We start from the raw sequence: 61,964 nt of genomic DNA, 5'->3' as shown, positions 1-61,964 counted from the left end.
ATGTCATTTGACATTCAGGTGACACGGTAAGCTCAGATGATCCTTTAAAAGGCAGCTTCGGATGGAAAGAGGAGTCATTAAGGACTTGAGGCCAATTTGGGGGGGAGAAGTGTCTCTGGGGTTCTCAGGGTTCTGTCCTTGGCCATGTAGACCCTTTGTTTTGGGAAACATCTTAAATAATGTCTTTGATCATGCAGCTATACAAACTGCAAGTGACCCCAGTCAGGAGGGACGGGCAGCCAAACTGAGTGCTCTTCACTATGTGAAGCCCAGCCTGTGGTTACGTGACTCCTAAGTGTGGTCCCAACCAGATTCAAATGTCATTGGGAAATATTTAACAAAAGAAGTAAAAACATAATATGACACAGATAATATTACATTTTAAAACAAAGTCAATGTGTTTCCATGGAGACTTTTACATATAGATTAGTGGCGCCTATTTTTAGTTAAATTGAACACCAATGGACTAACCCACTGGGTTCAGTCTAACAAGAGGGGATTTAACAGGGTGAGATGTAAAGTCTTACACCTGGGTGTAAAGCCATTTCACAAGCCCCAAATAGGAAAGGCCTGGTCATGGGCCAGTTCTGAACAAAGATCGTGGGGGTTTACAGGGCACCCCCACCCCCATCTCAGACCCAGCTGCCAGTTCTGAGTCCTTTGTTCTCATCACACCTCACATGGGACATCACACTCAATTCAGGGCCCCATGGTTTTAAAAGGACACTGATAAAAGTTGGAGATCATCCAAAGGAGAGTGACCAGGATGGAGCTGGAGCTATGTAGTCTGAAGAGGATTTTCCGAGAGGGCATGATGGGTGCCTTTGAGGATTTGAAGGAGTGGCCCAAGGACACGGAATGGTACTCCCTTTGATTGAGCAAAAGAAGAAGCCAGGGTGAAAGTTGGACAGAGGTAGGTGCAGGCTGGGTGGAAGAAAAGTTACTCCACAATTAACCTGGTCAAAAGTAAAAGGGCTGCCCTTCCCAGGTGATAGGCTGCCTCCCCCTCCTAGTACAAAGATCGGTTGAGCAGTCTTGCAGGATGTGCTCAGATAAAGGCCAAACCAGATGGCCTTGGAGGTCAATTTCAACTCCAAGATTGTGTGGAGGAGGATGAGGGAGAAGAGGTGCAAAGGGTGTGTGGGGAGAGGGGTAGAAAGTCAGTGGGCAAAGAGGGGGAGGGGGCAAACCAAGATGAAGGCCAATAAAGTTGAGGGGACAGCAGTTTCATTTATATGAAAACGCTGAAAATATAGACAGGGTGGAATCATAATGTTCCATGTAAGGAGGGGAATGTTCCATGTAAGGAGGGGAAGAAAGAGAGGAGGAAACCCAAGGCTTCAAGTTGAAATACCAATAAAAGGGTGAGGCTTCAAAGTGCCACAGCCAAAGTTTGCAGATTTTACTAATGGCCCTCACTCTGTGGGGAACGTGATCCAACAGACTGGAGCCACGGAAGCTTCTGACTGAGCTGACGCCCTGTTCCCATCCCAGCACACTTCCAAGATGACCGTTCCTGTGAGGGAGGGTTAGCACACTGTGAGTGGCACATGGCAAGGTCTGTCTTCATTCCTTTGCTCCCAAACCCAAATGTTGGGTGTTTGACCCACTTTCTTGATGCCAAAAGCCAGTCATTGTCTACTCTGTCTGTCCTCAGGTATTAGTTGGTTTAAGCACAGATATCCATACTTGGAAAATGAACAGGCCCAGTAAAGTGAATGGTCAGATAATTAAAGCAGAAAGTTACCTTTGCTTTCATTAGCCTTAATTACTCTCCTCCACCTAGCCCCCTGATTATTTCCAAAGGCACTGGAGGCATCGATGCCTTTTCTCTACATTTTGGTCCAAAGTGCTAACGACCTCCAGTCTTTACTTCACTTTGTCTGTGGTGATGAAGTCTTATTTAAGAAACCCCTCTTCTCCAGATCTCACATGTGATGTTTCAAGGACATTTTGGAAGCCACCATGGTTTCAGGGAAGTGATTCCCAGGAAATGTGCAGGGGCCTGCATCCACAGAGAATCCCAGGGATGGTTAGAATACATGGAGGTGAAGGTCAGGCAAAGGAGGATGAGGCTCCAACAGAGGTCTCTCAGGCTTCACTCCTCCCCCACACACCCCATCTTATCCAGCCATGAGCCAGTCCATTTGGAACTCTGGGAAATGAAGAGGAAGCAAGTTTTTTATTTCTTTTCCAACAACTAGTTTCACCAAAGGAAATCATTCTTGGGGGATGGTGGCCTGGTCTTACTGAGTGACCAACTCTTTCCATTTTTGTAGGCTTTGGGGCCTACAAAGTGTCATAGAACTTGTGCTGACTGCAATCACTTAGGAAAGGGGAGGACAAGGAGAGCCCCAAATTGGTTTTCTACTATGCTTAGAAGGATGGAATCATTTTGGTTACCAATGCTCGTAGGACATAGGCCCTGGCACTTTGTTACTCACCAAAATTACCACCATCAGGACGCAAATATGACTTAGGAAGGGGCAACAGAAAAAAGAAAAGAAAAGAAAACTAATTCATTTGAAAAAAGTATAAGTTCCCACTACAGAGGAAGCTAGGGGGTAGAGAAGAAAGAGCACTGGACCTGGAAATGGGAAGATGAGTTCAGATCCCTTCTAGTCTCAGATACTTGCTAGCCGTGTGACCCTGACCACATCAGTGAACCTCTATCTGCCTCGGCTTCCTCAGTGAGAAAAGGAGGATAATTTGAATGCCCTGTTTCCTTGCTTACTCATTTTCTGTCTTCCTTCCTTCCTTCCTTCCTTCCTCCCTGTCTTCCTTCCAGCTGAATATAAAAACAATAAAATAACCCCTGCCCTCACGGAGCTGCCGTTCTGCTGTAGGCAGCGACATACACCTAGATGAGTCTTCTACAGTACTCCATTTTGTATTGGGGTTGCAGTGTTTCAGGAACATGCACATTTTGGGAAAGTGTGTCAATAAATTGAGTTTGCATTGGACCAGTGTTGCTTCTATTCAACCTATTTCGATGCTTTACTGGTTCACCTTGATTTGAGGGAGGTTTTGTTTGGCTGGGGAAACCTTCCTTGACCCAGACTCTGGTTTGTGAATTCCATTTGCCAACAGTTCCTTAAAAAGTGATACTTTGAGTTTGAATTGTGGTTACTGTGGTTTTTAGGGGGAAAGAGTTTAGTCATTGGACTAAACCCAAGAAGATGGCAGTCAATTCATTCTAATGGGGAAGGGATACAATATGCAAATGATGCATAACAACACAAGATGTGATGTGAGGGGGAGCAGATTTCCTCACCCAGGGCATGACACAGGCAGAAATCTCCCTCATACCAAAGAGAACTCAGCTCATCTCTGCCCAAAGGGCAGGTTCCGTCCTCCCGAATCATCAGGGAAGGCTTCATGGAGGAGGTTTCTTTTGGGCCTTGACATTCCCATTAGATTTGACAGACAGCCAAGGAAGAGTCAAGAAAGGGGGATCCATCAGCACAGATGAAGGGTAAGAAAGCTCAGCATGAGGTATGTAAGTAAAGAATGGTGAAGTAGCTTAGACTGAGGAAAAAAGTGTGAGACAGAAAGATAATGAGACAGACAGAAACAGAGAGACAGAGACAGAGTCGCTCAATTCTTCCTATTAAGCAGTGAGGAGACCCATCCAAGCCAACTCCCTCCCTTGAAGAAGCTTATATTCTAAGGTAGAAGAAAACATGCAAGGGAGCTCCCAGCTGGAGACATGGGCTGGGAGAGGCGAGCTGTGTGCTGAGCCAGGGCTGCTGGGATGGAGCCGGACCAAGAAAACCACAAAGTTGGAAGAGGGAGGGTGGAGCCCAGAGGGGGCAGGCCAGGCCTGGGCAGATTCTGGGAGGCCCGGAACAGCACCTGGCACTTGAGACTGAGGAAGACAGGCGCATTCCTGGATCACTAGGGAATCACAGATATCCTCTGCAGTACAATGGTGTGATCCAAACTGAACATTAGGAACATTAATTAGGTAAAGAGAACAGCTCACATTTCTTCCTGTTAAAGTTTACAAAGCACTTTAGAAACACTTTAAAGTTTACAAAGCTTTTCATATACACTTCAGAACTATTCATTCATCCCTAAACTTTCTCCTAACTTCCAGTATTGCATCTCCACTGGCCTACTGGCCATCTCAATCTGGATGTCCTCTAGATATCTCATATTCAACATGCCCAAAACCAAACTCATCATCTTTCTTACTAAAACCTCCCCCATCTCCCTATTACTGTTGAGGGCACAACCATCCTCCTGTTTCCTCAGGTTCACAACGTAGGAGTCATCCTGGATTCCTCACCCCCATATCCAATACGGTGCCAAGGCCTGTTGATTTCACCTCTGAAGCCTCTTTCAAATATACCTCCTTTTCTCCTCTGGCACTGCCACCACTCTAGTGCAGGCCTTGGTCACCTCATACCTGCACTATTATGTTAGCTGCTTGGGGTTCCACTGCCTCAGGTCTCCCCCGACTCCAATCCATCCTCCATCAGTGGTTTTCCTAAAACCCACATCTGACCTTGTCACCCTCCACTCAATTCATTCCAGTGGCACCCCATTGCTCCCAGGATCCAATACAAAATGTTCTATTTGGTGCGAAAAGCTCTTCACAGCCTAGTGCCAGCCTTTCTCACCTTCCCAGTCTTCTTATACCTTCACATTCCCACCACCACCTACTTTGAGATCCAGGGACATTGGCCTCCTGGCTGTTCTCAAACTTGAAGCCCCATCTCCTGCCTGAGCTGTGGTCTGGCTGTTCCCCCAGCCAGGAATGTTCTCGGCTTCCTTTGAGTCTCAGCTAAAATCCCACCTTCTCCAGAAAGCGTTCCCAGCTCCCCCTCAATGCCAGGACCTTCTCTCTGGTAGTCACTGCCAATGGATCCTGTCCCGAATCCTAAATGTGAGTGCTGGAACATAGTTGTTTTCCTATCAGCTCCCCCATCCACCTGTGAGCTCTTTGAGGGCAGAGACTGGCACATAGCAGGTGCATAATAAAAGTCTGCTGCCTGATAACTCGTTGGAGATGCTCACAGAACAGCAGAAAGCCTCTGGATGTGGCCTGGAAGGACCTCTGCTTACGATTTTGTTGGCCTTGGACAAATAAACTCCCTTAGCCTAATAATGGGGATTGAACTAGAACATTTCTGAGTTCTGTACCAGTCCTAAAATCAGTGGTTCTATGAAGTATCAGCCTACTTCCTACTATAATCCAGATAATGCAGATATTGTACCCATTTTACAGATCAGGCCATGAAGGCTCCAAAAGTTAAATGCCTTGCTTGCAGTTACACTGTATTATCCCTCTCCATGGTCACCTCTTTGACCGCTGGACTGGGCTGAGCTGGGCTGCCTTTCTTGGCATGGTCTACATCAGCAAGGGCTGGAAGATGTCTGTTTGGGAGATCAGTGAGAAGATCAATGTAGTTACTGAGGCAAGAGGAAAGAAGAGGCAGAATCAGGGCCAAGGCAGTAAGGAGGGCATAGGCTGGCCATGAAATAACTGCAATTCCATGTGTATATGTATGTGGGTAGGTAGGTGGGCATATTCATTAGAAGTAACTGGAATGAGATGGGGCTTGGAAAGAGAAGTGGGTGAACCTGGAGAAGCCTGGTCCCCAGAAGGTAGCTGGAGCATTGCCCATATGCCTCCAGGTGGGTCCCAGCACAGGGCAAGTTTCAAACTATTTCAGGAGACTCTGACTGCTATCAGCAACCCCCCCAACTGTCCCTGGAGAGGAAGGTTCAGCACTGCCAGACATGGGGCCACTCAAAGAATGGGGATCACAAAGTTCACAAGAAAGCCCTGCCTCTTCAACAAGAAGTCCAGCCCTTGAAGAATACAAGATCAAAGTCAGAGGCCACTGGAGGGTTATTAGCAAATAGGCAAGGAGATAATATCAGAGCCAACTAGCCTGGCTGGATTTACGGTTCTAAAGGAATCCATAGACTCGGGGGCAGGCAGGATGGGGTCCTTTGGAGTTCCCAGTCCCAGGCAGCTGAGATCAGAGTCCACCCACTCTGCCCGCATCGTCTGCTCCCTCCCTGGCACCTCGGAGCTTGTACAAACATCCAGTCCCATAGTCTTCCTCTAAATGCCAGCTCTGCCTAACTATGGTGAAAAACAGTCTGACCAGAGGGATAGGGGTGGCTAAGTGACACAGTGCACAGAGTGCCAGACCTGGAGTCAGGAAGAGCCTGAGTTCAAATCTAGCTTCAGACATTTCCTAGCTGGGTGACCCTGAGCAAGTCAATTTACCCTGTTGGCCTCAGTTTCCTCATCTGTAAAATGAGTTGGAGAAGGAAATGGCCAACAATGCCAGTGTCTTTGCCAAGCAAATCCCAAATGAAGTCACAGAGACTCAGACATGACTGAAAAATGCCTGACCAACAATAGCCAAACCTTGGAGAACCGGAGCCTGGCCACCACAAGTCCTCTGTAGCTGAATTTTCTGGATAGCTGAAGCTTTACCCCCAGGTAACCAACAAGCTTTTATGCTGCTCACAGCTTTTAAACAGAGCCCCTGGTTCATGGCCCTTCTGTGGGGGCCTGTCTGTATGCAGCAGCTTATGCCAGGCCAGGCCCAGTGCTGACAGGCCCTCCAGACTGACTCTGGCAGGACACTCAGTGGCGCCAGACTATTGCACTTCTGCTATCCTGCTCGTCTCATCAAGTCAAGACAACAAGCATCTATTAAGCTCTTACTGTGTGCCCAGCTAGGGACACAGTACAAACAGTCTCCACCCCAGGAGATTTCAGCCAGCACCTAAAAGGAAAGGGGAAACAGCATAGAGGATCAAGTCCAGAGAGCCTCAGTGGAGCTCAGGAAGGGGATGCCAGGGACAGCCTGGACACTTTCCTTAAAATGGAGACACTGGCATGATCTGGCCAAGCAGAAGGAAGAGGAAATGGGAGTCCTAGGGGCTGGAGTGCAGGCCAGAGTGACCCTTGGGTGAGGCAATTTCTGGGTCCTGAGGGGTGGGGAGAGGCTAGATGGGAGTCCATTGTCTTCTGTGTCCACTTTTGGGAAGGGCTAGGGTTCCTGACTCATTAGGGCAGCCCTGTTCCCACCTCCTGCTACTGCCTTCCCTCAGAGATGTGCTCCCATGATGCCATCTGTATCTTGTTTGTGCACAGGGCTTTGTGCGGTGTCTCCCCCATTAGACAGTGCCCTCCTTGAACGTAGGGACCAGCTTTGCCCTCTGCTGTATCCTGGGACCGTCCAGAGGTGCCTGGCTCTCAGTGGGTGATGAAGAGCTGCTCCTGGGCCTGAGCTGGCTCAGGGGTCATGAGGGAAGACTTCCTGCCGAGGCTGGCTGCAGAGGGGGAAGGATCACCGTGGGCTCCCTTCTGGAGGGCAAACAGACTGGGTTTTAGGATTTCTTTGCCATTTGAGTCACCTAAGTGAGAAATGCCAAACTAAACCAGCCTCTTGGCCCAACAAGGACAGAGGTCATAGCTCCACCTGGGACTCATTGAGGAAGCTGGTTCCAAAGCCCCAGGCAGTTTGGCTCCTGAACAGGAAAATGGAGCAGGTCAGAGGGGCACAGAGAGAAGGCTCATTGGCCTGCCCCACACCTCATTTTGCAACAGAGAAAACTGAGACTCAAAGAAGGGAAATGAATTCCTCAGTGTCCCAGTCATTAGGAGGAGAGACCAAATTCATGGGATAATCAGCTTAGAGCTGGAAGGGACCTTAGAGAGGTCTATACAACCTCTTTATTTTACAGATGAGGAAACTGAGAATCAGAGAAGATAAGGGATTTGCCTAAGTTCACATGGGAAGTAAGTGATAGATACAGGATCTGAACCCAGTTCTCCTAATTCCAAATCCAACTTTTTTTCCAAGAGAATAACTGGGAAATCCAAGCCAGAGGGGCTGCATGAGGGGGTGGGGAGGGCTCTTCAATGAAGAAATAAGGATTTTGTCCATTCAGGAGGTCATCACATCTGAAGGCAAAGAAATTAAATGTTTACCAGCGGACAGAAAAGATCCTAATGAATCATTAACCATATCTGATATTTCTTGTAGCCTGTTACAGTGTGCAAAGAATATTATAACAATGGCTAGCATTGAAATAGCATTTTAAGGCCTGTTAAGCAATAAATATGTATTTATGTATGTATGTATATATCCTATGTATATGTGTGTGTGTGTGTGTGCGTGTGTGTAATATATATATATGTACATAGTATAATATCCATGCAGGGAGAAAGAGAGAGAGCAGCCTACCTCACAAAATGGTTTTAAGGGACAGATGGCATTGTAAATGTGGATTTAGACTTGTAATCTCATTTGATCTTTAGAACCACTGTGTGAGGTAGGTGCTGTTATGATCCCAGCTTTCTAGATGAGGAAACTTAAGCTCCAGGTAGTGAGATACTTTGCCCAGGGCCTCACACATGGCCTACTGAGTGTTTGAACCCAGATCTCTCCTGATTCCAAGTGAAGCACTCCCTTTTGTGCTCCATAAATTCTGCATTGCCCTATCTGAGCACCACTGTCCATAAGTGGCTTAGACTGTGCTTATTTGTGAAGAAGGAAGGAAGGGAAGAAGCAAAGGAGGAAGGAAGGAAGGAAGGAAGGAAGGAAGGAAGGAAGGAAGGAAGGAAGGAAGGAAGGAAGGAAGGAAGGAAGGAAGGGAACATTTATTAAGTGCTTACTCTATGCTAGGCATTGGACTCAAAGCTGGTAATGTAAACTCCAAAGTGGACCAATCCTTGTCCTCAGGAAGATGATATTCTAATAGGGAAAATGGAACATCCAGGGGCTCCAGGGCCTCAGTGGCCAGGGAACCCTCTCTAGCTCAATGAGTTCATGTGGGGAGAGTGGCGAATAATGTCATAGGCAGTTGTTTGGACACGTCCTTCCCAGAAAAAAAGTGTTGATTTGGTGCCTGTTCTCAAAGCTGAAGGTCTGAAGGGAGTGGAGAGCAGATCCCAGGCCACACAGCAGAAGGATGCCCCACAATCTGGAGTATGGCTCTGGCTTGATCTGAAGAACCCATGCCAATCTGGAGCCTGTGGCACTGGAGCACCCATTGTCAGACCAGTGCTGGAGCCAGAAGGCAGGAGGTGGTCATGTGTGTGTTTCAGGGCCCTGAGATGCTAGGACTTTGGGGATGAGAGGTAAATGCAGGAGTGAAATCAGGCTAAAGGGGCCCTAGCTCACTAACCCACCTGCACAGGCTGGATCCAGTGTCTTCAGCACGGTCGTCTTGTCCTAGTTAGAGAACTAGAAAGGAATCCAAGGACTAGTCAGGAGGTGGGCCAATGACTGCTGGACACAGGGCGTTCTCCCTCCCTGTGTTTGTTTCTCTCTGTCCTCTGGCCTCACTCTCACTGTCTCCAAAACCATCTGTTCTTCTGAGTCAGCATGCCCACCATAGTGTGCATCCCTCCGAGTCCTGGCTACATTTTTCAGTCTTTTGTGGTAAAGACTATGACTGACGGAAGGAAGGCTCTTCCTTTCCCAGAATCCCCTCAGGTGGGCCTGTCACCCTTGGCATGAGCCAGGCACACCTGCAGTCTCCAAAGGGCATCCCCAAGCATGGCTGACACTTCTGACCCTGAGGATACCTCCCACATGAGAATGGTTTGTGTTTCTTCTCTTGGCTTTCCTCCTGTTTTATCCATGGATAGGGAGATGTCTGTCTGATCGAAAAAAAAAAAATACATCACACCAGCTGTTTTTGGAAAGCATGTTAATCCTGTCGACCTACAAGTTGGTTGACTGGCTAGCTGATGAGTTATGGATCTTATGTAATCCCTGAGGGCTCCCATTTATGTGGACAATTGACACTTTGCTATTGGAAAGGAGAAAGCCTCATTTACTCTGGTCTGGACTCATTTGGAATAGATTTGAACCCCTTGTGCCCAAGGCTGAAGAATGATGGGGTGTCACATAAAGACCTATTCTGATTCTAAAGAGGAAAGCCTCATGTGCCTTGGATAACACAGCCTACCTTATGGTATTTGCTGATAGAGGGGCATTTGAGCCTGGACACTGGCTAAGTATGTAAATGGAGGAGGAAGAGGACCCTGCTGAGAGGGGACATTCAGGTTGTCTGGTTTGCCCGGTTTCATGTACAAGGTCATTGTTATGGCAGCCACAATGAGCAAGGTCACAGGAAAGGTAATTACAAATCCAGCCCCTGTCACCAGGGAAGAGGTGGGAGAGCTCCTCTCTGCAGCAAGACAAGGGAGTGGTAGCTGAGCTTCTGCAGGCTAGCCATTCTAAGCCAGTGCCGACGGGCCACCCCAGGGACATGGTCTCTTGAGGAATTCTGGGAGGAGGCCCACATTCGTTGAGAGCTCTCCCAAGGCTCTGTAAGCATTGACTATGAGCTAAGAGCCTTGAGTCACAAATGGTAAACATATAAGGGGCTGGTCAGTGTGAGCCAAGGGCTGCTGAATACATTCTCCAGACTGGAGCTGTTCAGTCCCTCAAGGTGGCCCAGCCCTGTGCCACACACCTGAGGACGTAATGCCTTATGCCTAAAGGCCCATCCACAAAACTCCTGGTCTTGTTCTTTATCTCAGACTCAACTTTCCCTGGGCAGCTGTCATTGAGAATTTGAGCCATCCCGCTGATAAGGAGCCTGGAAGCATACTTTGTGAAGACTCCTTGGGCCCCTGCAGAGGGGCCCTGTCTCAGTCCCCTCTCTGGGCCCCAGTGAGATTCAGGATGAATGATCCAGGCTTAAGAATCATACCATGAAATGCGGCCATCCTGCCACAACACTGTTTGTTACCAAGCACCCCATTCAAGCCAAGCAGCCTTTATTAAGTAGTTCCCCTTCAAAGGCAAATAGGCAAGACCCTCGAGAACCAAGGGACCATGAATAGGGTGGAAGCGGGGGACCTGCATCTGTTGCTGCTGGAATCTCTGTGGAATTCTGGACCTTCCCTAGAAGCCTGAGTCTCATGAGAATCTCAGCACCACAAAGTAGACTTCACTTTGAACATACAGAGAATGACCCATCTCAACCAGTCTCTTCATCCTTCAGTCTTAGCTTACAATGACTCTGACTGTTCTTAGTTCTTTTTTGGTCATGTCTGACTCTCTGGGACCTCATTTGGGGTTTGCTTGGCAGAGACACTGGAATGGTTTACCATTCCCTCTCCAATTCATTTTACAGATGAAGAAACGGAGGCAAACAGGGTGAATGACTTGCCCAGAGTCACATAGCTAGTGTCTGAGGCCAGATTGGAATTCAGAGCTCCAGGGCTGGTGATTCTATCCACTGTCTCCTACCTGCCCCCATCAGTGACTCTTACTATTTCTCAAACTCCAAATCCCCTTGAGGGATAAAGAATAGACATCAAGAACCTTGATTTTGGAGTCAAGAGGACCAAGTTGTAAATGCATGACCTTGGGCAAATCCCTTCAACTCTTTGACCTCTAAAATGCCTTGAACAGGATCACATCGAGGGTCCTGTCTGGGTCTTCTATGGCCTAGGACCCCCAGACTGTTCAGAGGAATGTGCTTCAGGCCTCACACTTCCCAGGAGGTAAGTTCCTTAAAGGCCCATCAGCCTTTAACCTGGAACAAAAGCAGAGGTACCCAGAGCTGTGCGCCTGAATGGAGACCTGCTCACCCAAACTGGGGGGTGGTGAGTTTGTTAAAAAAACAAAAAAGAGTACTCACTAATTTTCAAGTCAGTGAAACAACTATTTATTAGGGTCATATTATATTCAGGGCAGCACACCAGGAACTAGACTATATCACAAATGTGTAAAAATGAGACTGACTGCCCTGGGGGAGCAATCCATCTGATGTGGGGAGGCACTTGGACATAAGAACAGGTAAACAGAAAACAATGTCGGGATCCCACAGTGAAAAAGACAAAAACAAAATGTTGTGGATAACTTAAAGAGTCCCCCAGTTTACAGAATACTTAAATTAGAAAGAAGTAACCTAGTGTGTAAGAAACCCAAAGATCCAAGTTTTGGGGGAAACAACACATTATTTAACAAAGCTTCTGGGAAAACCAAGAAGAAATCTGGCAGAAATTAGGCATGGATCAATATCTCACACCATATACCAAGCTCAAAGTAGGTACATGATTTAGACATAAAGGGGGTTATCATAAGCAAATTAGGGGAGCATGTTAAAAGTTACCTGCATAATACATGGCTAAGAAAAGAGTCATTAAGAGGTAGGATCACAGGAGGGAAAATGGATAATTTTGATTACATGAGATTAAAAGGTTTTCATATAAACAAAACAAATGCAGTCAAAATTATAAGGAAAACAGAAAACTGGGAAAAGGGCAAAATGTATAACAAGTTTATATGATAAAGGTCTAATTTCTCAAATATGTAGAGAACTGAGCCAAGTTTATAAAAATAAAAGCCATTCTCAAAATGGTAAATGATCAAAGTATATGAACGGCAGTTTTTCAGGGGGGAAAAGGTCAAAACTATCAATAATCACATGAAAAATTTCTCTAAATCACTTTGATTAGAGAAAAACAAATTAAATCAACTCTGAGGCACCATGTCACACTTATCAGATCTGTTAACATTACAGAAAAAAAGACAAATGCTGGCAGGAATGTGGAAAAACTGGGACATCCATGCACTATTTGGTGGAATAGTGAACTGATCCAACCTTTGAACCAGCAATACCACTACTAGGTCTATATCCCAAAGAGATCAAAGAAAAAGGAAAAGGAACCATATGTACAAAAAACATTTGCAGCAACTTTTCTTGTGGTGGCAAAGAACTGGAAATCAAGGAGATGTCCATCAAATTGGGAATGGCTGACTAAGTTACAGTATTTGATTGTGATGGAACATGATTGAGCTATAAGAAATGATGAGCAGAATGGTTTCAGAAAAACCTGGGAAGACTTCCATGAACTGATACAAAGTGAAGTAAGCAGAACCAAGAGAAAACTGTACACAGTTATAGCAACATTGTAGTAATGATCAGCTATGAATGACTTAGCTACTCCAACCAATATAATGATCCACGACAATTCCATAGGACTTCTAATAAAAAAGGCTTTCCAACTCCAGAGAGAGAAATTATAGGTTTTGAATATACAATGGAGAAGATTTTCTTTCACTTTATTTTTCTTGCTTTTTAAAAAATTTCATGACATTACTAATGTTTTGCATGACTTTATATGTATACTGGGCATTATATTGCTTGCCTTCTCAATGGGTGGACAAAGGATGAGCCAGAAGGAGGCTCAGAACAGAAAAAAATTTTAAATAAATGAATTAGGGGAAACAAAACTCTTGGAAGCCATGGAGTCCTGCCAAGTGCTCATCTAGCCTCTGTTTGGAAATCTACAGTGAAGATGAACCTATATCATCCCAGAGCAGTTCATCTCATTTTGGGACAGTGTTCAATACTAAGAATTGAGGAAGAAAAGAAGTATTTTAAATTGGCAGAATCATAGAAGGTTTCATGGAGAAGGTGGCACTCAAGTTGATCCTGGGAAAGATATTGAAGCAAAGGAGAGGGAAGAGATAAGGGAAGAGGGCATGTTGAGCATAGGGAAACATAGTGTGGAGTTCATTCTTATGGGACAACTGGGAAGAAAAGTGGGAATTATACTGTGGAAGGCCTTAAACTTCAGACCAAGGGAGGTATACTGTATTCTACCAGCAATAAGGAGTCCTTCATAGTTTTTCAGCAGGGCAGTGATATGGTTAGATTTCATGCCTTAGGAAAATGGTTATGGTGCTTCAGGTGAGGATAGATAAAAGAGTGATGAGTGTTGTTGAAGAAGAGAAGGTCTGGCAGTGGGAATAGGGGGCCCTGAGTGGCCCTGACCACTCAGTAGGTCTGTGGAAAGAGCAGCTAGCCTCCAAAGGCAAAGCAGGGGGCCAAGTCAGGGTCCTGGGCATGTCAGAGGAAGGTGGGAGTTTGTGAAGAAGGATCTAGGATAAAGGAAAGTTTGCAGATTAGAGTTTGTTAATGAGAGAGCATTTTTTTTAGAGTTTGTTAATGAGAGTATGAAAGAGGGTACATGAATATGAAAAAGTAGAAGGCAAAGTGAGGCAAAACCTAGGAGGGCAGGGAGGAACCCAAGGGAAGGGCTGGAAAGAGAAAAGTTGGGGCTTGTCCAAGGATGAGAATTTCTTGCCCATGGGGGCAGGGAGAGGAGGGTTTCAGCAAGATGGAGAAGCTTGGAGACTCAGTAGACCCAAAGATGAGAGGTAGTGTGGTTTACTGGATAGGTCATAGGACTCAGACTCAGGAAAATCAGAGTTCAAATCCTGCCTCACACCCTGACCAAATCCATAACCTCCCTGGACCCATTTCCCCATCCAAAAATAAGTGCGTTGAACTAGAGGGATGAATGGTCTTGAATGTCCCTTCCAGCTCATAATCTAGGATTCCTATGGGGATGTAGATGGGAAGCTGCCCTGCCCTCAGGATCTCCCAGGGACTCCCTCTAAGCTTTACAGGAATTGAACTTAGTGGCAGGCATTGTGTTAAATGCTAACAGAAACAAAAATAGAAGAGAGGAAAGGACAGGACGGGACGGGAAGGGAAGGGAAGGCATGGGAAGGGAAGGGAAGGGAAGGGAAGGGAAGGGAAGGGAAGGGAAGGGAAGGGAAGGGAAGGGAAGGGAAGGGAAGGGAAGGAAAAAGGAAGGAAGGGAGCGAGAAAGGAAAGAAAGGGAGAGAGGGAGGGAGGGAGAGAGACAAGCTGTCCTACATCTGTCTCCCATTAGAATTTTTAAAAGAAGTATTGTATTTATTGTACTTTTACTTCTTCCTTTCTCATTCTTTCTGTCAACTCAGTGCCTTCCTCAATAAAGAACTCCTCCTGTGCTTTAGAGGTTTGGGGATAGAGGCCAGACCTGACTTTTGTCATTGGTTTACAGCAGTAAAATAGAAATAGAAATGAAATCTTGTCTGTTTTGTTCGTATTTGTTTATCCGTGCACTTGTGGTTTTCTTTGGCCTTTAAATCCTTGTGCCTACTTTCTTGGTTGGGGGTCTACTGAAGACCCATTATTTTTCTGGTAATAATGCACTGCTCTGCTTCTGGCTCAGGTTTCTCTAGGCAGGCACAGGGCAGGGAGAAACAGGTTCTGGATCTAGAACCTACATGCAGCACTCAGTTACTCTTCTTGGAAAGTTTTATCTCCTTTATTCTCCACTTTATTGGAAATGGGTGTGTAACAAAGAGCCTTTTGTCTTCCCCCTTTCCAGTAAAAAGCTGGTTTTGTGATTATATTCCAAGTCCACTGCACTAGTCTCCCTGTTTCCTTTGTTGTACTGTGTTTTTCATATGTGTCTGTAGTGCTCAGAATTCTCTGTAGGGCTAAAAATCAAGCATCTCTTGTCTATCATTAATAATGCAATTAAATGAAACCAGATGTCACAACAACTCCTCCAAGATGTATTAAAATTGCACTGAATATCTTTCACTTCCCTCCCATTCCTCCAACTCCCTTTAGCCAGATCGAGAGTCAAAAGGTCTTTCCATTATGCAGGCCATGGTGGGGAAAATTTTCATTGAAATCTTCAGTCTGACCCCAGGAACATTTTCTTTAGAAAACTGGCCAACATTTTAACCCATGTAACCTTGTACATAAAACATACTGGGACCAAAAATGAATGGGCAATACCACAGTGTCCTTTTTCTGGAAATAGGAAATAGGAAAGAGAGTGTCCAGAGCAGGGCATCCAGGGTCTGGAGGAACTGGAGCTCATGCCTTTTCATGAGGAAAAGTCAAAGAAACACTGGAGGATCATCTTGGAGAAGACAAGGTTCAGAGGAGACACAAAAACTACATTAAAATATTTGAAGGGTTGATGTGTAGCAAAAGGAATAAATCTGTTGTACCTAGACCCAGATGTAAGAACTCAAGAGTCTTGAAGGGCACTAGTAAAAAGGCAAACTTAATCTTGATTTAAGAAAAAAGTGGCAGGAGCTATCTTGGGAAATGCTGGACTCTCTCTCACTGGAGGTCATCAGCGAAGGGTAGGTGGCCACTTGTCAAGTTTGCTACGGAAAGAATTCTTAGTCAGGTCTGGGTTGGGGCAAGAACCTTTCCAGAACCTTCTAGATATGCAGTTCTGTCTTCTTATGATACTTTGCAATAATGAGCGATGTGTCGTGTGACCGTGATGCATTGGCCACCACCATCTCCAAAGGACTGAAGATGATGATTCCCCCAGAGGACAGTGAAGTAGTATTTGGGGGCAGCAATAACTAACACATAAGGCGTAATAAAGGAGAATGGGAGTCAAGGCTGCTTTCCATGAAAAGCATAAATTACAAAGAAGATGGGCTTGTTACGTGATGGGAGTTCTGAATAAGTGGTGGGAGACGCACCCTTTATGCCTCCAGCATCCTCTAAATGTCAAGTGAAATTATTATTGATTAGAAAATAAAATTAAAACATCATTCATATTTTATGCCTATCAGATTGGCTAGAATGATTGAAGGAGAAAGTGACAAACGTTGGAGGGATTGTGGAAAAATTGGAACACCAATTCATTATTGGTGAAACTATGAACTAATCCAGCTATTTTAGAGAGCACTCTGGAATTATGCCCAAAGAGTCGTTAAACTGCCTATACCCTTTGATCCAGCAATACCACTAGTGCTTCTGTTTCCCAAGATGATTACAGAAAAAGGAAAAGAGCCTCTATGTTCTAAAATATTTATAAAAATTCTCTTTGTGGTAGCAAAGAACTGGAAATTGCTGGGATGCCCATCGACTGGGAAATGATTAAACAAGAAATGATGGATGCAATAATTTTAGAAAAACATGGATAGGCTTGCATGAAATAATAAAAAGCAAAATTAGCATAACCAGGAGATCATTGTATACAGGAACAGCAATATTGTTTTAATAACAGTTTTGAGCAACTAAGTCATTTTGACTATTATAAACACCAAAATTAATCACAAAGGTCATATAAAGGAAGAAGACGCTGAGAAAGCGGCCAGAAAAAGGGGATAAATAGAAGTATGTACGTAACGATTTTGCATATATATGAATGCACACATACACACACACACACACACACACACATGCACACACACACATTTGTGTCTAATGGTAGCCATCTGGGAGGGGGAGGGAAGAAAAACAGGGATAAAAAGAAAGTGACATAACTTTATTATTTATTTAGAAGGAATAGTAAGTTATACATAATAGATTTGCACTTTCATGTGCAATCATCTTTTTTTTTCTATTCTACTAGGTTATGGAAATGCTTGTTTTATTTATTAAGTTCAAAATATTTTTTTTAAAGAGAGAAATCAAGGAAGACCTCCTATACACTGAGCCCATGTAGGAGAGCTATAGGAGAACTTGACCAAGAGTCACCTAAGATAGGGAGACAGGGATGAGGAGATGCCATGTACCATTGAAGGGAGCATCAGATCTTGACTTTGACATGAGACCTTGAGCAAGTCACTGCCTTTCTCTAAGTATCAGTTTTCCCAACTGTCAAATAAGAGAATTGAACTAAATAACTCCTCTGGCCCCTTCCAACTTTAAATCTGATCCATTTCATGGATGAAGAAACACTGGAGTGAGGAAAAAGTGCAAACACAGGAATTTGAAAATCACTGAGCCTGGACTTAGGCCATCAGGTAGTATTTATTAAGTACCTACTACGTGCCAGGAATTGTGTTAAGTGTTAGAGATATAAAGAAAGGCAAAAGATATTTCCTGCTCTCAAAGAACTAAAACATGAGTCACCTAATGAACCACTTTGCCTACACTAGATTCAGTTTTTTTTTTTGGAAGATTTACTGAACCATAGATTTTCACACTTCCTTTCTCATATGTGCCAAAGTTGTTTCATGTACTTTAATGTATAATTTAATTAGTATCCTCCACTAATTAGGAAGATTCTCTAAAAGGTGGGTAGCTGGAATGCCAAAGCATTATTAAATGATGTAATAATGTAAAAGAAGTAATGGTATAGTAGCCAATGAATTGGAGTAGGAGTCTACAATCTTATGATGACTGTGCACTGCTAACAATCCTAGAAACCAAGTGAAACTGAAGAAAGTAATCTCTAAGAATAAATTTACAAAGACAGTAAAATACCTCTAAAAAAGATGGGGCATCTACTTAATGACCACATGATTTAATTCGATTATGCTCCAAAATACTGTTTATACAAATTCACGATTGGGTCACAAAGTGTTGAAGAGATTTGGCCCGAGTTAATCATGTTTCTCATTTCTCCATGTTTCTCAATTCTTCACATTTCCCAGTTCCCCATGTTTCCAATTCTCCATGTTCCCCAGTTCTTTACATTCTCCAGTTCTCTACATTCCCCAGTTCTCCATGTTCCCCATTTGTCTACATTCCCCAGTTCTCCATGTTCCCCAGTTCTTCATATTTCCCAGCTTTTTATGTTCTTCAATTCTCCTAAGTCCTAGATAAAGGCTCTTTTCACTATACTATAATATGAGCCCAGGAATAAGCAGCAAGAAGACTTCACAGTGGGATTGATTGTGCAGATTTCAGGTCTTTCAATGACTCCATAGTGCTTGATTTTCTGCAGCTCCATTATTTTAACATAGATGTTCTCCTAGCTTCAATTCATGGAAAAATATAACATTGGAAGAATCAAGATACCAATCAACAAGTCTTTATTAAGCACCTACTATGTGCCAGGAACTATCCTTGGAGTTGGGAATATAAATATAATTCATAACATAACCTCTCATCTCAAGGAGCTTACATTCTAATGAAAGAGGCAAGGAAAGCATTAGCCACAGAGCAACAGAGATGTGCATTGGGGGTAGCAGATTATTATGGATTATCTGTGCCCAGGAGCAATGGAATCAGTGAGGCTGGTTTGGAATCTTGGCTATGCTGCTTGTTACTTGTGTGGCCTCAGTCAATTTCCTTAAATTCTATGAGCCTCAGTTTCCTCATCTATAAAATAAGGAACTTGGATATAGTAATCTTCAAAATCCCTTCTGCTTTCAGTCTATGGTCCCTTACGAATGCTAAGTAGTTTAAAAGATCTTATCAAAAATAGATGTAGGCAGGGAGGTGGAGCCAAGATGGTGGAGTAGAATGATGCATATACTCTAGTGCTTCCCCCACAGGCCACAAAATACCCTTAAAATTACTTTCAACAAATTCTAGAGCAGCAGAAGCCACAGAACGACAAAGCGAAAGAGGTTTTCAGCCAAAGGTAACCTGGAAGGCCAACAGGAAAGGTCTATCTCACAGGACACTGAGCACAGTGGAGCTCAGCCCTGGTCATGTAGCACGAGGAGGAACAGGACTAGAACAGGCCTCCGGGGCAGAATCCCCAGCAGGGAGGGTTCCAGATACCTCAATCCACAAGTGACAAAGATAGCTCAAAAGGTCAGTATAGGAGAAGGGGAGAGATCGGGAGAAAAATTGGACATGTTACAAAGTGATGTAAGAGTAATTAGTATTAAAATAATTGACTGAATTAATTACTGAGATTAAATCAGAGACAACTTTAGTTTGGGGAAAATAATTTTAGTCTAAGTTTCCTAGAGGCAGGTAACTTCGAGGAAAATTTGGCATTGATGGAAAAGTTAAGGTTTTAATGGTAAATTTGATTTTATAATTGTTAATTAATCAGGAACTAGAACATGTACAGAGAGGCATGTAAGCCATGTAAGACCTGCCTCAATAGATGTTCCTTAGCTAATGTGAAGTTATAGTCATATCTGAAACATGGTTATTGGAACTTGCTATTTTAAGATGTTATGGGACTGTTAACTGACTGTTCTTCTGAGTCTAACTCCAGGTACGGGTAGCAAGAAAAGCGATCTGAGCTTCCAAACCATGATGCCAGTAAGCCTGTGAGATGCTGGTATGAACTGAAAAAGGTGATCTCATGGGAAGGGTGGGACAGTGGCTTTTCAGTCTGGGCTGAGGTAGAATTCTCCTGACTCAATTTCCCCACTGACACCTGGCAGACTTTAAGCCTGAATGAAAGCAAGTGGACAATCTACTCCTGGCCTGGAATTGATATGAAGTTGGGGAGGTATTGTTTCCCTGAAATGTCCCTACTCTTAGTGGCAATTTCCTACAGTCAAAAGATTTGTAAACTTAATACCAGATCTATTAAATTATATATTGTTGGTAGGGGAACATCCAAGGTTAACTTTAGAATTAAGTTATTAGGTTTAGGACTTTAGACCAACAACAAGTCAGAGTCCTTTAATTCTTAGTAATAATGTGGAGACAATTAGGTCAAGGGCTTATGAAGTTAGCCTACATAGTTATTACTTGTGTCTCAGTTAGTTAATGTTAAAAAAAATTGTTTGTGATCTATCTTGTAAATGTTTTGAAAGAAGTATCACCTGAACAAAAGTTGGAATTGAACTGTGTTAAAAATGAAAAATAAATGGATGTAGGCCACTCATATCACAGGAATGTAAAACAGTGGATGGACCACATGGGCATTATGATATTATGTTCAAGGTGTCAACAGAGACAAAGAAAGACCTTGGCACAGAGGACCAATGTGCCAGGGGAGCTGATATAAAGTAAAAGACAGAAATCACCAAGGATGAGGAGGTGTGGAGGGGCACCATGGACTGAACTGTTCAGTTGTATGTTTATACTTAGAAATATATGATCTATCCTCAGGTAATGCCTTAATAGCTTAAATGTTCACTGCCCAAAGCTTCAAGGTGAAGAATCATGAAGGTGACAAGAGGATAGTGCAACAATGAAGTTCAATTCAGCTCAACAAGCACCCATTAAATACCTACTATGCAGAGGGCACCAAGAGAGTTGCTGAAGATACAAAGACAAAAACAAACAAACAAAGAAAAAAAGGCCTTGCTCTTGTAGGACGATGAGAGTATACTTTTGAAACAAACTCTTAAATGCCCAAGTTGTTGAAAGGAACTTATGATGGCAAGAACCTCATGGAAATCTTACCTTGCACAGGCTCATTTGTTGCTAAGTTGGGCAATGCTCTTGGCTCATGAGGAAAGTAAAGGATGCAGAATGGGGCTCGTTAGCAATGCAGATCCCAAAATAGAGAGAAACATTGGGGAGTACAAAATGTGAAGGAAGAAGGAGGTTGTGAACAGCAAAGAACATAGACCATGCATGAGGCCTCTTGGCGTGGCCTCAAGAAGGTAAGATTCATAAGTCATCTCTATTTTCAGCCCAATGTTCCATCGATGCCAAATTTAAACTCAAAAATATGTTTTAAATTGAACATATGCCCAGTGATTCTAAAGTGAGAAAAGCTAATAGCATGACTTTCTTCCTAAATACTGCAACTGATGCCAAACTAATGCCAAGCCAAACTTAAAATGCCCAGGTGATTTTCCTACTCTTAATACTGATCTAAGAAGTTGCTTTCATTCAAGGTTCTCATAGGTTGCCCTTGTAAGATGTCCACCAGTTTATGCCCCGCGGTATCAGATACCAAAGGAAACACCCACTGGCCACAGTGTGCCAATATTCTGGGGGAAACAACTGGAAGCATTTTTCAGAATTCCTATAATTTTTATGTAAGTTGGTGGGGGAGTTAGGGAAATTAGATCTTAATTATTAAATGACTGTTATCTATAAAAGATGCAAAAGGGTGAAAGGAAATACATGGTAATTACCAGCTCAGTATCAACAAGCAAATTCTATTTTAGGAAAATCACCTAAATTGTGAAAGGAGAATTTCTAACAATGATCTTTAAAAAACGTGATGTGCAAAAACGCTTGAAAAGAATATGATTAATGAAAACCTACCAATACCTTTCCTAGGCCCTGTGGGGCCAATAGTCACTGAGGTGGCAGAAAACATATAGGAAGTGTTCCTTGTCCCATTCAGAAAAATTGAGGATCAAGGCAGAGATAGATTTCTCATCCTCTAGCACAGTGGAAAGAAAGAGAGACAGGATAGAAAGAGCTCTGCCTTCTTAGATGCAAGGGAGGGTGTGGCTTTCATAGTCAATAAGTGATTGAAGAAAGGGAGAGAAAAGGGGAAGAGGAGAAAAGGGGGAAAAGGGGAGGAAGGAAGAATGTGTGAGTAGAGAGAAGCCTCCCTTTTGGTTAAATCATGGGGTGGAGGGGAGGGAGACAATTCAAGAAAAAGCCTCAAAGACTTTGGTCTTACTACTACATTAACCATGTCTGCAGGTCCAGCTGGTCCTCCTGCTATCATCCTGGCCTGTTTGTTTTTCCCCAAAGGGGGAAACGAGATCTTCTACTATCCAGGAGCTCTCATCTCTGAAGGTTCACAAAGACAGAGACCTTTTATGAAGAAAGGAGTCTCTCTCTTTTTTTTAACTTGTGGGTCCCCATGAATAAACTAAAAGATGTCTCAGCTCTTTCTCTGTGACTCCTGGAGTGCTACAGTTTTGAATCAAGGGTATCTGCCCTCTTACACTGAAATCTGCCTCAATCTGTACCTTCTGGGAACCACTCTTTCCTGAGACCTACTGTCCTGGCTAGAGGCAAATGAGGGAAGAATGGGGTTATTGTATATCTTGCCCCATCTCTGATTCCAAACAGCTAGAAAGAAATATGGTGTCAGTTAATTAAAATATTACCCAGGGAAACTAAGCAGGAAAGAAATATAGGGCACACATCAACCAGTCCTACATGTTTTGTATGTCTCCTTGTTACTACAGACTTAATTTATTGGATGTCCCATTGAGCAGGCTGTCTTTCCATTTCTGTAGGTGTATCTATAAAGAGAAGAGGCTATGTCCCCCACTTCCATCCTCCTTGAACTACGGAATCACACAATTCTCCTAATCACCAAGTGATTGCATCTCATGTTCCACCGTGTACCTTTCCTCAAAAATAGACAGATCCAAATGTAGGTCTTTTGACCTAATTCAGTCATGGCCCATCATTCCACCCCCCTTACTCCCAATTACAACCAATGCCTCCAGAAAATTAGTTCCACAATGTTCTTAGCTTTTTGTCCAAGCAAGAAAACACACTTTATTGCTGCAAGTAAAGGATGACCTCAATTGGTTATCCCACCCACTTAAAGCTAATTACCTTTGGGTGAGAGCTTTCTTGATTCAAGTCGTTATATGGAGAGACTTGGTCTTAACCTAAGAAATCAGTATAAAAGAAAAAACTATTTCAGAAGGATTTGGAGGGTGAGGATCTGAAAGGTTGGAACAAGCATGGCCTTCCAGTATGCCTGCAAGGAGCAAACAGATTGCTGAGCTGTGACAGAGAATGGAGGTATAAGGGGAAGGTCTTTGGCTCAGCTGGTATGTATGGCAGTACAAGACCTCAGTGGAAAGAAGTCCTGAGGAAAGGTCAGCTCTTTCCCCAATTTCCCCTTTAGTGTGTGTGTGTGTGTGTGTGTGTGTGTGTGTGTGTGTGTGTGTGTGTGTGTACTATAATCCCCTACTTTGTTCCCTAAATATTTCTCCAAAATTGATATTTTCTTCAACCACAAAGAAGACAGCAGGTAACTCAAGCTATATAATAACAACAGCTAATATTTATATATCCCTTACCATGTGCTAGGCCCTATGCTAAATGCTTTCCAATTATTCTCTCATTTGATCTTTACAACAACCTTTTGAGAGAAGTCCTATTATTATCCCCATTTTACAGATAAGAAAATTGAAAGTGAAGGAGGTTAAGCGACTGGCCCAAGGTCACACAGCTAGTAAGTGAGGCAGAATTTGAACTCAGGTGTCCCCGACTCCAGACCTGGCATCCTATCCACTATGCCAATTAAATTAAATTAAGCAGAGAGCCCAACCCCTGTCTAAAGATAGGAATTTTCCTAACTCAGGGTTTAGAGTGATTGTGACTGCATGCAGAACTTTTCCTCTAAGATTCACTGTAGCGGAACAGCAGAGAACCATAGGGAGCAGAGGGGGTCACTATATGACAATCTAGGGTTCAGACAAGTCAATCATTGTAACAGAGAATTATATTAAATTTTAAAATAAAAGCCAGAAGAAAGTGTATACTGTGCATTAAGTTACAAGTCTAGACAAGGAGGAGCAACAGTGGTCACATAGAGAGGTGCATTCCTATGGGGTAAGGGGCCTTCTAAACACCAGTTATTACCCAATAGGCACTTAAATTATAGAGAAAACACAGGGTCATTTTGGTTTCCCAGCTGGCCAGTCACTAACCTGGGGGAAGTTGGCTGTGTCTTCAAAGTAGGAGATATAGAGATTTTCTAACGTCTGAGGTGGGCCTGGGGGATCTGAGGCTGCTTCTGCAATGGAGCACAATAGAAAGACTCCTAACTTTGGACTTCAAGCACTTTGGGTGACCTTGTGCAAGTCACTTAACCTCAGTTTCCTCAGCTGTAAAATGAAAGAGTTAAATTAGGTGTTTTTTTTTTAAGTTACTTCTAGGTCCAGACCTATACAAACAAGAAAAAAAACGACAAAACGTATAGTTCCATGGGGCTGTCCATTTACAGATACACAGAGACTTATTCTGAAATGATATTATTTATAACAAGAAAGGGAAAATATAACACCCTCCTCTTATTACCTCTGTATTTGATACAGTGCAGGTATGTCCTTACACACACATACATACATACATACACACACACACACACACACACACACAGCACATCACAAAGTTATCACCATAAAATAACATTTAATTAAAAGGAAGAATAGTGGATAACAATCTTTATCTTGCCAAGAGGCTAGATGGACTGATTCATGATAGAAAAATGCTCTGCAGCCATAATAGAGCAGATTGAATGGCTGGGTAGATGTAATGTCATTTTAGATCTTGATTTTTTATTAGAAATGATGGTAGTCTTGTGTTGGCAAAGCATTTAGAGATACCAGGCTCATCTGCCTGTAATTTTCTGACTATCCCAGATAAGGAATTCCAATCATCTCCATAAAGAAGGAGGCATGAGGAAAAGAGGAGTGAATGTCTTGTGTCTGCTCCCAAAGATGTTCTCAGCAGAGTGGCTTTCACACCCCCAAGCTCCATCTCTGCCATTGCAAAACTATTAAGGGCATGCCAAGTTATTGTGCCTAATCCAGGAGAGTGGCCAAATTCTAATAATGGCATCATTAAGGGAGGAATATTGCCACATTAAATACTGCATTACTCAGCTTCGTTTTGCCAATCAGTGATGTCAGCAGGATCCTGTTCTTTCGAAAACTTAATTAAATTCCTTCATTCAGATAATCAACATTTGGGCTTCGAACCACTCTTTAAACACAGCCATTCTTTGTCTGGCAGCTGTGAGAACGTTTTATCCCATCCTCTCACAGAAGCAAGTGGATAAAAAAGTTCATTTCCCCTTCAGATAATGAAATCCTGTTTGGGGCACCAGTCACTGGTATGCTGCATGTTAGTGTTATAGTTAAAGCCTGGCACTCATTCCAGCCAGATGGGGATCGCAATAAAAGATTACTCCTTGGAAAACATGTGGCCTAGAATAACTTCATTGCCTGAGCACAGCAGGCATTCATCCTTTCCTCCAGGCATCATAAAAAAATGTTTTAAAACTTGTTGTTCAGCTTAATATAAAGCATACCAAAGTGTCACCTTTGAGCTGTCTCCTGTCGATTTCCATCATCCTTTCAAGATCCTTGTTGATTTGGAAGTAAGAAGACTTGGGTTCGACTTCCAGGTTGGTCTCCTACTACTTTAGGCAAGTCACTCTCTTGGACTCAGTTTCCTCATTTGTAAAAATGAAAGATTGGATTAGTTGACTTCTAAGATCCATCTCTAAATCTATGACCATTTGGTCTTTCAGTCAATCAAGAAATATAGCTGCAGCTTTTCTATGTTCTCCTTGATGTAACTATGCAATAAGGGACCAACAGAGTTCCTGCTTTCATGGAGTCTTGAGTCTGACACGAGAGAAAAGATATGGAGACAGGTAAGTCTAACATAAAGTAAATGTAAGTGTTCAGTAAGAGTCTTCCTCCTTCCCAAAGGATGCTGGGAACACAGAGAAGAAAGTGCAGAAGTCTGCCTGAGACATCTGCTACCCATCCACTCATATGCATGGGCAAATCCCTAGACACATCTGGACACACATACATTCTTATTTGTCACATATTTGGATACTTCTGTCACCTTGAGGGTAAAAACTGACTTTTGCCTTTGTATTCCCTGTGTCTAGGAAAGAACCTGCAAAGATTAGGTGATTAGTGAGGGCTTGTTTTTTATTATTAAATCACATATGGTAATGCTTTAAAAAAAAATATGAGAGGTTTCATGGAAATATCCTGTTTGTTACTCTGAATCCTCCATTGGAAGAGAAAATGGTTTAAAGCTCCACACTTCATGCCTTATTTCTTCTTTATTCTAAAGACTCCTAAATGGTGGGGGATGGAGAGGCAGGGTGGTGAACAGTCATAGCATCTCTAAGGTGTGTGCCCAAATGTAAGATCATGTGTGTGGGTGGTCTGAATGTAGAAAGGTGCTCATAGTTCACGTGCACAGAGAGGTTATGTGGTTTATCTCACCCATCAGGGATCTGAAGGAGGTCTGGGTCTATACAAATAGCTTACTGTTGCGGGGAGGGGCAGGTAAGCTCTGGGACAGGTGAGTCTGAGCAATCTCTCCTCTAGTCTCCAAGAAAGAGTATCAGACTTGATTCTATCTCTCTGCCCCTCCTCAAACATCACTGCTCTAAAGCTAAGAGAGGCTCAGAACAAAATCACTTCTCTGATGGCTTTGAAGAGAGAGGATACCTTATGCTCACCAGCTTGGTTCTTCTCCACCAAAGGCTAATTACTCAAAGACCATCACAATAGTGAGTCAATTCATTTATTTAAGCAAAAGAGTAAACAGAAACTCAAGAAATTCTATAGATGATACTGTAATAAAGTCAAAATTAGTATAAATGAACTATTTGGCTAGAATTAAGTTCTCAGATGAGACCAGGAGACAAGGAAAGATCTTCCCCAAAGGAGGTCAATTCTCCACAGTCTCTAGAATTTCATTCATATTCATGCCCATCATTCTACCTCCCTTGAGGAGACTGTTCTCATTATATTGAACCCATTCGTTAAGCCTTTTATACAGGCATCCAGTATCATGCTCAGAATCCTGTCTGCTGATTAAGAGTCATTCTATCTCTACCCCTACCCCACCAAGTAGGAACTCGGCTTCATATTTGTGCAATGTGTTCCTCGATGCTGCCTCCTGCACAGCTAGAGTGAAAAACCATACTTTCCAAGGGTGTTGCCCAACCTTAGTGCTGATGGGAGCAAGAGAATTTGTTATTTCTGTCACAATTTTCCCTCCCTCAAGTTTTTCTAGTGGTTTGAACTTAGGGTAATTTTCATGGCCCACCTCTAGTGATTATTTGGAGGAAGCTGTGAAGGGGATAACGATAATAGTCAAAAGGTAGAAAAGAAAGAGCTGAGACTTTGGGGAGGGGAAATTCTTACCTGAAAAGGCTTGACTATATGGGGGGGGGGGAGGGTCAACTGCCTGCGTCTTGAGGCTTATGTAAGAACAAAGACATTCAGTTACCCAACTCTACTAAAAGTGAATCATGCGGACCGTGTAGTTCTGGGGCAGAGGAAGGATTCTGTAGCATCTGACTTTCTTTTCCCAATTCAAGTCTACCATTTTGGAAAGAATATATAAGTTCCTGGGGCTTACCAGAGGCAGCCACCAATTGCTTACTTCTCTGGGGGTTCAGCACTAAACCCCAGGACAGCGCTCTATGTACATAGCAAAGGAGCTGAGCCCACTAGAGGGATTTTTTTTTTTTAATCCATCAACAAAGGCATAAATTCATTAGAAAAAGAAAAACAGAAAGGCTCAGTATAGGAGACTCCAGAGATTCTTGCACTGGCAACCCAAGCAAAGCAAGACTTGAGGAGCAGGTGCCTAAGAACAAAGGCTGAAACTGCAAATTAAAATAATACCAAAAATTCACGATAAGCTAAGAATTCTGTATTCCATTTCATGCCTAATAAACTTGCTCTACATTTCATATGTTGTTACCCTGGCACTTGCAAAGGAACTGAAAATATCTAGGGAAGATCTAGAAATGAAGTAAATTTGAATGTTTCAAAGGCCTGAACCCTTGAATAGGAACAAAGATAAACAAAAGATATTTGGTCGAAGAAAATTCCCTTATTGTAGTCAGTCCATGTGAGCCTAGAGCTTTAGTTCTGAGGTGCTGCTGGTTAAATACCTTCATAGCTTGTATCCAATCATGTCTATGGAGAATTGATGCTAATCTAACCGATGTGTATAGGAAGAGAGTGAAACTGGAGCACCAGTATTTAAAGTCAATTTTCTTTTGGATGAACTATCTAGCTGGTGTGTCTGCATTACCCTAAGTCATTAGACCAGCCCTTCCCTTCTGTTGCACAGGCCCAATCCTCTGTTTTCCCTGACAACAAGACAGTGTTTGTCTTCCCTAAGGCCAAGGCCTCTTAAACCCAGCTCTGTGTGACTTCCCCTGATGACTTCCAAGAAAAATAAGTGTTTAATAATCATCCCACCACCATCATCAAATGTTCCGTCTTTATGCTAGGGCAGACAGAATCTTCTTCCCTTCGTTATAGTGAATAAAGCAGAAGCCTGTATGCCCTGAAGGTGCCTTACTCCTCTACTTGACAATCCCACAGGAAGCACAAGACTCTGAAGCTATGAAACCAGTATTTACCAACCAGCTTCCTGTAGTTCAAGGTAATCAGAGCTCCACACATGTATTGCTCTGGACTAAGTTGAGGGTGATGGGAAAGGCAAGCACAGTCTGACTGTGAAGAAATGGGGGAGTCTTTTCACAATCCACCGAGTCCATGGGGCTCTTATTTCTTAATGGAGTCGCCATGCTCCCATTAGAAAATATGGTGCCAGATTATTCTCTTAATTGTTTCATGCCAATGTCTAAGTAAGTATAGGGTAGGAGAGCGATTACGGAATAGAAAAGGTTTCTCCCTGGTTTGTGGCCTTTCTATGCAGCACAGTCTCCATCACCAGCTGCCTCCTTGCTTCTGCAGCAATAACTAAGCCCCCAGGGAAGTCTGCTTGAACACTATGCTCATGATCCACAGAGCAGACTTCTTTCTAAGGGAAAACCTTGATTCCATTCCAAGATGTATGTTTTTTACAAAAGTGATTCAGAAGTCAGGAATCTTCCTTCAAATCTATAGAAATGTGCAACCTGCAAATGCTACCAACCTAAGGGTTAGTCAACAAGCATTTAGTAAGTGCTTATTGTATACCAGGCACTGAACCAAGTGCTGGGGACACATAGAAAGGAAAAAGCATGGGGACTTCTCAACCATGTAACTAGAATACTCTCCGAGCCAGCTTCCCTCAATACAATTCTATGGAGTTATTGTAGACATTCCCATTTTACAGTCAAGAAGATTGAGGTTCAGAAAAGTGAAATGTTGGACACAATCTTATGGTCAGCAAGTAGAACAGAGGCATAAAATTAGTGCCTGAGGAACAGTCAGAGAGACAAATGAGAATGACTGGCATTTACCAAGTATGTTTAATATTTATGATCTCATTTGACTGATCTCCAAAGAGCCCTGTGAAAGGGGTGCTACAGAGCTTATTTGTACAGGTGAGGAAAGTGAGGCACGTACATGTGAAGGGATGTGACCATGGTTACTTAGCTTCTAAATATCTCATTGAGAATTTGTGTCCTGTTTAAAGTCCAACCAACTCTCTGTCCATTGGATCACACTATCTCTCATGACTTAAGATCTGGCTGTGCCCTGTCTTTCTATCCCTGGTGGCATTTGTGCTTGGTTGGCATTGCACTGTCATTGTTTGTAGACCTATATCATCTTTTCAATATATTGTCAGTGCCTTGAGGGTAGGAGCTGCATCTAACTTGTCTCTCCATTCCAATCCCTCCCCACCTCACAGTGCCTGGAGTCCTTTGTGCCCTGGAGGCAGTCAGAGCTCTAACTAGCCATTTTTGCATTTGGGTCCATTGGGATGAATGAAATGGCAATCAGAGAGGAAAGAGGTCCCTGGACTAAAATATTGTTATAGAGATCCCGGCCCTGGGCAGGTTCAGGAGACTGCTGCCTCCCTTGTGGGTGAATGCTCGGAGACACCAGACATCAAGTTTCTTCTTCCCTTTTTCATGCATTTTAGAAGAAAATGGACTGTGAAGGGTGAAAACTGAAAACACGTACAACATTCTTCCTTATCAGCTACAAATGACTCCAGAGGCTTTTCCACTATCTATATATAATAGCTGGTTCACTATTCTCAGCCTGAAATGACCTGAGAGAGAGAGAGTCAACACCTGATCAAAGTGTGGGGCCCCAGCGGACTGGCCTGGAGCAGAGGCTCCTGATATCTGTGAGATCTCCCCCAAGAGCCAGTATGCTTAATGAAGGAATTGTACAGACACTTTATCCCTTTTAAGATAAGCTAAATTAAAAGCTCTTACTATCATCCCATCCCTTTTGTCTTTCTCCTGACCCTACCTGTCTATTATGAAACATGTCAAGTGTTCTCCATGGTGTGTTTTGGTCCCTCATGCCTATCTTTATGACAAGGCTTTTCAGAAGTGATATGGTCAGAAGAGAGGAAGCTAAGGAGGAGTGGTAGCCAAGAGAGCTTCTTGGACTTCATCATGGCTGGCCTTGTCCTATGGTTTTTCCACATCAGTCTTATCTCCCTTACTAGGCAACTCAGTTCTTGTGATCAAGGACTTTTAACTTACATTTCTTTGTTTAATAAAGCCTTGATGAATGTCTCTGGCAGGGCCTATGTAGATACCCTAACCTCTGTAGATGTTCAATAGATATTCATTTAATCAATATGACTATTGGGGAATCATCCCCAAAGTAAGTCCCTGCTTAATTGAGTCAAATGTAGGAGCAACAACAAAAGGTTTAAGGGTCAAAGACTCAGGTTTGGAGGGAGGCTTAAAGGTCAAAGAGTTCAGTGACTGCCACAACACAATAGGTCATTTAGTGACTGCTTAGGATTGCTTGTTTGATTTCCCAGGGTCTTAGAGTCTCAGAACTGGAAAGCATCCCAACGGTCATCTAGTCTAACCCTTACCTCAAGAGGAATCTACCCTGCAATCCACACAACAAAAGGGCATGCAACCTTTTACTGACTTCCAAGTTAATATAACACTCCCAAGGCAAACCATTGCATTTTGGCTTCATTCTAAGAGAACATTGTTTTCTTTGAATTGAGCATAAATATTCCTCCTCATCCCCACCCATCACTCCGAGTTCTACCATCTGGGGCAAAGCAGACCAAGTCTAGGTTTTCTTCTACCTAGCAGCTCCTCAAACACCAGAAGATCATTCGGTACTGTTTATGTTGAATTGAATAGTCAAAGGGGCTCAGAGAGGAAGCAACTGGAGAGGGCCCATCTGCAACAGATCAGATGAAAGCCCTCGCCTTCTTGACCTCTGTTTCCTCACCTAGAAAATTAGGGGCTTGGACTAGAGTACCTTAGAGGTGCCTTCTGACTCTGGACCTCCAATGAGGGGGAGACCATGGACTCCTGAGTAAATTCATTCTATATTTGGACAGAACTAATTAATTATTCAGAAGATTTTGAGTTTTGTTTGTTTTCTTGATCAAGCTTAAGTTTGAGTCTTTGTAACTTCTCCCTTTCAAAAATTTAAGATTTCCACTTCTGGGATCTCTCTTCAACAATACAGAATTAAAGCTCTCAATGCCTCAGTAGCTAGTGTTCCAGAGTGCCTGGGACTGAAAGAAAATTTCTCTCAGGGGAGCCAAACTCAGGAGGATAACCCTCTCTGAACCTGGCTGGAGTCCTTAGAAGACAAGTCCATTAGCAGACACATGAGGTCCTGGGAACTCAACGGGCTTCCAAAACCCTTCTGGAGCTCAAGTTTCACAAGAGTCCTTCCATGAACTCTGCGGACCCTCCACCAAACCTGGAGGGATCAGAGGGTGATATCAGTGGAGAAGTCACTGAATGCTGGGCAAAGAAACAACCTGAAAAAATAAATACTGCTCCCTAAGGTGCCTGGTGCAAATAAATGTTCTCACAGCACAAAAGAGAACAGAAATTATGGCATGTGACCAAGTCAAATAAATGTCCGAAGTAAGAAAAGTTATAATTATTGGCAGGCTATAGGCACTAAGATTTTACCTTTGTCAGCAAAGTGTTACCAAGGATGGATTCAGTGTAAGAAGCTGTGTTTATGATAATATGTATGTGGCAGACCAGAAAAAGGCAGGATGGGGTGGGAGGGGGGGAGTGTGGGTCTTAGGATGAGAGAAAAAGATAACGGATAGGGTCAGGGATACACAGAAACAAAATATTGGGAATCTCCCAAAGTCCATCAGGAGCAAATACTGGGAGAGAACCTTCCACCCAAACTTCTTGCCAATGCCTCCCTCCCCTTTCCACTTCTGGAAAAAGTACTGACCCTCATACCAACCCCTACAGCAGAGAGTTCAAGTCCCAACTCTGCTCCAATCCTCCAGCCTGAGGCTTCTTCATGATAGTCATGGGCTGAACCTCTCACACTCTCTGTCTGATGAGAAGTAGGTACATAGGAGAGCACTCTCACTCCTTGGATGAGCAGACAGTGATCAGCTAGAATCCTTCTGGTAAATATGGAGGACCACTGAGCCTTTGCATCTCCTCTGCCCCACTGCCCTCCCCTCAGCTTGTCCTTCCCATCTTCGCTGATGTGGTGCCTTCCAGGACCCCAGGGATTGCCATCTGACCTACTATGTGTGCCACAGCTGAAGTTTCCCAGATATACTTCCTCCTCTAATAAGAAGGGCAGTGCCTTGGGGGCAAGAGTCGGCTCCCATCTCTGTGCATATCCCAGTGCCAGGCACTTCAGAACTGTTTCTTCATTAATAGATTACATACCCCAGAGAGGGTTTGTAGAAAGATGACAAGACAGACTGGCACAGCAGCAAGAACACTGGCTCTGTAGCAGGGGGAACACCTGCAGTCAAATCCTCTGTTTGTCCCTTCCTTCAGATGTGACTTTTGCCAGATCACCTCCTTTCTCTGGCCCTGTTTGCTCACCTGTAAAACAATGGTACTGGACCAGACAGCCTCTGAAGTCCTATTCCACCCTTGGTCCCTCATCTTCCTGACATGAAATGGGAGGGCATGTGGACTTGATAGCTAGGTCTCTTCCAGTTCTAGGTAGGTAAGCCTGTGATAAGGAGCACAGAGGACAACTACATGCCCAGAGGGGGAGATGGGTAACAATGGGCAGATTGATCTCACTGATGAGGCCGTAGGGTCATAGAGGCCAACGTAGACCATTGACTTAACCACTCGACCCTCCATCGGACATCAGTCCAGGACATTTGAAGTCAGTGCCTTCCCACACAACTAATACTGCAGTTATCTTGAATGTAGCCTGTTAATATTTATGTTTGTGTTGCGGAATATAATCTTCCCAAGGCCAGGGCCTGGTTCTTTCTTTTTCATTTTATTCCCAGCACCTAAAACACTGTCCGAAACATGATAAGCACTTAAGAACTTGTTGTTAGTCATCCCTTAGCTTCTGTCCTCCAGAGCTGCTGGTGAGTGTGAGACAGTCGTCATGAATTCAGTTTCTGCTCCATTGGAGTGCCGTTAGATCAGAATCTCCTTGAGGCCAGGACTGCATTCTACCTCTTTTCGTATCCCCGGCATTTAGCACAGCGTCTGACACACAGTAAGAGCTTAATAAATGTTGGTCTTTTCAGTGATTGTTCCTGACTCTTCCGGCTTCTCAACCCTAGAAGACCCTCCATCCCCACGTCCAACAGCTGAGTTCTCCCTAGAACCTCCATTTGAGGCCATGTACACTCCCCTGCTGGTTGTCAGGGACCTCCCCTCCAAACACATATGCACACACATGTGCATACACACTCATGTGCACATGCACATACATATATGGACACATGCATGCACACACATGCACATGCTGTTGTCTTCCACCATGAGACTCTAAGTTCCTCCAGGGAGGGGGGCAGTTTTTCTTTTAGCTTGTATTTGTATCTGGGGCACTTAGCACTGAGTTGGAATATAGTCAATGCTTACTAATTGTTCTCAATCCCTCTCCCTCCCTCCCCTGCTTCCCTTCCTCCCATAAAATAATAACAGTGAAAGTAGTAGTAAAGAACATTTGAACAGTAATTTGAGCTTTGAAAAGACTTTACTTATATTATCTTATTTGAACCTTACAGATCTCCCATTGTACAGATGAGGAAACTGAAACAGACAGAAGTTAAATGACTTTCACCAGGTTCGATATCTAATAAATTCCAAAGGCAGTATTTAAATGCAGATCTCTTAAGTAAATATCCAGTGTTTTCACCAAAATCAATGGATTAGAAAACTCTCTTTTCTTTTTCAGTAATCCATAAAGGAAGCAAGTCCCCCCAACCCTATTTGGAATTCTTCTCAGCCAAAAAAACCTCTGGAAACCCCATTAGAACCTCAGAGCCTTATCCATATTCTAGAGGAGTAGTGTTCAGGTGTCTCTGAATGGGACTCTGATGACCTGGACAAAGACAGCATCCCCAAGCCGTGATTCCATGGGGAGCCAGTTCCCCTAAGGTCTCTATATCTGCTCATGAGAGAGGGGGCAAAAACAGGAGATGTCTTTCGAGGAAGGTTCAAATTAATTACTTTTTCTATCTTAGCACAACACTCACCACCTGACAAGCACTTAGTAAATGCTTTTCATTCATTCATTCAGTCTCCTCTTCAGCTAAACAACATAAAATATTCTGGAGACAGAATAAGTATGAAATTGTGTCTCTGGGAAGGTGACAGAGGCTGGGAGCCTGAGAGATTTATCCATTGGGGCCACGGTCCAGAGCTGAACAGGGCTGCCTTTGTACTTGGCTGGAAATGTTGGCTATCTGTGGTGCTGTAGCCATTCTCTCCCCTTCAGTCCAAGCATCTCTGATTACCTGCTGGCCTATTGTGTTACCTTGTGTCACACGCAGCTCTTTGTTGAGGAGAACCCTCCATGAAAGAGGAATCCCTTTATCCAGTTGCTGCCAAGCCTGTTGCCTGAACAGATATTCTATGCCCCTTCCTCCCAAAGGGGGAGGCTTTCAGAAGCTGGTAAAGTTAGAAAGGTAAGCAAAGAAAGGAGATGGAGGCCCAGCTCTTCCTGGGGAGTCCCTAACATCCCCCCTTGCACAGATATGTGTACAGTGCCACTGAGTCTTCTTTCACAGTTTTGTCTTGTTGTGTCCTGAAAACTGAGGTCACGGTCCCTGTTGGGGTAGCCTCTTTGTGAGCAGCTCAAGGTCTTCAGGTCAGTCACCCTCAAACAATGGGAGGCCTGCCTCCTGCTCAGCTCCTATCTGAGAAACCAAGGGACAGGGATTCCCCAGGTCTGGGTGCAGGTCAGAGTGAGAGCACAAGGTTGGGCTACATAGGAAAGGGTCTGTTTGGATATGAACTTTAGAAGTAGGTCTATGCAGCCAGGTGGAACAAGGAAAAATCTCCACATGGGGGAAAGATTCATCATCCATGTGGCCATTTTCAGAGAGAGTAATGACTTTCTTGGGACAAAGCAAATTGTTGTTAGATGGCAACTGCAATTTTCAACCAGAATTGAAGAGAAAGAAAGAATGGGAAAGAAAAATGACCTCAGGGGCTCTGGTCCCTGTGGTTCTTGGGTATGTGAAATACCCCAGACAAGACGAAATCAGCCCTCCGAGAACCAGGATCCGTTTGACTAACACTGGTGTCAGGAATTTAATGCAAACGAAAAATGGCGATTCCTGCTGGTTGGCCAGTTTAGTGCTCCGAATAAAAACCAGTTCTCCTAAAATAAGTCAGTTATTCCTCTGAGGGTGATCAAGGCTACCGAGTAGCAAATTAATCTTCAATAGCCATCCAACCACTTTGAATGCTGGGACCAGCTTGAGGATTTATTGCACTCTTCCCTCAAAACCCTTAGAATCTGAGGAGGATTAAAAAATTTAAAAAGTAGCTACATATATACCCATAAACATATGTAGCTATTTATGGAGGTGCTTAATTTATATTATAATATTAGTATAAATAATGTTTAATGTTATGGATAATTTAATGTGTTGTTGCATGTGTATATGTTTTGTGCATGCATGTGCATGTGTACATATGTGTATATCTATATGAAGGATGTATGGTTTTGGCACCTTGGAGAGCTCCCTCCATCGACTCACACACATATGATTTGATAAATAAGTTCTCTGGAGTTTCCTGAGGCACAAAGGGGTCATGGTCAAGGGCATACAACTAGCAAATATCAGGCAAGATGTGGGCCCAGGACTGCCTTATTCTGAGCTGAACTCATTATTTATTATATTATCTTCTTTAGAATATACACACAGACACATACATATATATCTACATACACATATGTATGCATACAAACATATGTAAATAATTATAAGCACATGTGCGTGTGTGTTTATATTTATGTCCTACATGTTTATACATATATGTGAATAGTAACACATTATTGCAAATTATAGGGCTTTATATTAGAAAATGTACTTGTGAGAGAGTGTGTGTATATACATACACATGTGTATCGATTGTGTGTGAAATGGTTAGCCTACAATCAGGAATCAAGCAGGAGAAGCAAGACAAGGGACATTATCAATGAGGGACATAACTAGAACAAAGGGCAGACCAACCAAGCAGCCAGGGTCAAAACTCCCTAACTGAGGGGAAGGCTGAGCAGACACCAAACGTAGAGGGAAAGTGAGGAAGGCAGCCCACACACACTCTGTGGAGGATTTAAGGGAGACATGAGGAATCTGGGCACAGGATGGGCCATCATAAACAGATTATAATTGGCACCTTTGGAGGAAGTTGCCATGCCAGTGAGATCATAAATCTCTTGAAATACTGAAGTGGAGAAATGAAATAAAATAAAATGATGACGATGGTGATGATGACGACAGTGATGATGATGATGACAACCAGATGCTTGTGCCTCAGAATTCATAAAACCATGCACAGGAAGAAAGATACTGTGGGACTCAGCTAAAGTGAAGTATGGGCTAATGGCTATCTGCATATATCCCAGACGGGCCAATACAAAGTTGAGGGGCCTTGAAAGGGACACAAGGTTTGTTTCCCAGAGACCACCAGGTCATTTCACAGGTTATCCAGTAACCATCTTTGCAAAGTCAACTCACATTCCTTTGAGATGGAAATGGGTAGGAGAACTCAATAGGTGGCTTGAAGAACTGTCCCTACCCACTCACATTCTACTTGACAGCTAACCGGCAGACAGTAGCTCCAGAGAAGGAAGGCAAGAGGGGCTTGGGAAGTTGGTGGGATAGAGTGTAATGGCAGCCCTGGATTCCAAGGGCTTCTCAGCCCTCAGCTAAGGTAGAAGAGGCATGAGTGACTGAGCTTAATTTCTTCCCTTGGCAGAATAGGTCTTATGGAATGGACCCTTGAGGCTTTACTGTTGTTGTGGCAGGATTGAGTGATACTAATTTTGCCTCTTCCCCCCTCAGGGTTTTTAGGACTTTCTTAAGGCCTTTTGAAGTCTCAGGATAAGTTACATGTTTGAGCTTCAACACAGGAGGGAGGAAGAAGTTGATAGGATGTGAAAGTAAAAATATATGAGCTTTTACCCTAACCAAAAAACTCTAAGGTTAATCCTGATCATGTGAGGAGAGTATACTGTCTGTTTTGAGGCAGGAAAAAGAAGAATAGAATTTATTTTTTCCCAACTCAGATTGTTGTGAAGGCTGGGGAACATGCATTGAGTACAAGTTGCTGTGAAAGCTTGACAGATGTCTGAAAGGTACTTGGGTGTTCCAGCTGGGTAAGGCTATGCATGTACTCCTAAGCAACAAAAGAGCTGCACAGAATACACACTCAAAAAATGGGTATTATGTGGATGCATGGGTGGATGGATGGATGGATGGATGGATGGATGGATGGATGGATGGATTCTTTTTCTCTGACAGAGAGATCAAGATAAATAGAATTCTGAGTCCTCAAAGTGTATATAGTATGGAGAATGCTCAAAAACAAACATAAAACAAATTAAGATGATAAATGACAAAGAGGAGTTTGTGGTACTATGAGATCAGAGGAGGGAGGTGATATTTGAGCTGGACTTTGAGGGAGGAAGAATATGTCAACATTGCAGAAATATTGGCAGAGTAGCCCATATATCCATAGGGATTTGTGTGAACAAAGTCAAAGGTGTAGGAGAACACAGAGGGTATTAGGAGTCCCTTTAGGCTGAACTTGTCTGAATCCCACTGCTGAACATTTGATTCCTCATTAGAAGGAGATACAGATAACATGCCAAATCTAAAAGGCAGCATTGTCAGTCAAGCTCTGAGTTCTGTAAAATGACAAGTTTTTGGCAATCAGAGCTCCTACCCCTGAATTTATTCTGTCTTCTGATTGGACACTGACCAGGTGAGTGATCAGTATATGACTCAAGGCAGAAGAGGCAGGTCGTCAGGCTAAGAAAGTTTGACTTGTGCATCGAGGAATTCTTGAAAGTTTATGGCTCTACAACAGCATAAATGTGAACAGCAGCGACAACTTCAACAAGGAAAGAAAGAAATTGTAACTGAATTCAGTGTCCTGATAATGACTAAGTATGGGCCCAAAAGAAAGATGAGAAGATGCATCTTTCTTTCTGTGTTGCTGGGGACATACATGTAAAATATTGCATCAATTGTCCATCTCCTTTGATTTGGATGAAGGTGTGTGATTTGGTGAATGAGAGGATCTGAGTTCAAATCCTGCTTCTGTCACTTATTACTTGTATGATCTTGGGCAACGCATTTCAGGCTGTTAGGTCATATTTTCCTTATGTGTAAAGTGAGGGTGTTAAGTCAGGTGCTTCTGAGATCATGTCTAGCTCTAAAATATGCTTCTATCTATCATTTACTTTTTCCAAATGAATTTTTTCCCTCTTCCTCTTTTAGTCTTTGCTATAGAAGATGACTCTGGGGCAAGAAAAGAAGAGGGATATATTTAGAAATAAAGATTAGTCACTGGACCTGAGATTTCATTGAGTAAGAGAGATTAAGTGATTTGGGGGTTCTAGAGTCGGTATCTGTCAAAGTTAGGACTTGAATCCCTGACTTTCTGGACTCCAAGGTCAGCTTTCTATATCCATCATTCTTTGTTATTTCTCAAAAAATGAAGATGATGCAACAACAAAAGGTACCAAGAAAAATTCATTTTAAATGGAAGTTTCTGACCATTTACTGGGGGGTTATGGGATGATGGGCACACTCATTCACTGTTCAATCATACTGGGAGACCATTTGAAATGATGGAAGAAGAGATGATAAATAATTCCTACACTGTGCCCCAGAGATGCCGTTGTGAGGTCTGCATCCCAAAGAGGTTACTGACAAGAAAAGCTGACCTTAAAGGTAAAAAAAAAAAAAAAGTGTTCATGGCAGCTTATTTGTGATAACAAAAAGCTCTGGGCAAAGTAGATGTCCAACAACTGATAAATGGACAAGTGAATTATAGTACATGACTATAATGAGACGCTATTCTACCATAAGGAATAATGAATACAAGGATTCATAGAAATTGGGAAAGATTTGTATGAGCTGGTATAGAATGAGAAAAGTCATGCCAGGAGAGAAATATACATAATGGGTGCAATGGCGCCAATAATGGCAAAACCTAAAAACCTCAAAACATGGGCCATGTGCAACGCCTGACAGCAACGCCTGATAGCAATGCCGCATTCCTGAGGATGAAAGCCCCATCTCTTCCTTCTTCCAATGACATGCTGCTTTCTAGAGGAATGGAAAACATAACTTTTTTTAAGTGAATCAAAAACGTTAATGATGTCAGCTCTCCTTTGTCCTCATAATTCATGAAGTATTTTCAAGAAATGTTTGGGAATGTCTCTTATTTAAAAGCAAAATGTGTCAATGACATTTTTAAGGAGAAAATTGGAAAGTGATGATGAAAGACATCCTTGAGGATGAATATGTGATGTTTGTAATCGGAAGGAAGGAAATTTGAGAAGGTGGGAGAGAGAGAGACAAAAAGGGAAGAAGGGAATGGAATTGAGAAGCAAAAGAATTGGGAAAGGAACTGGGAAGGGAAGAGAAGTAGAAAGGGAAAGGGAAAGGAAGGAAAGAAAATGGAAGGGATAGGAGATGTACGGAAGGAGAGAGGAGGCAGGAAATCTCCCTAAAACTCTAAGCTTCAGACATGCTGCTGACATCCTTCCTTACCTCAAAAAGTCATCTTTCTAAAAAAAAGGAGAAGAAAGAAGAGAAAGGCCATTCAGAAAAAGTAACTACCACATGGCTAGATTTAGAGCTAGATGGGACCTCAGCAGCATCTGATTCCACACTTTCATTTTTATCCATAAGGAAAATGAGCCTCCAAGGGATTAAGTGACTTGCTCAAAGTCTCCCAGATAGTAAGTGACAGAACTCCAATTTGAACTCAGAGCCTCTTGTCCAAAACCAGGTCCATTTCCAAAGTGCTTTGTCCAAATAGATGAAAGGGACAGGAGATAGTCATTGTCAGAATGGAAAGAGAAAAAAAAAAAGAAAGGAAGAGAAGAAGGAAACAAGGAAAGAAAAAAGTGAGGGAGGAACAGAGAGAAGAAGAAAAAAATAGAATAATTAGTGGAGGAATATAAGCCCTCTTCCCATTAAGAATATGAAGGTGGCAATGGCTTGTGAGATAAATCAGAAAGGAAAGATGTCAGTGTCTGGGAGAGTCTCTGAAGGAGCTACTCCTGCCAGGGTCCCCAGGCAAAGTTTGCCCACATTCCTGAACACAAAATCACTCTACATTCACCCTGAGGTTGTTTAGATCTGAATATGATGATAGAAGCAACATGAATGAAGTCATGTGGTGATGGAAATCCCCAGGGGACATGGTGTTCACTACTGCCAAAGTAGAAGGATCACCTCGAATGGAGGGATGCATTCACCCCAAACCTTGTTGCATGCTCTAGACGTAAAGCTGTAAGTCACTGGATATCAGCAAGACCTGCCTTCAAACACCAGCCAAGTGTTTGGGCAACCACTATTCCAAATATTTCTCTCCCCAGGGAGTTGGGAGGGATGGAGGCGGGTCAAGAATTGCAGCCCATTTTATGTATGAGGAAAGAGGTGTTCAGTGACCAGCCTAAGTTCCCACCACTGATAAGGATCACAGCTGGACTTCCAACTCAGGTGTCCCTCTTTTCCATAGCTATCTATACTGTCCACTACTCTATGTACTTCAAGGTGCTGGTGAAGACAGTGCCAGTGTGGCAGAGGGGATAGAGTCCCAGTGATGGAGTCTAAGCAAGATGAGTTTGAATCCCTCCTTAGACATTCACCGGCAGTGTGACCATGGACAGCTCACTTAGCCTTTCCAGGTCTCAGTTTCCTCATCCACAAAATGGGACTAATAGTCACTCTTATCTCATAGGATTGATATAAGAATCAATCAGTCAACAAGCAATGATCAAGTGCCTACTCTGGGTATTGTGCTAAGCAATCAAATGAGATCATGCATCTCCAGTACTTTGCAAACTTAAAAAAAGGGCACCAGGGAAATATTAATTAGTATGAATCTTTCCTTACAGAGATAGACAGTCATTGGCAGTGGTTAATGGTATTGGGTTTGTAGACTACATGAACACAATGTTCAGAAGTGTTTAGAAACCAGTAATGACATGTTCATCTCTTTATACGCATTAATCTTTATATACCATAAACATGCTTTGTGCAGATTTGAGCACCTGTCATTCTATCTTTTCACCATGAGAATCACAAAGCAGGAGAGTTTGGGCCTGGTAGAAAAATAAGTTAAGGATGGATAGATGCATGGATGCATGGATACATGGAACATGGATGCATGGGTGGATGGAGGAAAAGGCATTAAAAAGCATGAACTATTTGCCAGAAACTGTGGTAAGAGGAAGGAAGTGAGCCAAAGGAAATGATGAGAAATGAGCTACCGTGGTGAGGTGCCTTGGTCAGTGTCAAAGAAAAAGGCAGCCAGGGCAGTCAGACCAGACTGATGAGCTTGCTGAAGGGAGAATGAGTGAATGAATGAATGAATGACCAAAGGAATGAGTGAAGACTACAGGTGAAGCACTGACTGTGCCAGGCACTGGGCTAAGCCCTGGAGATGTAAACAAAGGAGGGAGGCAGTCCCTGGGCTCAGGAAGCTCACTTTCTTATTGGGGAAGACCATGCCCATTGGGGACCAGCGCCCAGGAAAGGGGACTTTGTTCTGAAGAGTCACAAGGATGACAAATGTAGGACAATCCATTAGGCAGCTAGTAGCATAGTGAATAAAGCACTGAACTTGGAATCAAGAAGACTTGAGTTCAAATCCAGCTTCCTTCACGTATGAGCTATGTGACTCTGGACAAGTCACTTAGTTCTGGTCTGCCTCAGTTTCTTCAACTATAAAATGGGCATAATAATAGGACCTGCCTCCCAGGGTTGTTGTATGGATTAAATTTGTAAACCTCTTAGCACAGTGCCTGGCACACAGTAGGTCCTATAGGAATGCTTTCCCTTCTTACCCCTTCAGCTGGCACACCTTTTCTAGAAGGAATACAACGGTCAAGGGAGGGGAATCTGCAGCCTGGAGGGCACACGTGGCCCTCTAAGTCCTCAAGTGCAGCCTTTTGATTGAGTCTAAACTTCACAGAACAAATTCCCTTCATAAAAGTATTTTATTGTTAATGCATTAATTATTAAATTATTATTAATGTGTCTGTGATCATTCACCCAAGATCAAGAAAGAGCAAACACAGAAAAGGTAGTCCCAAACCCAGCATCCAGCTCACCTAGGCAAGACATGGGTGCTAGATGCCATGTGCTCATGGCAGCATGGAAGCCAGAAGAAGGATGGGATGAGATGCCTTTCCCGCAATATTTACAAATAAAAATCATTCACACAGGAAGGACTAGATTTGCTTGAGGTTACCTGATAGGTCAAAGGAAGAAAAGTCCAAGTTGGCCTGCAGAGACAGCAAAACTGAGAGAAAGCACAATATCCACACCCTAAAAACTACAGGGAAATAGGCACTAGACTGGCAGAACCGAGATACGAACCCCAGTCCTCTGATGGAAACAGAAATCATGCCCACAATTAAACCTTCAGATTTGCCTCATTTACAAGTCCACTATGCTGCCTTGGGAAAGAAAACATTTCTTCCCAACCACATTTGCATGCCTCCCATGTTGTAGGGATGGTGATAGTTACAGGAACACTGCCTTTCTGCTTCCTCTGTGAATAGACCTCACAAAGAGAGTCAGTCTCCAACCACCAAGGATGATTTTACAAGCACATTGCTGTAATAATAGCAGTCATGAAATACCCATTAGTGCCATTCTGCGTTAAGCAGTCAGAGTCCCTTCCCATGCACTCAGGCACCAAGAATATCCTTTTTTCCAGGGAAGGTTTAATTTTAGGCTCAATTCATCTCTCCAAGATGGATCATACAGTGAAAAGCTGAGAAGGAGAAGCTAATACACCTCCCACCCTCTACCCTTGGTTTTCCAGAGATGCTAATGGAGAGTCAGGGGCATTGTTACCCATTGTGCCCCAGGTCACTGAGCTAGTAACTGACATTCAAAGCCAAGTGCTGGCTAAATTCTAGTGAGACAAAGATGAAAGTGAAACAATCCCTACCTTCAACGAGGTTATATTTCAACAGAGAGAGATAGCACAGTGTAAACTCAGGATGCGCCAATTTGGGATATCCACCCCAAATATTCTTACGGACTATCTGTGCCCAACCTGTGGTAGAGCATTCCGAGCTTGTATTGATCTCATCAGCCGCAGTCAGACACACCGAAATCTCGTTTTATCATGGTGATGTCATTTTGATCCTCTATGAAGACGGACAACAACCAACCAATTTCAACAGAGAAGACCACATGGGCATATATATACACATCTATGAATTAGTAAAGTCAAAACAACAGGCCTTCATGTAGCACTTACTACATTCCAGACATTCAAGATGACAGAAAGAAAAAACAGGAAATGAGATCACTCAAGAAAGTCTCAAGGGAGAAGAAAAGAGCCTCAGGACAGTTGCTGGGGGGCCCCTCATGGGGGATGGGCATCACCTGGATGGACCCTCAAAGGAGGCTGAGTCAGACAAGAGAACCAGGAAAGAGCAGTCACAAAAGCCTTGTTAGGAGAGAGCATCCAAAGAGAATGGGTGATTGACAGCACCAAAGGACATAGAGAGGTCTGGAAGGATGAGGACTGACCAAAGGTTATTGAACTTGGCAGTTAAGAGTCACTGGTAACAATGGAGGGAACAGATTCAGTTCAATGATAACATCAGAAGGCAGATTCCAGAGGCTTTAGAAGGGAGTGAGAAGAATTGTAGGTGACTTTTCAGGGAGTTTAGCCACATAGGGGAAGAGAGATGTAAGGCAACGTCTGGGAGGACTGCCCACAACAAATGACATTTGTCTGTTTGGTTTGTTTTTTAGGGTTGGGTGAGATGAGGCTTGTTGGCAAGCAGAAGAGAAGCAGCCTGTGGACAGGAGAGGTCTGAAGACATATAAGCATAGACTATCTCCTGAGCTCCAGTCTGATGACCAACATTCTACTCTCAGCTCCATGTTCTTGAGGCATCTCAAAACTGACATGACCAAGATAGAACTTCGGATCCCTCCCAAGCCCACCCCTTTTTTGAGTATCCCCATTACTGCAGAGGACACCAAAGTACCCATGGCTTAGCAACCTCAGCACCTCCCCCTTCAGCTCCTGCCACTGGTTCAGCCCCAAAAGCCACTTCTATCCACCCCAAACATCCTCTTCTCACTACGGCTGGCCACCACTCAAATTCGGGATCTCATTACCGTTCACCTGAACTATTATAATAAATAGGCTTCCTTTTTTTCCTTTACATTCTCATAAATTTTATTTTTTCAAATAACAAAAATCTATTTTGTCTCCTCCCTACCAGCCCACCAGGGAAAAAGAAAAGAAAGAAAGAAAAAGAAAATCTTTTCAACAAATATGAATAGCCAAGTAAACCAAACTCATGAATGGCCATGTCAGAAAAAAATAAATAAATCCATCTTCTGCTGCTCCACAAATCCATCATCTTTCTGCCAGGTTGGGCATTGCATTGGTATAGTTTTTAAGTCTTTCAAAGCTGCCTGTGCCAACGTTGTTATTGTAGAAATTGTTCTCCTGACTTTGCTCATTTCACTCTGAATCAAGTTTCTCAGTACTATCCCTTTCATCATTTCTTATGGCATAATAATATTCTATCATATTCATACACTTTAATTCATTCAGCCTTCCCCAGATTAGGGCTTCTATTCTTTGCTACCACAAAAAGAACTGCTATAACTATTTTTGGATACATGGCTTCTCTCTCTCCTTCTGTGTTTCTGTCTGTCTGTCTCTCAGTGTCTCTGTGTCTCTCTCTGTCTCTCTATTTTCCTCTCTATCTCTCGTTCTCTGTGTCTGTCTGCCTGTCTATCTGTCTGTCTGTCTGTCTCTGTCTCTCTCTCTCTCTCTCCATCTGTCTCTCTCTCTCATATAGGTTTAGTAACAGTATCACTGGGTCAAAGAAGTCAGACAGTTTTAGTAACTTTGGGGTCATAGTTACACATACATGCATACATACATACATATATAGACATATGTCTATACACACATTTATTTATTTATAATATATACACGTAAACATGCTTATGTGTATCTAAGTACACATATGTACATATTCACACAGTGTGTTTGTGTCTGTGCAACCTCTCCCTCTCCACCTCTACTTCTTGGAATCACCAGCTGCCTTGAAGATTCAAGTCAGATATCACCTTCTTGGGGAAGCCATTTCCAGGCCACTTGCCTGCAATTACCTTTTCCTCTCAAGATTCCCTTGTATCTCCCTTGTATGTACGTTTGACATAACTTTATGTGTTCTCATTTTCTTGCCCACTCAAATGTAAGTTTCTCAAGGACATGAACGGCTTCGGCCTTTCATGATTTCCTAAGCACTCAATTCTGTTCCCAGTAAGCTGTCTAATAAATGTTTGTTGACTGACTGACTGACTACTCATGATTGTTTGGTCAAAGGTAAGAAATGTAATGCATGACTGGCTGAGCTAAATGGTGGCTTTGGGAATTCCAGATGGATGGAGTATCCTGAATGAGAGGTCCCTCACTGGAGATTGCCTATTCCAATTCCAGTCCATCTGTGGACACAAACTGCTGCCAACAATCCCACTATGAAAATGAGATTATTAAGTGTTAGAGAAATTCAGAAGCAGCTTTCTATTCTATTCATTACAATACGGATATGTGCCCTTGCCCACCCCCATGCTCGCCTACATATACCCTACCAAGCCCTTGTTCCCTCTCCAAGGATTAGGGAGGATAGAAGGCTATACTTTTCTGGGTTCCCCAGAGTGATAGGTGAGCACTATGTATATGAACCAACATGCTAAAAAAAATGCTGTTTGACCTCCTTGGGATCCTCTCCTAGAGAGGGATATAAGCTATTTATAAAGAGGCCTGAGAATTGGCCTCCTTGGCTGTTAAAGGAAAAAAAAACTCAAGGTGAGTTCAGAAGACCTGAGATAAGTTGCTCTGGGGATAACAGCCTCCCAGACAACCTGAGAATGAAGGCATGAATCACCAGGCTTTGCTGGAGACCATTGACCCTCCCCTCAGCTGGGCTGGCTGCAAATTAGGTTGATGCCCCACACACATAGGCAAAGAAATTATCTGTTTGCCTCTGTAGTTCCCATGGCCCTTAGTTTAAACAGGGATGCTTCCTCTCTCTTTGCCATTGAGTCAGAAGGAAAGCCAACCAGGGCCTGGGGAAGCGGGAAGACGGAATCAGAATTCACAATTCCCCACACAGTGAAGCAACTGCATAACTTATTGTGGGTCTCTGTGAACAGGATGCAGATCAGGAGATTAATCAGTCCTCAGGTCAGTCAAAGATTAACCTCAAAACACAGGGAAGAGCTTTCTGAGAAGCTCCATATTTTAACACAGTTTGACCAATATGGAGATGTCTCTGAAATGGCTTGCCTTCAGTTAGCTGGATGTCCAGACTAAGGATGAAAGCAAGAATGTGCTCATGTAAAATTCACTCACTCACCATCCACCTGGATCCATCTTTTTCAGGCCAGTGATCTTTTATCCAGATTTCCTGGTTGCTTGTGAAAGCGGAGTTGAATTAACCATTAATTCCAGGTTGATAATGCACAAGGTGTAGGATAAAGTGTCCTGCATTTGTGGGAAGAAAACAATGGCCGATATTTTTGGGGAAACAGTGTTTTCCTCAGGAGGCTCCACATTACACACACAAAGCCTTGTGGTTTTCTTACCACGTCACCTCTATGGCAGCCACAGCATACTGAATGCCCTTTGACATGATGAAGGAGATACATAAAACCTCCTAGGAAGGGGAGGACTTGGCCCCCGCCCTCAGGTGCACTTGCCACCAATATAACAGCATGTCCCAGGTGAACATCAGAAAGAAGCTGGCTCAGGCTAATGATCGGACAATAAAGGATTCTGCTTTAGATGGCTTCTTTGTTGCCTCCCATGCTTGTCTGGATAAACAATTTTTATCTTGTCACAACTAACCGGCTCATTAGTGCATGATAATTCCTTTGAAACTGGGGCTGGTTTTTTCAGCAAGGACAAATCGTTGGCCAGTATTCTCATAGACTGCTACAAAACTGAATCCTGGCACCTTCCCTCCAACATGACCTCCGATTAAGACGATTGGGTCTTGTTTGATCGTAGTTGATTATATGCTCTCTCCTACATTTTACTCTGAGCTCCCAGCAAGCTGGTTTTTGGTTTGGGGATTTTGAGGGGGATTGCCTTTCTTTGTGCCCCCCCATTCCTTAACACAGAACCAGGCATATAATAACCTCTTAACAAATGCTAGTGGAAGATTTCAGAAAATCCTGGAAAGATTCATATGAACTGATGCTGAGTGAAGTGAGCAGAACCAGGAGAACATTGTTGGCAGGACAGGCCACAGTGTGTGACGACTGATTTTGATAGGCTTAGCCCTTCTCAGCAATGCAAGGACCTAAAACAGCTCCAAAGGACTCATGATGGTAAATGCCATCCACATCCAGCGAAAGAGCTATGGAGTCAGAAGGCGGAGCAAAGCAGACTATTTTTTTTTGCTTTTTGTTTTTTTCTTTTTCATGTTCTCACTCATTCGTCATAATTTTTCTATGCATGAATAATATGAAAATGCGTTTAATAGGAATGCACATGTAGAGCCATATCATCTTACATGCTGCCTTGGGGAGAGAGGGAGCGGGGGGAGAAAATTTAAAACTTATGGAAGTGAATGTTGGAAACTAAAAATAAATTAATTAAAAATAAGAAGTGGAAAAAAATGACCTGCTAATTATTCCCTACACTTAGTCTAAGGGGTTCTAGGGTTCTACGTCTGCCTCCACCCAGATCTGGGCCCAAACAGTGAAGTCTACAATGGTAATATCATATGTTTGGCTCCATTCGGTTAGAAAACGAGGAACCTTGAGGTGAATTCCTGCCAGACATTCAGTTGCTCACTAATAAACCTGGGCAAGGAACAGCATTGAAGTAGCTGAAAGAATTCATTGGTACCAAAAGGTATAATTTAACTAACCTTTCTCCTAGAGCGCTTTGAGAAATTAGCTTCTCCAAGATTTATGACACTAGGAAAAAAGTGGGCATTTGACTTTTAAAGCTCAAGTGTCCTAGGAAATCTGGGGGCAGCTGGGTGGCTCATTGGGCACAGTGCTAGGCCTGGATTTGGGAAGATAGGGGCTCAAATCTGACCTCAGGGGGCGGAGCCAAGATGGTGGAGTAGAAAGACACATACGGAGGGTGCCCCCACACAGCCCATAAAGCACCTGTAGAGAGGGACTCTCAACAAATTTTGGAGCAGCAGAAGTGGAGAACAACAGAGTGGAGGAGATTTCCAGCCCACAGTAACCTGAAAGGCCCAGGGGAAACGTCAGTTGCACTGGATGTGGAGTGGAGCTCAGAGTGCAGAGCCCAGCCCAGCCTTAGTGGCACAAGCACAGCTTGTGAATAACTCTCTGGGGCGGAATCTCCAGTTGAGGAATCCCCAGTCCCAGCAGCAGAGGGTCCTCAGATCCCTCAACTCACAGGCTCCAAAGGTCAGTGATGGGATTTATTCAGCTGTCCAGGAAGGGAGAAGGGCCTTCACATCAGGCAGGCAGCAGGAGTTCTCAGGGCAGCCCCTACAGCAGCCTGAGACCAGAGCTGGATCGTAAAAACCCCTGGGGGCACTGAAGAGCTGAGTCTTACCTCAGCCCTGTGTATACGCCCTGAGGCAGCTGGTCTTTGTCTCACACTGAATGGAGGCCCTGACCCTGAAGCTTGACTGAATCCCACCCCCCACCCCCCTACCCCTCCCAGTGCTAGCTTGGTGGAATTGGAGGTCAGGTGCCTATGGAGAGGAAATGCTGCTAAGATTCTGGGCACAAAAATCCTTCCCTGTGCCCAGACCAGCACACCCTTGATTGTGCCACCTTGGAGGAACTGATATCTTACAGGTCTCTAGAATATACCCTACTCTTGACAAAGGACCCAAAAGTCAAGTAACAGGTTGGGAAAATGCCCAAAAAAAGGGGAAAAAAAGACTATAGAAGGTTACTTTCTTGGTGAACAGATATCTCCTCCCATCCTTTCAGAGGAGGAAGAACAACGCTTACCATCAGGGAAAGACATAAAAGTCAAGGCTTCTGTATCCCAAACATCCAAAATAAATATTCAATGGGCTCAGGACATGGAAGAGCTCAAAAAGGATTTTGAAAATCAAGTTAGACAGGTGGAGGAAAAACTGGGAAGAGAAATGAGAGAGATGAAAGAAAAGCATGAAAAGCAGGTCAACACCTTGCTAAAGGAGACCCAAAAAAATGCTGAAGAAAATAACACCTTGAAAAATAGGCTAATTCAATTGGCAAAAGAGGTTCAAAAAGCCAATGAGGAGAAGAATGCTTTCAAAAGCAGAATTAGCCAAATGAAAAAGGAGGTTCAGAAGCTCACTGAAGAAAATAGTGCTTTCAAAATTAGAATGGAACAGATGGAGGCTATTGACTTTATGAGAAACCAAGAAATCACAAAACAAAGCCAAAAGAATGAAAAAATGGAAGATAATGTGAAATATCTCATTGGAAAAACAACTGATCTGGAAAATAGATCCAGGAGAGATAATTTAAAAATTATGGGACTACTTGAAAGCCATGATCAAAAAAAAGATCCTAGACATCATCTTTCATGAAATTATCAAGGAAAACTGCCCTGAGATTCTAGAACCAGAGGGCAAAATAAGTATTGAAAGAATCCACAGATCACTGCCCGAAAGAGATCCAAAAAGAGAAACTCCTAGGCACACTGTGGCCAAATTCTAGAGTTCCCAGGTCAAGGAGAAAATATTGCAAGCAGCTAGAAAGAAATAATTCAAGTATTGTGGAAATACAGTCAGGATAACACAAGATCTAGCAGCTTCTACATTAAGGGATCAAGGGGCATGGAATATGATATTCCAGAAGTCAAAGGAACTGGGACTAAAACCAAGAATCACCTATACAGCAAAACTGAGTATAATAGTTCAGGGGAAAAAAATGGTCTTTCAATGAAACAGAGGACTTTCAAGCATTCTTGATGAAAAGACCAGAGCTAAAAAGAAAATTTGACCTTCAAACACAAGAATCAAGAGAAGCATGAAAGAGTAAATGGCAAAGAGAAATCATAAGGGACTTACTAAAGTTGAACTGTTTATATTCCTACATGGAAAGACAATATTTGTAGCTCTTGAAACTTTTTTCAGTATCTGGGTAGTTGGTGTGATTACACACACACACACACACACACACACACACACACACACACACACATACACACACACAGAAGAAGAGAGACAGAGAGCACAGGGTGAATTGAATAGGATGGGATCATATCTCAAAAAAATGAAATTAAATGGTGAGAGAGAAATATATTAGGAGGAGAAAGGGAGAAATGGAATGGGGAAGGTTATCTCTCATAAAAGAGGCAAATAAAAGACTTTTCAGTGGAGGGAAAAAGAGGGGAGGTGAAAGAAAAAACATGAAGTTTACTCTCATCACATTCAACTAAAGGAAGGAATAAAATGCACACTCATTTTGGTATGAAAACCTATCTTACAATACAGGAAAGTGGGGGAGAAGGGGATAAGCAGAGTGGGGGGGATGATGGAAGGGAGGGCAATGGGAGGAGGGAGCAATTTGAAGTCAACACTCTTGAGGAGGCACAGGATCAAAAGAGAGAATAGAAGCAATGGGGGGCAGGATAGGATGGAGGGAATTATAGTTAGTCTTACACAACATGACTATTATGGAAGTCATTTGCAAAACTACACAGATTTGGCCTATATTGAATTGCCTGCCTTCCCAAAGGGAATGGGTGGGGAGGGAGGGATGGGGAGAAGTTGGAACTCAAAGTTTTAGGAACAACTATTGAGTATTGTTCTTGCAACTAGGAAATAGAAATACAGATAATGGTGTATAGAAAGTTATCTTGCCCTACAGGACGAAAGAGAAGATGGGGATAAGGGAGGGAAGGGATGTTAGAAGAGAAGGCAGATTGGTGATAGGGGCAATTAGAATGCTCAGCATTTCGGGGTGGGGGGAGGGGAGAAATGGGGAGAAAATTTGGAACCCAAAATTTTGTGGAAATGAATGTTGAAAAGTTAAATAAATAAATTAATTTAAAAAAAAAAATCTGACCTCAAACACTCATTAGCTGTGTGACCATGGGCAAGTCAGTTAACTTCTATTTGCCTTAATCCACTGGAGAAGGAAATGCCAAATCATTCCAGTATCTTTGCCCAAAAAAACCTCATGTTCAACATTGGTGTGCTATGTCCATGAGATCACAAAGAGTCAAACATAACTGAACCACAACAGCAATCCTGGGAAAGGTAGTCTTTCCCCTGCCTCTGCTGTGACTGTGACGTCAGATAACAAATGGTGGTCCTTTATTCTAAGACAGGACAGGCTCTCTGATCTGTGAGCTCGCCAGTGTTTCTACACGAGAAAAGCCAACCTGTCAGCTTTCCCTTGGCCAAGGCTGCCCACAGCTCTAGGACTTGACTGATGACCCACATGCTCCTTTGATAATTGCCTCCCACCCCGTCAGCAGAAGTGTGAATGATGGTGCTCCTGGGCACAGTCTGTCCTAAGGTGGGCTCTGCTTTTCAAGAAGAAGGAGAAGCCCTGCTCCAGGCTGAACTTGGGTTCCAGCTCCCTTTTCCTCTCTAGAAGTATCTTCATCCTCCCATATCTCCTTGGAATGGTGCAGAAGATTCTAAAATCCCCAGAAGTATGCCTAGGTGGAAGAGAGTGACTGAGATGTCTCAGACAGAGAATGTGGATGTCAGTTACCGGCAGACTTGGGGGAAGGGTGTACTACCTTGACTTCTGCTATTTTGGCTAAGGAAATCCTCCATTCGTTGAGATATTAATCAATCCGCTTAATGGCATCTAGCTAACTATTATTTTATATGTGTATATATATATATATATATATATATATATATATATATATATATATATATATATATATATATATAGACGATACCCACATAACATGTCCAAACATGTCCAAAACAGAACCATCCTTCCCTCTACTCCTTACTCATTACCACTTTCCCTCTTGAGAGCACCCCCAACCTTCCAATCTTGAGCTCCCAGTCTATGAGTCATCCTGGACTTTTCACCCTCACCCACCCCCAGGTCCAATCTGGTGCCAAGGCTCATTCGTTTGACCTTTGTGCCATCTCTCACAGGTGCCCGTTTCTCTCACCTGCCTCTGCCCCCACCCAAAGCAGTCCCTTATCACCTCATATCTGGACTCCTGTAGTGGCAGCTGGGGAGGGGGGGTGGTGATCCTGCTTGCCTAAAGTCTCCCCCCACTTGAATACTTCTTTAGCCACTGAAGTGATTTTCCTAAAGCTCAAGTTTGACCACATCACTCCTCCTACGCAATAAACTCCAGTAGCTCCCTATTACCTTTTGAACATATAAAATGTTCTGTTTGACCTTCAGAGACCTTCCTGAACTGACCCCAGGCTTTCCAGTCTCCTTACACCTTATAACTCCACATATGCTTTACACCCAGCCTCCTGACTCTCCTGACAACAAGCCCCTCCATCTGGAATGCTCCCCCTCCTCATCTCCTCCTGGCTTCCCTGACTTCTTTAAGGCTTCCCTGAGATCCCATCAGGAAGTCTTCCCAGCTTCCCTTCCTTCTTAACCCCAGGGCCTGCCTCCCTTTGGCCGTGTTCTCTTGATCCTGTACTTGCTGGGCACGTATTGGTTTGCATGTGTTCTCCCCCATTAGATCATGAGCTCTTGGAGGTCAGGCCCCCAGCACTTCACACAGTGCCTGGCACATAGTAGGTCCTTAATAGACGTTTATCAATTGATTGATAAAAGTGAAATAACCCAAGGGAAGAGAAAAGAGCCAGAGGGTGTGACATCTGTTTGCAAAGTTTTCCTAAAGAACTTTCTTCCAGAAAATTTTAAAGAAAAGGATAGGAAAGGCCAGGAAGAAGGCAGTTGAGCTGAGCTGAGGGGCCAGGCACCCACGCACATGAGTTTTATAGCCTTTGGAGAAGCAGGGAGGAGCCTTTGCAGGAGATAGCTTTCTTAGGAGGGGAGGGGCTGGCAGCTGTAAATAGGATCAGCCCTCTGGGGAATTTAAAGAGCCCAGGGAGTCTCTTCCTGGTGGGAAACCATCTCTGTCCACGTGATTGGCCCCTGAGACTCTACTTTGAAGAAGAAGTGGGGGGGGGGGGGGTACTCAGAGGCTCAGTGACCTGCTCCAGTTCATCTTAGAGGCAGTCCCTGGGCCAGCCTTCCTGACTCAAGCGCCAGCCTGCCATCTGTCCTGCTCTGTTGTCTATGACCAGCATTAAAGACTCCCTTTGTCACTAATGGGATCAGAAACAGGACTTTGGAGTTTTTTTCATGAAGGACATCTGTTGGAAACCAAGAAATTTCCAGGAGACCACCTTAACGGTGAGAGCCACATTCTAAACTCTCCTTACTAAGACAGCTAACAGCAGAACCCACTTGATGCCTTGTTTGAGAAAGCTGGTGTGAGGCATCTTTTCCCATCCATGTTTTCCTAGTCAATGAAACAATGATTTTTCTTCTTTTTTCACCTTTGAACTATGACAGCCTCAATCATCCTTTGGCTATCTGGCCTAATCAGAACTAAGCAGCCTGAAGGAGGCAGGGATGCCAAAGGGTCACCGTCCCTAGGGTCCAAGGCCAGTGGGCTTTGCAGCTAAAATGCCAGACTCCACTTCTTCTGCCACAGTAACTCACAAAGTATGTCCACTATTTCCATTGATGGAGTGATGGAAGTGGGGGTTGGGATCCTCAGAAGTGAAATTAGAGGTGGAAACAGAGTACCAAGGTGGAACTTGACCTGTTCAGTCTTGACCTCATGAGAGGTAGCAGTAGACTTGTCAGGAGGCCTGGGTTCAAATCAAACCAATAAAATTCCTAGCTATGCAGCCATGGGCAAATTGCTTCCCCTCCCTCAGACTCAGTTTCCTCATCTGTAAAGTGGAAGGTTGAAGGAGATGGCTTCTAGCTGTAGATCTGGGATCCCAGGATGATGCCTTGGCTCCTGATGAACCCTAATCGACAGGAACATACCTTTGTTTATTTATTATTATTGTTGTTAAGGTAACTAGGACTTACTTTTCCATGGGTAACCCTCATAAAGTCTTCTCTTCCCAGTTTCCTTCCTTCAAGTGAGAGGTGGAAGACAGAATCAGCTGCCATTGTGGTCTTTTCCAGTCTTTAGCATATTTTAGTCCCATCTTCCTCTGAGCCCTGAAGGAATAAACACACATGGAAAAAGCAACTTAGGTTTTTTTTTGTTGTGTTTTTTTGGTTGGTTTTTTTTTTCCCCTTGGGATTTACGTTAGCACTTTTCCCATAAAGAAACTGCTTTGTGCCAAGATAACAGCAAAGGATGGTTACAGTTGGCTTGAATTGGGATGGGGAAGCAGAAATCATCCATGAAAGAGATGAAGGATGAGCTCGTCTTCTTCAGGCACATGCTACCTGCTCATTAAAAAGCCTTGCTCATGATTTAACTTTTACACAGTTTCCACCTCAGTCAAACTAGCCTGAATGGTGGTCATCAATGAGCATTACACCTGGGAGGGCAGCAATTCCTCTAAAAGATCTCCAGATCTCTTTTGATTTATTAGCCAAGTGGTTCAAAACAGAAACACACACATTTTTACATTCTTAAGCAAATGTTTTCCAAAAAGGCCAGATCGCTGAGGAGCCTGGCTGTGACCAGGACACAGGGACAGACATACTGTCACAGGGTAGACAGGGGCCTCACCTGGGAATGGCTGTACAGGTTGACTGGATAATCCCAAACCAACATGTAGCTTGCCCTCAGATCCCCAGAAGCAGGCACCTTATTACTATGCTAGGGACCCACAGTCAGGCCCTAAGGACCTAATCCATGTCCAGTGTTTCCAAGGCTGACCTGACAGATAAAAGTGTGTAAAGGTTTGTGGAGCACTTCATGCATATCCCATCCCACCTTGGAATATCACAACCACACTGTGACACAAGGAGTATGCAGGACAGAGAGGGCCAGTTTGGCTTTTGCACAGACTAGGAGAGTACTTATTGTTCTCCCCACTTTAAAAAAATTATTACCATCTTAACCATTAAAGACACTGAGTCTCACAGAGGTTGAGTCAAGTGACCTGCCCAAGGTCACAGAATGAGCACTGGACAGACATGAGATTCAAACCCAGCCCTTCCACTTTCATGTCCTGTCCTCCATCTGCTAAACTCTTAAAATATCTGTCCTATTTAGGAAGCCATTGAGAATACACTCAGCCTCAGTCAAATCAGAAGGCAACACCCCAACTCGGGCAGAGATAGACCCTGTTTACAAAATCAAAGTCAGATAAATTGTGTTTAAAATGATTGTGTTCAAATGTAAAGACTGCAAAGGCTTATATCTTATTGGTTGTTTAATTCAAAAATAGAAAGTGCATTTGAAGACCATTCACTAAGCACTTTCATAATTTTACCCAATCAATCAAATTTATTAAGCACCTACTATGTACCAGGCACTATACTAGGTATACCAGGTGTGGGGATGGGGGAGGTACGAACCCCCAAATGAAACAATATCTACTCATAAACATATATTTTCTGATGGGGGAGACAACTACAGGAGCATATAGAAATGAACATAACCCACAAAGGAAATGTATGTAACAACATGAATGGTGCCCCATATGTTAATGCCAGGTAGTTTGGGGGTGCTGGAGGGATTAGGGAAGGCCCCATAGAGAAGACAGGCTTTGAGCTGCACCCTCTAGGCAGATGGAGCTCGATGAGAAAGAACAAGGAGCGAGTGAACTCCAGGCATGGGGGCTAATCCGGGCAAAGTCACTGATGAGAATGGTTCACACTCCCACAGCACCTACTATGTACCAGGCACCACATGAAGCACTTCACAATCATTCTCTCATTTGTCCTCATCATGGTCGGGGTTGTTAGGATCCCTCTTTTGTGGACAAGTCTGGAGTTTAGTCCCCCCCGCCCTTCGCTCCCCAAGACCCAGAAGGTCCTTTCCCAGCTCACAGCTCACAAAAAACCAGCCTGCTTACCTTCTAGCAGAGGCAGCGTCTCACTAATGACAGTGGTGAGAGGATAAGCCCACTAGCCCTAGGGGGCGGACGGTGCCCACAAATCCCCCCACCTCCTCCACAGCACCAGTGAGACTCAAAGGCTCCGTTTTGGGAGGCCCAGGCAGGCGCAGACACACATTGTCATATGCCGTCACTGCTGTTCATGCTACATGTCCCCTCCCTCCATGGGGCTCTTAGGGAATGTCACATGGACATGGAAAAGGGATTTGTTTTGTAAGAAACAGCAAAGCAATCATCATCTTGGACCAGTTCTCTTTGGGACCCTGGGTTTGGCAAAATCAGGTGGAAGATCTTGTAAGAATCCCCTGGAATGTGTCTGCACCCAACCACTAGCTTGAGACAAGCTGTGCTGAGGTCAGCTTTAGAGGCTGGGAGAGGCTGTTTGGCAGCCCAAGACTTCACTAAGATACCACTGAATGAGCATCCCAGTCCTGTGGCTGAGGGCTGCCCCACCTGGGGGCCCTCTCCAGTCTCTGTGCTTTGCAGGAATTAGCTGCTGGGTCTGAAATGTGCTGTGTCTCAGCCCAGCTCTCAGGATCCCCGCCTTCCTTCTAGACTGAGTCGGGCTGCTCCCTCCTACAAGGGCCTTTCCTGCTTGCCCCATGTCCCTGGGAGTGTCCCCTCAATGAATGACTTTGTATAGACTGATTCCTGCCCTTGTGGTACTCCCGTTGAGGGTCTTATCTTTATTTCCCTTGAGCCCAGCCCAGCACCTGGCTTGTTCCATTCAGCTGATCAAAGGTGACAGTAGAAAAAGCCCTGGCTTTGGAATCCAAAGGTCTGACCTCAAATACTGGTTCTAATGTTCCTTGGGTGATCTTAGGAGGTCCACCCTCTTCATCTGTAAGAGGAGGGAGAGACAAGTCAGCCTCCAAGGCCCCTCCAGAGCCAAGGTCGGGCTCCTATGAATCAGGTCAGAACTGAGGAAGATCAGTGTATATGCCTTAAATGGAGGTCTTCTGTAATGGCCAGGGCCTGCATCTGGGACAAAGAAAATGGAAAAACAATGTTGGCCTGGTGGACATTCTGAGAAAGGGTTTTGAGTCAGATTCTCTCATCAAGGGATGGAAGCCCCTGGCCTAGGCGAGCAAGCCTGAACAGTAAGGAGAGGCTTGGAGGCAGGCTGGGCTGATGCTTCCACAGTACAGATGCAGATTCAGAGGCTCACAGGGGCTAGTGCCTGGCCCCAATCACACAGCTCTCCCAGACAGCAGAGCCCAGATGATTCAGGCCCTGGCCTTTGGGATCCAGGCCAGAACGAGTCCCAGCCCCTGCTATGCTTTGTTCTAACCTCATCCTCCCCCTCCCAGGCCTCTCTTTCATTTTTAGCTAAAGCCTCAGAGGCAGGCTGGAGACATTCATCTGCATCTTGCCCCATCCACATAGAAGGTCTAGGCTCATGGGGTTCTCCCTCCTTTGATCCAGACTTCGGCTGCGTGTGGGCATTAGCCAGGATGACTTCACATCTCAAGTAAGAAGCATAATAAGAGCCAGGTTCAAAAACATTTTGAATTAATAAACCCCCCCCCAAGCTCTGTGGCTCTCCCGAAGTGGGGGATGCAATGACCTATTGTTGGTTTAACGGTTGCGTTCTTCTCTTCCTGCATAGTTACTGAATATGGGATTAATGAAGGCATGGGGTGACTGAACGAGACAAGGATTGGAAGACAGGAGGGCCTTTGGTTTTTATGATTCCCCCCAAAAAAGAATCCGTGCTGACAAAGAAGAATATGAAAATAAACCTTGCAGAGTGCTGAATGCTATGATCAGGGTTGGGGATTCAAAACCTTTTCATTCCAAAATGAATTTCCAAATATGCTGTGTGCCTGGTACATAGCAAGTATTTGAGAAATGCTTGCTGAATGATCTCAAAACTATATTAATTAAATATCTAATTATTTTTAAGAAACTGAAAATTAGAAGCAGTGTGGAAACTTTCCTAATTCCATTTCTAATTTATTCTGGATCTATAGCTAAAGAAGTTAAGACTTATTAATAGACACACACATTATTGACTAGTACAGAGATTCCCAAACTTATTTGGCCTACCACCCCCTTAAAAAATTACTCAGTGACCCCCCAGCAAATCTACTTTATTTAACCCTTTAATTTTTATTTTGAAACTTGTGTCATTTCCAAAAACTATAAAATTTATGGTTGTTTTCCTGCTTTGAAATTTTGATGATGTAATACTGGGTGATGTAACCGTATAGTATCATATTGTAAACAAGTCATTAGATGTACACATTCCTGCTGATGCACGGTGGACTTTCTGACAATGTAAGGCATGCTTGCCTGCCAACACTTGCTTGTTAAGATCTGCCAACACTTGCTTGTTGAGACCTGTTGGCGGATTTAACCACTGAGCAGTTACAACTTGCATTTTGTGTATTTATTTGGAAAATAATCATTACAACTTTTACCCTACTGACTTTCCAACTTTATCCTCTCTAGTAACCCCTGACCCCATTGTTTATCTGAGTACCCCTTCCTTCCCTAGTTCTAGGACTAGGAAACATGATCAAATCAACTTTGTCATTAGTAAAGTGGAGGGGAAAGAATGGGGAAGAAGGAAACAAGCATTTATTAAGCACCTACTATATGTCAGATGCTGTGTTAAGCACTTTATAAATATCCCATTTGAACCTCACAATAATCCTGAGAGGTAGGTGCCATTATGATCCCCATTTCATAACTGAAGAAACTGAGGCAGACAGAGATAAGTGACTTGCCCAGCGTCATGTAGCCAAGTGCCTAAGGCCAGATTTGCACTTGAATATTCCTGATTCCAAATCCAGCACTCTTACCAACTCAGCTGCCAATGTTCCCAGCTGGGTTATGGCCTTCTCGTTGCCAGATATCATCCCTAGAGTTTTCCAGACCTAGGTGGCCCTCCCCAGCTGTCATTCCATGATAGAATATAAGCTCTTTAGGACAGAGGCTATTTTTCTATTTCTATTCTCAGTTCTTATCATGTTTAGCACATAATAAGCATTTAATAAATGAGTCTTTCCTATTTTTTCCTTCCTCTCTTCTTTCCTATTTATTTCCCCCATAAAAAATTCCTCCACAAAGCACTCACCTAACATGATGGGGATTCTTCTTTTGAACTTTTTATATTGTGTGGATGACAATAGGTTTACACATGCTCCCCATCTGTTAACCTTTGCTCTGATACTTGACAGACCAACCTCCTTTTTCAGTTACACGTCCCTCTGGTGATATTCCTCACACTTCTTTTCCAGTGAAGCTCTTGGCTGGTAAAATGTTGATTTCTACTCATGCCCATCACTGCTCTTCTCATTGTCCTTTGGGTAGTCTACAACTTAAGTTCTTGAGCCTGGTTCATTTTTATGATGGGCAGCCATGGAGTGCCACTGGAAGAATACAAATACAAAAAGGAAAAATGGTTCTTTTTTTCAGGGAGAAGCTTGGATCCATTAAAAGTGCCATGCGACTTCTCCAAGGTCTGACAATTCTCTTTCTCCTTTGCAATTTGGAATCCAAATAATATCCAGAATCTATCTAAGACACAAATAATAATGACCAAGCTTTATGGATGCTCCAGTCATCAGTATATCATAGTCTGGGCAGGAAGTGTTCCATTTGCTTAGTTTCTCTCATACATACCCTTTGAATTCATCTGAGTGATGTTCCTCTATAATTAGTACAATGTCAGAGAAAAATTTGTAGGGAAACCATCCATTGCTGTTGTAGCCTATGCATCCCCCATGATTGTGCAGACACCTTCAGGAAGCAGATGTCTCCCCATTTAAAGCCTTTCTTGATATTAATAATCAGAAAGACACTGGAGAAACCTTTCTCTGCTTTGTACATCTTTCAGTGATTCCTATATGGTTGTGATGCAGGATGCTTCCACCGAATCAAATGATCCTTTCTGGTTAAGAAACTATAAATACAGAGGGATCTACTCGTTGATCTTTTATCATTCTTTGTGGTCATAATAATGCTCGTGACTTCTTGCAAATATGTGGGAGCTTCCCATCTTTCAAGTACCTTGAAAAATATAATAGTTACCATTGGCAATAATACCAATAATAATATTTATATAGAGTTTTATGTTCTTTATAAATATTTTCTTACGTTATTTTCAGGACACTCTTAGGAGGAAGGTGTCATTTTACAGAGGAGGAAACAGAGGCACAGAGAATGAGGTGACTTCCCCAGATCACACAGCCAGCATCTGAGGCAATATTCCTAACTCTATCCATCGAGCCACACGGCTGCCAGTTAATTCCTTGATGCTCTCCCAGTTGTACCATTCCCCAGAGGGTTCCTCCCATGGATTTATTTCTTTAGCATAGTAGCTCACTTCATACTTATTTAATTCTGCTTCTCCTTCCTCAGATGATGCACCAGGGACTGTGACAGTGGAGTCCAAAGGTGTGGACTCCGCTGCCATGCACCAAGGGAATGACTTGCTGAAGTAATTAGAAGAGGCATCTTCTGTTCCATCTACATCTTGTCCTTTCTTCCCATTTCATCCTTTGATGACACCTCCAGTGGTGTCAAACTCAAGTAGCAATAAGGGCTACTGACTGTACAGGAGGATCCCTGCTGTCTATGTGTTGACTTAAAAAACTAGACATTCACATTATCTGTGTTCAATTGCATTTGTTTTCTTTTGCTACCTATTTCCCAATGACATTTATTCTGGTTGGAGTCATCTCAGGAGGTGGCAGACTTCCTGCCACGTATTGGGTTGAATCTTTCTGCTCTAGGTGGTTTGGTTTAGGGGGCTCTTGCTAAGCTTTCCCAAAATATTTGTTTTCCTTCACCGCTTCTGCTGTTTTATGAGATGGTTGATGTGGTAACACTGCTCACAAACTTCTAACACCCTACTGTAAGATTTTACAAAGGATCTATTCAGAACCAGTGTTGGGTTTGACCTCCATATATCTCCACTTGGCAAGATTATTGTGTATTTACTGGTTGATGGGGTTTCCAAAGTCTTTTGGTCTTCTTCCTGTAGAAATTTTCAGTCATGTCCAACTCTTCATGGCCCCATTTAGGTTTTTCTTGGCAGATACTGAAATAGTTTGCCATTTCCAGTTCATTTTACAGATGAGGAACTGAGTCAAACAGGGTTAAGTGACTTGCCCAAAGTCACAAAGCTAGTAAGTGTATGAGGTCAAATTTGAACTCAGGTCGTCCTGATTCCAAGCCCCGCGCTCTATCCTCTGTGCCACCTAGCTGCCTTGTTATTTAGTTGTTTCAGCCTGTGGAGATTAATTCTGATCAGTTCAATTCGTCTGCAAATGACAATTGAGTATGTCAATATCTACTGATTTATTTCCTCATTGTCAACCTCTATACCTTAAAATAAATAAGGTTGGATTTGCCCAAATTGGAAGCCATTATGTTCTCATT

General features: G+C 43.3%; 1 long non-coding RNA gene across 2 annotated transcripts; it reads right to left on the bottom strand.

Annotated features, from left to right (window-relative positions):
- Nucleotides 1-1,306: 1,306 nt before the first annotated feature.
- On the bottom strand, nucleotides 1,307-33,082 carry LOC140532384 (uncharacterized). Of its 2 annotated transcripts, XR_011976487.1 has the most exons (6): nucleotides 32,900-33,082; nucleotides 25,448-25,766; nucleotides 24,063-24,148; nucleotides 22,957-23,012; nucleotides 9,170-9,643; nucleotides 1,307-1,516 (listed from the first exon to the last, which is right to left on the bottom strand). It is a non-coding gene; the product is annotated as an uncharacterized lncRNA (long non-coding RNA). The 2 variants fall into 2 exon arrangements; XR_011976486.1 differs by lacking the exon at nucleotides 1,307-1,516 and having other exon boundaries at nucleotides 8,708-9,643; nucleotides 32,900-33,077.
- Nucleotides 33,083-61,964: the final 28,882 nt, after the last annotated feature.

This window comes from Notamacropus eugenii, chromosome 3, assembly GCF_028372415.1.
Source record: "Notamacropus eugenii isolate mMacEug1 chromosome 3, mMacEug1.pri_v2, whole genome shotgun sequence".
Taxonomy (NCBI): Eukaryota; Metazoa; Chordata; class Mammalia; order Diprotodontia; family Macropodidae; genus Notamacropus; species Notamacropus eugenii.
The sequence above is the reverse complement of the archived record's forward strand: the minus strand, read 5'-3'. Positions and strand labels throughout refer to the sequence as shown.